The sequence below is a fragment of the Arvicanthis niloticus genome, chromosome 3, assembly GCF_011762505.2.
Source record: "Arvicanthis niloticus isolate mArvNil1 chromosome 3, mArvNil1.pat.X, whole genome shotgun sequence".
In the NCBI taxonomy this organism is placed as follows: domain Eukaryota; kingdom Metazoa; phylum Chordata; class Mammalia; order Rodentia; family Muridae; genus Arvicanthis; species Arvicanthis niloticus.
Genome location: NC_047660.1, coordinates 121,748,177 through 121,820,265, shown reverse-complemented (window position 1 = coordinate 121,820,265; position 72,089 = coordinate 121,748,177). Strand labels below are relative to the sequence as shown.

General features: G+C 41.1%; 1 protein-coding gene across 1 annotated transcript; it reads left to right on the top strand.

Annotated features, from left to right (window-relative positions):
• Positions 1 to 40,843: 40,843 nt before the first annotated feature.
• Positions 40,844 to 63,028, top strand: Icos (inducible T cell costimulator). The gene is made up of 5 exons (XM_034498809.2): positions 40,844 to 40,981; positions 56,045 to 56,374; positions 57,064 to 57,170; positions 58,257 to 58,341; positions 60,454 to 63,028. Exons 1-5 carry the CDS (start codon positions 40,924 to 40,926, stop codon positions 60,465 to 60,467), a joined length of 594 nt encoding a protein of 197 aa, XP_034354700.1. The 5' UTR covers positions 40,844 to 40,923; the 3' UTR covers positions 60,468 to 63,028.
• The last annotated feature ends 9,061 nt before the right edge of the window (positions 63,029 to 72,089 follow it).

Sequence of the window (72,089 nt, the reverse complement as noted above, 5' to 3'; positions counted from 1 at the left end):
GTGTGTGTGTGTGTGTGTGTGTGAAAAACCCTCAGGAAGTTGCTATGGATGAAGACACAATGTATTTTTAGAAATTCTTTGGATCTGACTTGAAAGCCTTTTCCCTGAGAACTAGTGTTCAAAGTACTGTAAGGTACTATGCAAGTTTCCAAGAAAGGTAAGTAATCACTGGTCATACACAGCTGTGATGTCTATCATCCATAACAACAATCAGCATGGCAAAATATCTCTATGGGTAGTATACCTTGGCATTCATAACTCAATGGTAACCAACAGCTGTCTAATTGAACATAAGGCCCATTTAACAGGAGTGGACTTATTCCCGGTACTGGAAATCTACCCAATTTTCCAGGGCTAGTGAGATCATAGATCTTAGAAGAGAAGTTTATATTGTTACTTTACTAAGCCAGCATACCTTTTAACCACATTCTAAATGCCTGTCCTTGTATTCCATAGATAACTGCAGTTTTCAATCATCCAAGAAGCTTGTCTTTGTAATAGGCAGAAAACCACAGCTAACCAAAATACAGAGAAGAACTGGTTGTGGGGTGTCCATCGTCAATCTATACCACAACTCCAACACTGGAGGCTCAGAGACCATCAAGTGGTGGTGGGCAGGTGGGGGGAGGCAGAATGATTGTAAAGGCTACAGAGTCAGGAAATCTGCTCTGATATCTTATCCCTGAGAAATGTTAGGCAAGCTTTACCCATGCTACCCCAATAATATGGCTGCCTAAATAAGACCTGAACAAGTCCAACAGCAACAGACATGCCAATGTGGAGGGGAAAAAATCTGATCTCATGGGGCCCATCCATAGACAAAGACATTACAGAGAACAAGGGAACGTTGAGAGCAGGAGATGAGCCTTCCATAGGGATGAGCCTCCTAACTGGCTATCCAAAAACAAGTGGTCATCCATGACAGTATATACATACAAGTAACGCTAAGTGTTCTTAACAGGTTGTATTTATGTATTTGTACACACACACACACACACACACACACACACACACGTGCATACACATGCATGTACACACACTTACCAATTAAAGAAAAAGAGGTCCTGAATTTGAGAGGGGGTAAGTGGGGAGGGGCACAAGAGGAGTTAGAATGAGGAAAGGCGGGGGGAGGAAAAATGATGTAACCATATTTTAATTTCAAGAAATAAAAATAGGTAAACCTCCAGAGTCTTCAGGAATGTTGTGACAATAATTACAAACATTTTATTTTCAGTATGTAGAAAAAACTATTTTAAAGATTTAAAGTTGAACGATTTCATTGTCATAAGGCCATTATGAGGCAGAACTCTTATAGCATTCACTCGTCAGGTAAGAAACTTGAGGTACAGTGTGGGAAATTTATCCACTGTCAACTCACCTAAGAAGAAGGAGGGGGGTGGCTTCACACTGCAGGTAATTCTGGAGGTGTTGGAGTAAGCAGATTGGGCAAGACAAAGTGTGAAAAGGTTTTCTTCTTCGAGGTGGGGTTGAAAAATAGGGTGGTCAGGCATTCCACCGACAGCTAAGGCCTCTGTTATTCTGTGGCTGTTCCGAGGACTAGGAACACTTCAGACATTTCAATGCTGTGAGCTAACTAAGCCTGTGGAACAGTGTCTCCAGGTATTTTTATCAGTGCCTTGTAATGTATCAATATGCTTCTCACTTAGAAAACCTTGGGTCCATAGCTTTTCTTTTTCTCATTGCTTCCTTTGAAAAGCAGAGATAATAGTTTCTTGTTAGTCAGTTAGAGTCACCCAAGTCCTTTGCCTTTGTCTATGAGTAGGTACTTTAAAAAAGAGGAATTTGTGCTTTCATTGTTTACTCTTTGCGTTTAACAATTACTGTTGTGTAACCAACAAAATCAAATGCAGCTAGGATTTGAAACAGCAAGGAAGCATTCCCATCGGGCATCTGCAATGATATTCAGATAAACTCCAGCATCACAACTCCGCCTACAAAATCATATACCTTTCCTGTATTCTTGCTTTACATCCCCGATTCCAAACTGCATAGATTTGTAAGTGGGTGGTGAGTTAGTATTTTGAAGCAGTGACTGCCAGTGATCGGGAATGTGGAATCATGTTGTTTTCTGGTCAGCAAAGACGTGGACGCCATTGTTTGAAGCATGTTCTAGCTGGGGGGGGGGGGGCGGGGGAGGGTGCTGGGGAGGGGCAGAGACCTTGCTCTGAGCAGGTGGAGTGCATTCTCTGTATTCATCCCAAGCGACCATCACCAAGGAGGTGATTAATATTTAGCTGTTTCTCTCTATAATACCTCATCTTCCAAATTATCAGCAGGGAAAGGTTGAAGAATATTTTTAACAACATGAAGTGCAATGCGAAAAATCATGAGGGTCCAGCGCTGTTGAAAGTCTGTTTCCAATTGGCTAACACTTGAGCATGCATAGTTGTAGCACAGCTGCCCAGGGCTGATGTCTCCCTGTGAAACACAGTGTCTCAGATTTCACAGTGGTCCTGGGCTTCCAAACTGTTAACACTTTCACAAGCACTGTGAAAGCACACACAGCAAGCAGCCTTCTGCCTTTCAGGGTTAGTTTTCTGGTGAAAGAATTAAACTCCTTAAAGCTTGATCTTTGGAGTCATATAAGGTAAAAGATCTGGTCCACTTTCAGTTCACACTCTACTGATTCTAATAGTTTTCTGTCTTTCTGAATTCAAACTAGCCCTGTGTTTCAGTAATTACGCTAGCCATTTGGCCAGCAGACCAAACATTATTGAAAGAGGCTGCTGAGTGTAACACATTGTTTCAGGTTCTCCGGTGACATGTAGCTTGCACAGAATACTATTTAATGAATGATTACTGGGATGGAGTTCTGTAAAGCAGATTCCAGGTGGAATTGCTCAGTCAGCTACAAAGGACAATGTTGTGATCCTGTAGCTCATTTTGATATGAGTCTAATACCTGATGGAAATGTCCCCTCGATGCTTCAAATTCTAGCAATATTTTGCACATGGTTTTGTTGGTTACTATATATATGATGCCAATACTGTGGAGTAGGTCTAGTTCTGAGACAGATTATATATTTAGCAATAGTCTTCATTTTAGTAACCAACTTCAGATTTTAATTTCTGACTGTAGGCTTTATTCTGCTGGGCTAGTGGAAAGAAACCTTAATCTCAGTTCTTTTGGGGTTTCCCCAGGTCTCCAGGATTGTGTCATTCTTCTGGGTCTTGTGCAATATTCAGACACTGGGGTCAGGGGCTGTCAAGTCTTCCCACACCTGTCCACTTGCATATTTCTGTCTTTTTTGTTCTTCAAAGATGGCGACTCTTATCCTCTGCCACCATATTTGACTCGGGGTAGGGGGACTTGGGGAGAAGTGTCTCTGCTCTTATTTGCCCACGCGTGTCCTTTCCCCAGCTCCCATTCCTCTCTGAGGTCCTGCAGGCCTTCTAGGCAGTGTTGCTAGGGACTGAAGCATAGGTCCTTTCTGTTCCTTGACTGATCTCTCTTTATTCCTGACCCCCCAGGAAGCTGTTTAAAGGAAGAGGAAGTCTCTCTCATTTCAGGCCCTTCAAAGGGCTTCCCTAATCTTGAGGGCTTTGGTAGACACAAGGTAAAGAAACTAATGGGGTAGTTCTACCCTTTCTCTGACACTTTCTTCCTCTGAGGCATGGAAGGGCAGGGAAGGTGTGAGGTCACCGGGAAGTGGTGGAGAGAAACGGGAAGGGAGAATGGTAGGAAGATAAAGCTAAATGATTATCAAAATATCAGCCCCTAAATCCACATGGATGCAAATATGTGTGTTCATCAAATGCCAGCCAGCGAGGGGTGGGAGCAAAGAGGGTCAGTCAGAAAGGAGAGCCCAGCTCCTATGGAACTGAGAAGGTCCTTTTTGGGTCTGGGCAGAGCTATGGGTTCAAAATTAGGTAGCATTCTGGCAGTTAGCACTTAGAAATGATTGGTTAGGATGGAACTGCCCAGCAATCAGGGGGAAATGATCAAATGGCCTGTGGAAGACTTGAAATAAAGTGTAACTGTGCGTGTGTGTGTGTGTGTGTGTGTGTGTGTGTGTGTGTAAGCAAAGGAAAGCCAAAACTTTCTCTGAAGTAATTCCTTTATTTCAAAATTTTAGACAAATCATGTAGTCCAGTGTAAGAATAAAAATTATCTTTATTTTGGGTACATTCTAGAACCCTCCTATACTATAGACATATTTATCAATTCTGTTATTTTTTAAAGAACAGACTGAAAAAAACCTCACATTCTCATTAATGTCAATACAGAGTAATACTGAAGTGGCTTCAAAGACTAAACTTGTTAACGTAACTCTCCTCTGTTTTTGGAAACTGAAGATGTCATCTAAGGACTTAGATTACATCAAATGAATCATCATTATGTTCCCAGATTCAGAAGCTCAGGCCAGCTGCAGGGCCAGATGTCCCAGTGGTCCCATGAGTCCAACCATGCCACTGTGAGGGAACCAGAAACACAGTGGGAGAGGGAGAGCAGGGGGAACTACAGCTACTGAAACCCCAGCTGTTGGTGATTCCAGATACAAGCACAATTATGGCCTGCTTGCCAAAACAATAACACATATTTTAGCCAAGGTAAGAGCTAAGGATCTGACGGCTTGCTTGAACACATATGTATTGTCTCAGGAGTGTCTAGAAGACAACAGAAGTTCAATGTAACTGTTTTCTTCACTATGATTTGAAAAGAAGCATTTTGTGAGTTTATTATGACTTGATTCCCAGTGTTATGGATCAGAGAAGCATTGCTATCGCCAATGGCAGGTTAGAAATTTAGAATCCCAGGTCTTGGCCCAAACCTAGTGCATTTTCACATGACAGAAAGCAAATCATGGCAGCTCACAGAACTTGCTGTGGGCAGCACTGGGTGATGCCAAGTAGAACAGACTCAGATAGGAATGGCAGACCTGGCTCTTCCATTTCTGTCTGTGTCCCTTCTCTTTAGGCCTTCTCTTTGTCTTTAAAACGAGAAGGCTAATATCTGACTTTGGCTTGGGGTTGCGGTGAGGGTCAAATGAAATGCTGCACCAGAAAATGATCTATGAAGGCAGCACACTTTCCAAACATGGAGTGATAAAAATTATAGTTACTCACATCTACTTAAAATGGAATCGAGCTTTTTTTTGACTTGCAAAATGAGTCACCGAGCCATTCTAAGACAATCATGAAGAGATACATGACCGGCAAGAGATGCTCGGGTTTGTTCAGCATAGAATGTTGATTGTAAAATTTGTCTCTTGAAGGCACTATGGAGGGAGCTAGCAGTGATTTTTAAGGTGAGTTATTCATCAGTGTAGGGACAACACAACAGATCAGCTACATCAGAACCTCACATACTGCCTGAGGGGAGTTTTCTGTACTCTAAGTGCATCCATGGTTTGGAACCATGGGCAAAGCACTAGACAAGAGCAGGTTGTGTGTGCATGGAGTGTTTCTTGCCTCTGTGGTCTTTGAAATAAAGCCAGGACGAGAAATTTGCTTTCTTCTACCATGTTTTAAGAATTTCTCATAGAGTATTTCCATTTAGAATTTGAACTTGGCAAACTTTAGAGGAGCCAGTGATCTCATCTTAACAGCACTATGAGCTAAAAACATGAAGAAGCAGCTTTGGAGTCTGTCAAAGTGGCGTGGTACAGAAGCTTGCTGAGCTTTATAGACAGGATATAGTTGAAGAGAGATGTGGGGCTCCAAGGTATAAACACTGGGATGCGAGAGAAACTTTAGAAAATCCCACAGATACTGAATATGATAGAGCTGAAGATAGGATTCAGGAAATCCTGGGAATTTGAAAGTCCTTCAGGAACGACCTGAATGGGCAAGTGCGTTCTTTGGAATCAGGTAAACCTAAAGTTCTGTGTTATCAAGGACATGGATGGGTCATAGGCATGACCAAGGCACCTAACTTAGCTTCGGATACAACTGTCTTCTGTCATATCATTCCTGAGTAATGTGGTCAAAGGTCTCCATCTTGGGAGAGGAAGTGAGTTTCTTAAGATGAGAATGGTCTGGTAACAAAGGGCACCAGAGTATAACTAATACAGGCAACATATTATCTAAAATGCTCCACTGGGCTGGAGAAATGGTTCAGTGGTTGAGAGTATGTACTGTTCTTGTAGAAGACCCAGGTACAGTTTCCAGAAACCCAGATCTGATGACTTACAACCATCCATAACTCTAGCTACAAGGGGTCTAACACCCTCTTCCGACCTCCAATGGCGTCTACACTTACATATACACAGACAGACACACATACACATAATTTTTATTATTAAAACAATAATAAAAATCTAAAACACTTGACAGCATGATGCATGAGATCCAGAGTCACGAACTGTGTGAAGGGCCATCTCTGCCTCATGTACATGGGGTCTCAGCTCATTCCTTTCCTTTTTCCTCATCTTGACTTAACCCTTTATTTGCCCCGGTGACCTTTTCTTTGTCACCTAGAGCAGCTCATCCTGTTGGCAGAGGTCCCTATCCCTTCCCATCACTTAGCTTTGCTTGACAAACACCAGTTACCCCATCTTGTTCTTTTTAGAACTGGTGTTGGCTTAAGGCACAGAGTGTATTGTATGTCTCCTGTCCAGAGAGATGTGACCTGTGCTAATCTGCTCAGGAGGAGTTAGTAACTAGGGCTCTCCAATGTGTCTTTTCTAATGGGAATTCCTCCCACTGTTCTTCCTTCAGTGGAAGGAATAATAAACACATTTACTGGAAAAGTGAAAAGAAAGCTTGTGTTTGAGCTTCTCTGTAGTTTGTGTTTGGAAAGGGGAAATGAGAGAGAAGCAAGCACGGGACCTTTTCCCTCTGGTATCGTTCATTTGCTTTATTACTCTTCCAACTCGTCTGCTTCCAATTTCTCTACCACTTGTCATAGTTCTAAAAGCGGTCAGGAAACAAGGTACCATTTCTACAAACTAGAGAACAGGACACTGGTTATTCTCTCCTTGTTGTGGCACAAAGAAAAGAGCTGTATTCTCAGGTAGGATGGGTCTGGGGGAGGGCACACATCCCCTTTGGAAGATTTCCAGGATCTTAATTAGAAAAAGATTTTTAGCCTAGAAGGTAGTAACCAGGTTTGATCTTCAAATGATGGCAATTAACTGACTTCTCTTTAGTTTTTTCAAAACAGGATATTGCTGGTCAGGTGTGCAGCTCTTGTGGTATCACTGGGTGTTCTCCCTAACTCGGTGCTGGCATGAGCTATAGCTCACACTCAAGCAATAGCTGAGTCTTCTTCTTGCCTCTGATTGGGTTTCCTATGCTATGTGGTCTATATGATGGCCTGAAAACATGTAGCCTGGGCAATGGACTGCAGATACAGACTTTGTTGATATTAAACAAATCCTAAGAAAAATAGTACTCAGATCCACAAATGGCACCTTCTTTCTTATATAGCTTCTCTTGATTTTTGAAATATTCAGTTCCTAATCTCTCTTTCACTTCCCATTACAAAGTGCTGACTTAGCTTCAAAATTTCTTTTTTACCCTACTTGGAACTTCTATAGAGATTTTTGGTTTTTTTTTTTTCTTTCCTTCCTGTTATTTTCGTTTTTGAGCATTTATGGGGTATCTGATGTCAGTGCCAATGAGCCCAAACCATAGGTTTAATCTTCATTGCGGGGCTCTTTAAGACTGCCAGCAGAGAATTCTGTGGTTTGTAAAATTCCAGTTGGTTATAGAATCCCTTCCCCTACTTTGTTTCTACTGTGACCTTCTCCTCCTCTAGATCTTCTGCATTTGTGAATGTTAAGACTCAGGGGAATAGAAGTAGCTCATTATTGCCAAATACCATGGCCCCTGCTTTCTAGAAAAACCACAGAGCTGTAGTGCCATTCTCACGAGCCTCTCTCCCTTTGCAGAATCCCCCCTTGACATAAAAATCTCTGAGCCTGTGTGTTCTCTTTTCTCTATTTCATTTGTAAATGTCAAGATCTATGGTTTGAGTTTCACGGTAAAGGAAGCTACCATCGATGGCTCTCATGTATCTGTCTTCTTCCTCAGCTCAAAGAACAGGTTTAGCAAGGAGGCCTGTCCTTCTCCTGCTCTACCCTCATCTCCACCAGCACCTGAACCATGAGCAGTTGTCGAGGCTAGATGCATTGGTGGCTGTGTGGGGTGTGTGACTCTGCCTTTTATTGGCTTAGATCCAGAAGTCTATTGATGAAAGATCAGGGTGGTTAATTTTATCTGTTCACTGGTCTACAAGATGCCCAGATGCTCGATAATGATACCATTTATTTCCTCATCCTCAGGCTAAACTAATCTAAATCTAAACTAGAGGTATACAGTGACTCCCCTGGGTCTCCTTTGGCTGTCAGCAGACCTTTAGACTTTGACAGCTTCTGTAGTTGGATGAGCCATTTTTCTCTCTTCAGATGCCCCATCTCTTTATCTCTGCTGCTTTTCTGGAGACCTCTAATGTGCTAGGCTCTTTTAGGGTAGAGAGATGGCTCAGTTAGTTAAGTCCTTTCCATGCAAGACTGGGGACCACCAGCATTAAGATCCTCAGAACCTTTGCAAAAGCCAAGTGGGTGTGGCAGCTTGCCTTTAATGTCAGCATAAGGGAGGCAAATGCAGGGGTTCTCTGGACCAAGCTGTCTACTCAGGCTATCTGAGATGGCAAGCTCCAAGTTTAGTAAGTGACCATGCTTCAATATATAAGGTGAAGAATGATCAAAAAGATTCCTGGCATTGACCTTGGGCTACCTCCACAAGCATACACCCATGCATGCACATCCATACATGTTTGTGTCCACATACATGTGAACATGCATATGTACTACCCACACATGCACACACTCCCAAACTCTATTTTAGAAAATAACTAGTCTCCAACATATTATAGCTGAAGTTCTCACACTGTACATTAGACTCCCATTATACACGAGATTATTCTACTTTAGAAATTTTAATCTTATACATCTGCAACTTTGAACCCTATAGTTTTATAAAAACTAAAATAGTTAACACTCATTCAGTTTACTTTTTGTGCGTGCCTCTATGTGTGTGTGTGTGTGTGTGTGTGTGTGTGTGTGTGTGTGTGTGTGTGTGTGAAATAGTCTGTATAGCTCAGGCTGACTTTAAACTCCTGATCCTGTTTTAGCCTCCTGAGTGTGAATTGAAGGCATGTGTCATTAGGCCCAGCCACAAGTCATTTTTATAAATGAAATCTTAGGGGGTGGGGTGAAGTGGAAAAGGGGAGAAGGAAGGGTCTCTGGAGACCTGAGGTAACATCATTATCTAATGACAAACTTTGTCCTTTACTTTTATTAGGCTTGAATTCCTTACTTTCTGGATCAATTACAATGCTTCGAGCAGCAGGGCCTGAAGGGCTCCAGTTTGCTGACTGGAGGTTTGGAGACTTGTCAGCCTAATTCCAATCTACTTGAGGATAAAAGTTATCTGGATGTCATGTGTGTACCTATATCCCAGCTATTTGAATAGCTGAGGCAGCAGGAATGCTTGAGTCCAGGGGATTAAAGCCAGCCTGGACAACAGAATGAGACCTCAACTCAAAATATATTTTGTGTGTGTGTGTGTGTGTGTGTGTCCAAAACTGTGTGTATACATGTATGTGCATGCACATGTGTTTATGCATGTATGTGATTGCTGGCAGGCTTAAGGCTGTTAAGCTTCTGGCTTTGTTTTGACACGAACCATCTCTTTGCTGTCTTCCTATGTTGGCTCATATCTTAGGCAACTGTCCCAGTGTCTAGGTGATGGGAGAAGGAAGAACGTTTTTCCTGAAGGCTCTCAGCATATCTCCCCTCATCTAATCAGTTAGACCTAGATCCCATGCCCTTTCCAGAGAGTTACTGACAAAGAAACTCTAGCTGTCTTGGTTTGCTAGACAAAGTCTTGGGAAACCATCACCAAATTCAGCACCATGAGTCTAGTTTTGTGTGACCAAGAAGTCAAAATGTTTTTATATTCTTAAAACACCATAGAAAGTAAACAATAAGAAACTACAGAGTATACAAGGACTGGTGTATCTGTAAACCTTGGAATGTTTACTACACTAGAGACTAGCAGGCCAAGCACAAAGAGGGACATTCTGTCAAATACAAGATCTTTAGACACAATTCCTAAAACTCTAGGTTTCCAGAGGGGGAAGTTTATTCTTTGGAATATTGCACTTTATCTGCCAACAAAATTTCCAAGTTATGGTCAGGTCTTCTTTTCCCTTGGAAGTCTGAAATAGAGCATTTTCAGAACAGACACACACAGTCAGGCATAGACAAAGACACACACACACATACAGTGACACGTAAAAAGACAGAGACATCCATTCTATTGAGTATTGACATCTAAGAGATTAAACCTGTGCTCTCAGGATGGCTTGCAGAGGGAGAACCTGAGTCCCATGCTCAGTTTGGGTTAAATACAGGTTCCATAAGGTCTGAGGCTGCCTTTAATTGTCAATACTTCCAATTTAACATGCATTCTCCTTCGAGAGTGCCTGAGCAGCCCAGTGAGTGCAGTGGTCAGCTGAGAACACCAAGCAATGCAAGCTCCCAACCGTCTTTGACTGTGCTGGTCTTTGAGCGTTGTTTGTGAGTCTGAAAGGGTTGTGTTGGGGGCTAGAATTCACAAGCAAGAAGAGTTGAGTACAAGAAACATCCAGTTTTACAAAAATAAAGTCTGTTATTGATTGACTTTGGCATATCATTTCATATTTCTCAGAGCTATAAATTCTCAAAGCCAAGTCAGAACAATGCCACCCCTTAGCCCCCAAAGCCTGCTTTGCTGGCAGAAGAGTGAACCTGGTTGGCTCTGTCCTCGAAATTCAGAGCTGAAATTTCCCCCATATCGGCCTCACACGCTAAGTGAGGATATGGCGTTTCCTTGCCCTCTCACTGGACTTTCAAGCTAGAAGCAAATATTAGACACTTTCAAAGTATGTTAAGCAAAGCGGCGTCTAGTTGTGTACGCATTCATCCAGCAGGTAGTGTATTTGCTGCGCCACTATGTACCAAACTGTTTTCAAGCTGAAATGCCTCAAGAACAAAGCAGCTGACGATCCATCCTCAAAGGGTTCACATTCTAGCTGGCTGGAAATAAAATTTTGGAATTGCAGTGTCTGTGTGACAAGGAAAGCTACGAGGCTGGTGAAGAGTGCTAAGGATATAAAATGAGAAGAGATGTCTGAGATCTGTGGAGAGCTCCATTCGGCAAGGGAGATGAAGTAAAAACTGCAAGAGGAGCCGGCAAGGGCGGGGCAAATGCAGGAGAGGGAGGGGCTCTGCAAACAACGAAGACCTTCAAAGAAGAGAAAACACACAAGTACACAGAGGGTGCCAGCCTCTAGACTTCCTTAAGGGGAAGTCATTGTTGATCCTGAAAAAGGTAATTTTGATGGAAGGATGAGAAGGGAATCCATCTAAAGTGTATTCAAGGAAGCGTGAGAAGAGCCTTAGCTAGAAAAATAAAGTCTTACTTAAGCCATGTTCTGAATAGCGTACTGCCTGAGATTGTTGCTTTGCTTTAAGTCTTCTTCACCTATTTTGTAATACTGAAAGTCGAGTCTACAAGAGGAAGTTACAGTTTATTACGGAAAAAGGTAGTCTTTGACCGTGTCTCCAAGTATCCCTCCCTTAACATAAGATATTAGAGGAAAATTGTGTTAGCAAGTTTCAAATTTTACACTGTGACAAAGGCAAAATATCAACAGGCCAATAAGAATAAAACTTATTTCTTATTAACTATTCAAGTGAAATCACTCAGAGGGGACGCGGATTCTGGGCCCTGAGCTCTTTCTTGCTCTGTCTTGCTCAGCTCTTGGCTTCCATCTTGTGGTCTAAGATGGAGGCTTTGGCTCCCACTGTGCTCTCATCACAGGGGCAAGCAGGAAGGGAAAGAGGGAGAAGGCTAGTGTCTAGACTTACCTTTTTTCTGAATTCACATCATACACACCAATCCCACTCATCTCCCAGTCCATTGACATCCTCCCTCCTCCCTTGCAACCTCTCCCTGTAAAAGAAAACAAAGTAAACAAAAGCATCTTGCTGAGGAAGCTGCAGTGCGTCATGTGTGTCCCACACACAGTACACCCCCTTTCCCAACAGCTTCATTTGTAAATGTTCACTGCAGGGAGTCATCAGAGGCCTCTGGCTCCTGCTACACTGTAGCCTTATCTTTTAAAGGGTGTGAGCAGTAAGCTGCACATTCTTGTCCCTTCCCTCCTCTCTCTTCCTTCTTGTTGGCCAGAATCTGACCTTATAGCCTGGACTATCTGTAAAGGTGACTAAGGAATGTAGTTTTTGGTTGCACAGTTTAGTGTCTAGCTACTTATTTTTCTAAAAGGGAACCAAAAGAATAGATGCTGTAGTGACAATTATCAATGTCTGCCACCAGGATCCTTTGAAAGTAACTGAACTATGACTATGGAGAAAAAAAAAAGTATTTCCTTATAGTTACCTTGAACATAATTAAACTTAAGCAGAAAATATAACTATGTTTTTTTCTTATTAGGAATTCCACATCAGGGCAGTCTGGCTATTTTCTGTGAGGTGAGCAGGTGAAGACAGTTACCATAGCATGGTGTCAGACACTTAGGGTGATAGATACACCTTAAGGTGTTGGAAACACATCAGACCAAACATATCTGTGGAAAGAGATTTTTAATGTCAGGGCAAAAATCAGTGAAATAGAAATGGGGAAAAGACAATAAAAATCAATGAAACAAATAATTTATTCTTGGTTTTTTGTTTGTTTGTTTGTTTCTCTGCCTCCCAAGTACTGGGATTAAAGGCGTGTGCCACCACTGCCTGGCCAAATAATTTATTCTTAAAAAAATAAAGTAAGAAAGATAATCCAATTTAACCAAAAGAAACAGAGAGAAGACCCTAATTAATAATATTCAAGATAAAGAGACATTACAGTAGATACCAATAAAATTTAGAAAACTCTAAGGATAAACCTTAAAAACTGGTATTAAAAGAAATGGATAAACTTTTTTGTTGTATGTGATCTACCTAAAGTAAACCAAGATGAGATAAATAATTTAAATAGAGTTATAATGAGAAATAAGATTGAAGTTATAATGAGAAGTCTGTCAATGAACAAAAGTCCTGGTGGATCCAGATGGAGATTTACAACTGAGTTCTATCAGGCCTCCGAGAAACCGAAGCTAACTCTGTAGACCAGGTTGGCCTTGAACTCAGAGATTCACCTGCCTCTGCCTCCTGGCTGCTGAGATTACAGGAGTGTGCCACCACCGCTCAGCTAGCTACCAGCTTCTTCAATTACTTTACAACTCTGAGAAGGAAAGAAATGCTTCCAAAATCTCTGAGCTTTAAGCATCAAGAAAACAAATGACCTGACAATAAAAGGGTTGTAGATCTGAACAGAGTTCTCAAGAGAAGATATATACATGTCTAATTAACCTTTTAAAAAGTTATCCCTAAGGAAAATGCAAATTAAAACTACTTTGAGATTCCAGCTTGCCCATGTCAGAATGAGTATCCTCAGGAAACCAGATGACAGCAAATGCTGGAGAGAATGTGGGGAAAGAAGTCCCTTTCTTTATTCACTGTTGGTGAGAGTGTGAACCAGTACAGGCACCATGGAAATCAGTGTGGAGGCCTCTCAGAACTACAGCAGAACTATGATATGACCCAGCTATTCCAGTCCTGGGCAAAAGAAGTCTATATTCCCCTCCAGAGATACCTCTCCATCCATGTTCATTGTTCATTTCTTCTCTATTCACCATAGCTAGGAAATGAATGAGCTGAGATGTCCATGTATTGATGAACAGATAACAAATGTGGTACATACGAACAATGGGGTTTTGAAATTTGCAGGTAAATGGCTAGAATTGGAAAATGTTACACCTAGTGGTAACCTAGATTCTAGCTTCAAAAGTTTACATTTGTATGTTTAACTTGGAATATCAGTAGAGGCAAGGAAGCTAGAGGGGGGCCTTAGGAGAATGCCTTAAGACACTGGCAAGAGCAGAGACGCTATAAAGTACATGGGAAGACACTGGTGATAAAAAGGTTTAAGTAGGGGTGGAAGATGGGGTGGTGGAGAGGAGAGCGTTAACCAAAATAAAAGGGTGTATTTTGAAAAATCCACACGTAAATTTATTATTTTGTAAGTTACTTAAAATACATTTTTTAAAAAAAAATATTTTGAAGGGAGCTATCCTGTGTGGTTGGATAACATTGTTTGTAGAAGCCATGGGTTACTCAATTAAAAAAAAAAAATCACAGTGCTAGGTATAGGTTTCCTCCTTACAAGATGCTTGTTCAGGGGACCCCAGACAGAGAGACCGCTGCATAGTCCTCTCGGTTGCCCATCAGCACTAAATGATAAGACCCTATTACTGAAGATACCACACATTTTGGTTGCAAGATACAGAGAAATAAATCTGGACTGAGCTGGACGCTTCCTCCATGCTAGATGGAAGGGGCTAGGCAGGCAGCTGCATGAGAAAGTCGTCGACACGCTTAAGCAACTGTGGACATTACTCTCTACAATATCAGCCTGCCACGGAGATGTTCCCAGAGACGCAATAGTGGGATGACGTCTATGGGGTAACCAACTACTTTCCGGTCGGATTTGAGGCCTGCTCTACACAGGGGATCTCCATGCCTGGTGCTGTAAACCTGTTCACAAACCCATGGCTGAGGGTTTTAATAAATAAAATCTGAAAGTTTATATACTGCAATATCGACTACTTAGCCAAGATTTAATTCTTTATGTAAAATTAAGCACGCAAAACCCATCACATTTGCTAACAAAACTTTTCTTCCATCTTTAATAATAAATGATAAAATTATATGAATATCGAAGAACTGTCTTAAAATAAGAATCTTTATGATCTATTAGTAAAAGCTTGGCTTGCAAACCTGTTTTAATTTACTTATATACCCATAGTTGCATAAAATTTTCTCAGGGGTCGCAAACAGAAAAAGATTAAGGAGTCTACGAAATATCTGGTGCCATTCACCTTAATAAGCTGGACCTGAGCTGGAAGTGGTGGCCAGCTTTCCTGCTGCTGGAAGGTGTTGTGGTTTCTGGGAGAACTGACATCAACAGTCTTAGCAGCCGTTCATGGATCCTGCAATGGCGGACATAACTGTTATAGGAGTAACCAATGACCATCTGTTTGGATTTGAGACCTGCTCTGCAGGAAGACGTCACGGCTGATCCTACCAACCTGGATCAAAAGCCCTTTGCCAGTGAGGTCCCAGGCCCCAGTGGAGAGAAGCTGCTGCTGCTCTTTTCTGAATGAGCGTGTTGTACCTGTTAAACTGCGTCCTGCAGAGGCTTGTTTACACCCATAGATTAGCATTGCTTTCAGCTTTCGTCAGAGATGCTTCTCTTTGCAGTGGGCGGTGGTTTCTGCAGAGATGCATAACTGGCTGAGAAATGAGAGTAAATGACTGTTGAGCACCCATTCCTAAATGGAACATCTGTATCACAATCTCCAAGGCTCAAGGAACATCCTGGGAAAGGCAGAAAGAATGTCGGAGCCTGAGGAAGAGGCAGTGTTGTCGCATGCGGACTCCGGGGCTTGTCAGCTGCTGCACCGGAACTTTCAGGTCTTATTACGGACACAATCCCAGAACAAGACAGGGCCGTCAACATTCCACTGTGGAGTGGGGAGGGGCTCAGGAGGCCCTGCCTTCTCTGAGGATTTCCTGGTAGTTAATGATTCCTGGGGGAAGGAGAGGCGTTTTCTTAGTGTGATGTGCAGCCATGTTCTTACAACTGTTCCTCGCTGAAGCCCCTGTAAGGAGCCCTAAGTAAACTCACTGATTTACACTTCAAAAAAAAAAAAAAAAAAAAAAGACATAAAAAGTTGAGAAGCATGCTTAGTTGGGAAGAGGAAAGGGATTGATCAGGGAATGGCTGGAGGACCACGAGGATGACAGGAAGTAAATATGACAAAAATATATTATATGTATATGTGAAAATGTCATAATGAAGCCCATTAATATGTACACTTAACACATGCTAGAAATTTTTTTAATCAATGTAACTTACTGCCCTTCAAATGCCCTGATATACAAACCTAGTCTATTACACTGGTTGTTTCTTTAACATATGTTAATTATACATAATAAGGGATTCATTATGGATATAGATGTATATGAAATGTAATTTATAATTTATATCATTGAACAGTTGATTCAATTCAAAGAATGGTAAAAAAGCAGTTTCCAGTTTTTGGCCAAAGGGTAACTGTCTTGGTGGGGCTCATATGAGGGAACCTTTGCCTGTGGTACAGAGCTGGTATGCATTCTGAAACCATTTTCTCTTGGCAATTTCTTTCTTTCTTTTTCTTTTTTTTTCTGGTTAATTTCATAGCACCATAGAGTTGTCTACTGGCCTTCAAATACAGGTCCTGGAGGATAAACAATTTCCTTTGACAAGATTTCATTTGCTTGTAGAAACATTGAAGATGAACCAGACACATAGTCTGACGTAGTACCCTCTAAACTTAATGTAAGGAACTAGCATATATAATTTCTATGAATGTGTCATGGTCATGAATACTAGGATCCTTTTTGTCTTTAAATTTGTATTTCTTTAATGGTATCACGTGGTAAGGTAAAAAGCAAACAATGAAGGCTAATTCATTTGGTTGAGAAGTCTGCTTTGTTATATTCAAGCTGGATTCGATAAGAAATAAGTTAGGAAGAAAATGAACGAAGAGGTTGACCTCACAACAGCCATAGAAAAGCTCTTTTGGCATCTTCAGATCCAAGGCGCAGGACGTGAGAACAGGAGAAGCCACCATGTGGGGTCTGGGAACAGTTTTGCACTGGAAAGTAAAGAGGGGGAAAGAAAACGTGGCTTCACCAGACGTAGACATTGCTTTTCTGGATTAAGCTGCTTTTTGAAACTCCAGGGCAAGTAATAGGTCAGATTGCCTTCTCCCCCTCCTCCTCCCCCTCCTCCTCCCCCTCCTCCTCCCCCTCCTCCTCCCCCTCCTCCTCCCCGTCCCCCTCCCCCCTCCCCGTCCTCCCCCTCCTCCTCCTCCTCCTTCTCCTCCTCTTCTTCCTCCTTCCAACCTTGGGATTGGGATTCTAGGGTATGTAATGGATGTCGGCCATTTTCTGCAACTTCACAGGCCTCAGGTTTCTCCAAGCCTCGGTCGGGCCTGTTTTATGGCCCTGGTTGGGGACATGGAGCTTCCATTAGGCTTCAGCTGTGGAAGATTGTACAATTGTGTTAAGGCTCGGGACTCCCCTCCGTTAAGGCTCCTCCCCTCCACCATACCATAGAACTCATCCTTTCTGGTCTCATTTCCCCTTCTCGCCCCAGTTTTTTTCTGACATCTGTCTCTTCAATTCTCTGATTTGTTAGCAGCTAGAACAATGTTGTTGTAGAAAAGAAGCAGAAGGCAGTTAGAAGGGTTTGGAGTTGTAGTCAGTCTTGAGGTCGTGCCTCAAAAACCGAGAGGTTATGGTGTGAGAAGCTTGGGCCCTTGATGTTTTTAGTGATCAAAATAGGCAGAGTTAGGTTAAGCTGGATGATTTATTTGGTTGAGCAAGAAGGAACCGATACATCGAAGCAGCTGCTGTCCTTGACGGTGCTTCACTCCCTGTGTATGTCAGCTCAGATGCGTCCACATTTCAGTCTCTGAAAGGACCTGGTGGTCTCTCAAGAGTTATTCCAGCCATCTGATTACATAGCGTTTTGAAGACCCATTAAACATTTTCACTGGGTTTTTACATTATGATGTGTGTTCTTGCAGTCTCCAAGTTCTTTAAGTAAAGTCTGCAAATCAGCAATGACTTATGGCTTTAAAATGCCCTTCTGCCAATAAAAAGGTGACAGAAAAGAACATCATGATTTGATCTTGTTTTATTTTAAAATACTACATTTTAAAACTCATTCTGTGTGCCAAATGCTTTCAAAATAATTGTTAATTAATTAATTACTAAGAGTTTATTAATAATCTCTTTTAAGGGTAGTTTTCGGTTCATAGCAAAGTGAAGTTGAATGTATAAAGTGTCCCTAAACTCCTTAAGTCCCCACGTCCACACAGTGTGTCCACAGCCTGCTCTAGAGTCCTGCATTTGCTACAGCTAAGTAGCTCACAAGCGACTGTTTTCTGAAGTCCGCAGCTTACAGCAGAGGCGGTTACTCTTGGTCTCTTGGTGGTGTACATCTCTGGGTTTGGATGCGTGGCTCCACCACTGGAGCTACTTGATCTGAAATGTCTGATTGACTTCAGCAATTTCACTAACTTGTTCACAACAAAAAAGTTGGCGGACAGGCTTCAGGAAAGCCAGCGAGGGCTCTGGAGAGCTGGAGTGCTGTGTTTTCACATCAGAACCTCAGCAGGGTTTCTGCTGCCCAAAATAGCATTCTGTTTTGCTGGGTTTTAGAGAGAGGGAGAGGAGACACACACACACACACACACACACACACACACACACACGCGGGGGGGGGGAGGGAGAGGGGGAGAGGGAGAGGGAGAGGGAGAGGGAGAGGGAGAGGGAGAGGGAGAGGGAGAGGGAGAGGGAGAGGGAGAGGGAGAGGAAGAGGGAGGAGAGGGAGGGGGAAGGGGGGAGGGGGAGGGGAGGGGGAAGGGGGAGGGGGAGGAGGAAGGGGGGAGGGGGAGAGAGAGTCATGATTTTTTTCTTAGCTAAAGTTTGCCTGGCTCCTGCCTATTGTTCTTTCTACTGGACTGCCTTCCTCAGGATTTCTCCACTGAACAGTTGACTATTCAAGTAGAGTGGTACGAATCATACCCAGTCTCTGGGAAAGTCTTCTTGGTTCTGATGAAGGAAATTGTGATTTGCTTGCACAGAGCATCTGCCTTGTGGATGTCATCCAATACTGTTGCTTGATTAAGTTCACTCTCAGATCGCTGGAGTGTGGAGGCCTTTAGAAAGGACTGTCTAGACCAGTGGTTCTTCACAGGGGTTGCCTAATTATCATCAGAGAACACAGATATTTACATTACAATTCATAACAGTAACAAAATTATGAAGTAGGAATGACAAAATTTTATGGTTGGGGGTCACCACAACACGAGGGTCGTAGGTTGAGAACCATTGTCCTAGACTAAAGTTTCTAAATGATGAAAATCTTAGAATTTTCTTCACAGGAAGTGTTCCACAATCCCCACCAGTAAGAAGCACACCAAATGGGAGCTTTTCTCGTGGACGGTGAGGCTGGAGACGGGATGTCATACTCTCTGTCTCTCCTGGGATCTAACTTCCTCAGTTTCAGCTCCTCTCTCAGAGCCTGGCCTTTGACTCTCATTTAACTCCTGAGGACATTTGAGATTTGCCTTTATTGTCCCTAGTAAATTATTAAAAAAAAAATATGTTGATGGTGAAAATTTGGTTCCTTGCCATGCTGAAACTCTTTTTTACTTTACTTAAATGTACGTAAACGAAAATAAATTGCCTCTGGGATTTTGAAGGCATATCTTGCCAGTGTGATTTTATTTTTTTATTTTTATTTTTTTTGTGTGTGGGAAACGTGTTTTTTTATTCTCTTCCTTTAAAAAAAATGTGTTTCTTTTGTGTGTATGCATCTTGTGTTTGCACACCATATGCTTGCAGGAGCGTAAGAAATCCCAGACTTCCTGGTGATATAGTTACAGGTAGCTCTCAGCTGCCTGTAGGGGTAGGTGCAAAGAACCAAACTGAGGTTCTCTGGAAGAGCAGTGCGTGCTCTTAATCACTGAGTCATCTACCCAGCCCCCCCTTTCTTGTAGAAATTGTGTTTTTAAAAAATTCTATTTGCTTCGATCTTTGCTTTTAATGCTTGTCATTATTTGCATTTTAAATAGACACGTGCATGTGTATCTATGCACATAATTCCATCCCCCTCAACACTGGCGTGTTAGTGAGCTACGGAGTCCTTTTTAGATCCCGTTTCATTTACATATATTTTCACAGCCATCACCATCAATTCCTACGGTGTCCCTAGAGGCGAGCGCCCCCTGCTGTTAGCCCTCATTAATATAGAGACTGTATTTTCCGTTTTAAATTGTTTTGTTTCATTATCTGTTTGTTGTTGTTGTTGTTGTTATTATTATATACTTTATCTACATTTCAGATGTTATCCCCTTTCCCCACCCCCATCCCCAGAAACCCCTTATCCCGTTCTCCCTCCTCCTATTTCTAAGAGGGTGTTCCCCCTCCCATCCACCCACTCCCACCTCCCCGCCTTCGAATTCCCCCTCACTGGGGCATCCAGGCTTCACAGGACCAACGACCTTCTCTCTCATTGATGCCAGACAAGGCCGTCTTCCACTACATATACAGCTGGCGCCAAGGCCGTCTTCCACTACATATACAGCTGGCGCCATGGGTCCCTCCCTGTGTGTTCCTAGGCTAGCTGTTTAGACTCTGGGAGCTCTGGTTGGTTGGTAGTGTTGCTCTCCCCATGGGGCCGCAAACCCCTTCAACTCCTTTAGTCTTGTCTCTAACTCCTCCATTGGGGATCCTTGTGATCAGTTCAATAGTTGGCTGCTAGCATCTGCCTCTGTATATGTCAGGCTCTGGTAGAGCCTCTCAGGAGACAGCTATATTAGGCTCCTGTCAGCCTGCACTTCCTGGCAGCCACATCAGCATCTGCCTTTGGTGACTGCACATAGGATGGATACCCAGGTGGAGCAGTCTCTGGATGGGCCCCCCTCCAGTCTCTATCCCATACTTTGTCTCCATATTTGCTCCTGTGAGTATTTTGTTACTCCTTCTAAGAAGGACCGAAGGGCCCACACTTTGATCTTTCTTCTTCATGGGCTTCATGTGGTCTGTGAATTGTGAGTATTGTGGGTATTGTGAGCTTGGGTATTGTGAGCTTTGGGGCTAATATCCACTTATCAGTGAGTGCATACCACGTGTGTTCTTTTGTGATTAGGTTACTTCACTCAGGATGATATTTTCTAGTTCCATCCATTTGCCTAAGAATTTCATGAATTCATTGTTTTAAATAGCTGAGTAAAAAAAGGGGGGAGAGGCAGAGAGCTTTTGGGGCTGCTTGGAAAGAATCTGACTTGGGCCAAGTACAAGGAAATGGGCTGCTTGGCAGGAATCTGACATTAGTCTACAACAACGAAGTAATTTCAGGCAGGAATCTAAATTTTAGGCTAGAACAAGGAAGTAGGCTTCAGACATGACAATGACTTTGGGCTAGGACAGGGAAGTTGGCGCAGATATGTCGGTCATTCTCATAAGCCCTTAGAAACAGTGATCACGGGAGTGTTCATAGAACTTTGTTTATTGCCTTGCTTGTTCTTTGACTATTTGTGTTTATTGTCTTGCTTGTTCCTTGACTATTTGCATCTATTGTATTGCTAGTTCTTCAACCTAGAACTGACCTTAATACTTGCATGTAATTAAAATGGTATAAAAGCAAAAAGGAGGAGGGGGGATAGGATAGGGGGTTTCTAGGGAAGGGAAATGGGGAAAGGGGATGGCATCTGAAATGTAAATGAGTAAAATATCCAATAAAAAATAAATTGTTTTGTTTCTTTAACTGAAATGTTACCCGTTATTTCCTCATTTAGTTTAATAATTATTTTTCTTTGAAACATATAGAAATAAAATTCTGTTTTGGGGAGCAGCATTTTAAGAGCTTAGAAGCTGTCACTCGATTCTTATCACAGTGTACAAAAATTTAAATAAGTCTTTTTAGATTCACCAGAGATGTGAGATAATAGGATATGTCACAGCATCAAACTTGGAAAGACAGATACAGACAGGCAAGTAGAGAGAGTCACTTTCTGTGCAGAAAGTCCTGAGCAGGAACCCAAGGGAAGCAATTTTAAAGCTTACTAGGCATAAGTACAATCCCAGACAACCAACCCAGCATTTCCAAAAGCAAAGTTGGAAGACTGACAGCTCCTGTCCTTCAGACATATTTACTGTACCGTCACAGTAATCAAGACAGCATGCTTTGGCAAAATAACAGACAAATAGATGAACAAAGCAGAAGAGAGATGAAGACACACAGCTATAAAGCCAGGCAAAGGTCACGTACGAGAAAAACTGAGCTGACCTTGATTGTGGGGATGGCTTTCGAGTATAACAGCAAAGGTCTGAGAGCAAATGAGAGTCTGGATTTGATGGAAAAAAAAAAAAAAGTGGTGCTAGAGATCCCGGAAGGAGAGCAAGGAGAGAAGCCACTGAATTATGTGCAGAAAATGCGCCTGATAGAGGGCTGTTGCCCAAAGTATGACAACAGCTACTCTCAAAATTCAACAACGAGAAAATATACCACCCAAATAAAAGTTTGGTAAAACCCCTGAGCTGATATTTCACTAAAGGAGAAACACAAGTGACAGGAGACATGTGGGAAGCTGCTCAGTATCATGCCATTGAGGAGCTGCCCCTAAAAATGGATGACCAGCCTGTGTAGCAGCTATTGGAATGTTAAAAATACAAACTACCCTCAACACCTAGTACTGGAGAGGATTTTAAACAACAGGGAATGACAGTCATTGCCGGCAGTGTTAAAAAAAAAAAAAGTTATTGTCAGTATGAGTGAGCTATTTACCCAGAGAGCTGGTAAACTGTTTCAGGGTATGTCTGTGAGGGTGTTTCCAGGGGAAAGTAATGTTCTGATGGGTGGGCAGAGTAAAGATCTGCCTCCTCATGTGGCAAGCATCATCTAGTCTTTGGGGGTCCAGTAGAGCATCAACTAAGGCCGTGGAAGGGAGGTTCCTCCTGCCCTCAGACACCGTGTGTTCTCGGCTGCTGAACCTTGGGTGTGGATAGAGACTTACATCATTAGTTATTTTAATGGTTCTCAAGCCTTTGGCTTTGTGTTGGAGCCATCAGCTTTCCGCATCCTCTGTGTATGCAGATGTCACACTGTGACACTTTTCAGCTCCTATTGTTTGCACAAGCCAAGCCCTTATAATAAGTATCTATCTATCTATCTATCTATCTATCTATCTATCTATCTATCTATCATCTATCTATCTACCAAATCTATTCATACATCCACTTTTCCTATTGGTTATATTTTTTTAAAGAGCCCTGACTAATATACTAGACTTAGTTCTATGCTGTGTGAGGGCAGTATTATGTTAATTTGTGTCTTCTTTCTTTCTCTTTTTTCTTTAGAGATTTTTCTTTCTTTAACGTGTGTGTGTGTGTGTGTGTGTGTGTGTGTGTGTGTGTGTGTGTGTGTTTTGCATGCATGTACTGAGATTCACGGCATACATGCCTGGTGTCTGTGGAAGCCAGAGGAGAGTTCCAGACTCCCTGGAACTGGAGTTATGGGTATTGTATGCTGTTATGTAGGTACTGGGAATGCAACCTAGATTCTCTTCAAGGGCAGCAAATACTCTTTTTAAAACAAGTTAATATTTTTTGTGAATAGATGTTTTGCATGCATGTCTGTGCACCAAGTAGATACAATGCCCATGGAGGCCAGAAGGGTGCATCAGAACTTCTGGAGCTGGAGTTAAAAGCAGTTGTTAGTTGCCATGTGGGTCCTGGGAATTAAATCTTGGCCATCTGGACTATCAGTCAGTGTTCTTTACTGCATGCCATCTCTCCCCCACCCCCCTCCTTGAGGCAGGGTCTCATGCATTCCAGGCTAGTTTTGAATTTGCTAAGTAGCCTAGGAGACCTTGAACTTCTGGTCCTCTGCTTCCATGTGCTGGGATTGCAGACATGTATCACTACTGATTTACGTGGTGGGAGAGAACTAAGCAGGTGTCCTGAGTGCTGGGCAAACACTTGATAAAGAGCTACATCTCACTCCTATTTTTTCTTTATAATAAAATAATTAACAAGTAGTTTTGCATCTTTCCAAATACTCTACTTCTTATTTATTTTAATTATGTTATTATTATTAATCTCTCATGAAGGTGATCTCAAAAAAGCTATGTAGCTGAGGCTAGCCTCAAGCTCCCGCTTATCCTCTTTGTCTTCCACGTTCTGGGGTACTGTGCTCCACACAGCACCCAGATCCCTTCTTGTCTTCCTTCATAGGAATGTCATTATTTACATAGATCTTATGTACATTTGTACATTTTACCTTCTCATCTTAGAAGCATTTCATAGAAACCCCCATGTTAAACAGATGTTATCTTTTAGACTCGGCTCTGACATTTATTAATTGTGTGTCTTTGGGCTGATGACGTAACCTTCCTGGCACAAGTCCCCACCTAATCATGAAGTCAAGCATTTCTCCTAGGACAATTGTGAGAACAAATTGATATCACATGTGTAAATCTCTAAAACAATGAACCCAGCAAAAAATAGGTCCTGATCAAGAGTTACCTGACCCTACAACCATTGCAGGGAAAGCAAACCCTTTCTTTCTCTTTTGGCAGATACAGCCTTTGGTCCAAGGCTTAGTAACAACTGAAGTCTGGGCATCCACGGAGGGGCTGTAGGAAGCCACAGATGGAGCTCTGGCTGGAACCTGACCATATCGACTTCTGACTCTGTTACCTTAGACGAGTTTCTTTACCTGTGCTTCAGCTTCAATACAGGAATAGTAACAGTATGTGGTAAGACACCTACTGCAGTGCAAGTAAAATTATGGGTGTGCTACCCGCAAACTGAAGATACTCTATAGGAGCAAGAACACAGTGAAGGGCAAAGCTCTGACGTTCACTGGCTTGCCCTGTCATGTTCTGGATGGTAAGCTTTGAGAACACTATTTTTAAGCATTCGTTTAAAATTCGATTTTTTTAAAAAAGTCGGATCTTATGTAGCCCAGGCTGAGCTGGAAATCCTGATCTCCTTGCCTTTGCCTCATAAGTGCTGGAATTACATACATGCACCATCATGCTTGACTATTGTCTTAGGGTTTCACTGTGAAAGAGACACCATGACCTAGACAACTCGTATAAGGACAACATTTAATTGGGACTGGCTTACAGTTTCAGAGAGTCAGTCTGTTATCATCAAGGCAAGAACATGGCAGCATCTAGGCAGGCATGGTGCAGGCAGAGCTGAGAGTTCTACATCTTCATCTGAAGGTTGCTAGCAGAAAACTAGCTTCCAGGCAGCTAGGACTAGGGTCTTAAAGCACATGCCCACAGTGACATCCCTACTCCAACAAGGCCACACCTCCAAATAGTGCCACTCCCTGGGCCAAGCAGATATAAACCATCACAGCTTTAGAGTCCATTCTCTGTCTGGGGAATGGTAAAATACTCACTTTAAAGCATTGCTTTGAGAGATTCCATGGTGACAGGTGAGTGGAGGTGGAGGCTAGGAAGTGGTCAGTGTAGGAAGGCTGCTTCTATCCTCCAGTTTGTAGTCCAGCCTAAAGGACACTTGTGCCTTATTGACTGTTCCAGGACTCTTAACTTCCCTTTGAATCTCTCTCAATTCCAAACCTGGTCCTGCCAATGAACTCTCAGAAACCAAATCTGCAGTAAGTGGGCATGCCAACACCTTAGCTGTCTGATCCCTGAATATCGTCATGGCAGAGCCTCCAGGGAGCTGGGGTCATGTTTCAATATCCTCCACTGATATCTTGTTCTGTTTCTTCCCTGTGTGTGTGCAGGACATATTTTATTTAAAGATACAAGAAACTCCTGCTTGCCACATCACAGATCTGTCACAGATCCGACAGGGTGCCGGCCCAGCATGTTAGCAGTCAGAGGACATGGGGACAGGATGGGAGGAGACCGTGTTTATCACTCTCAGCCAGCTTCCTTATCCTCCCCAGGATTTTGTAATCCTCCAAAGATATCTCAGCTTCCTTCTCAAGTCTCTGAGTGGACGCTCCTGCACTTCCTCCCAGAGCAAAGAGAGAGAGAGAGAGAGAGAGAGAGAGAGAGAGAGAGAGAGAGAGAGAGAGAGAAACCATGTAGTTTTGCAGGCTCCTTCAAGGCTGACATAGAAATTTTAAGAAAATAGGTAAAGTTAACTTCTTTCACCAGACAATCTGTCTGTCTTCTAGTGGAGGCCTGGCTTCCTATGAGAATACGGGAATTCACTGTGCTTGCGTCTGGGGGCTGTGACTAATTAAACAAATCCACTCCTCATACTGTGCTTCACATGCATTGCACAAATGCCTAAGGAGTCACTTCATCTCTCCCCCAGAAAGGGAGCACAAGCACTTGTACAACTGTGAGTTTGAGGACCATAAGAATGATTCATCAGTGCCTCCCTGTGGTCTTATTTGGTAATTATCAAAGGCTCAGAGATGAGAAGGAATTGAAATTTCATAGCAGGAAACCTGTAGAAAATATGCTTTTCTATTTTAAATACATAATAAGATAACATTCCCTCCACTTTCAACAAGTATGTTTTGTTGCAAAGACCTAATTTCAAAATTTTAAGCATGTCTACTTTTTAAAAGCAACCCAGTTGAACAAATATACTCATATTTTTCTGTATTTTTGGCTGTAGAAATCATTAGAATGTTCCAGTTAAGCTACACTTCTGTCTGTTTCCATTTAGAAAGTGGAGTCCAGTTATACACTTTTATTACAGAAGATTCTGTCATGCAATTGATTAACTTATTGAATAACTATTTGACTAATGCAAAGTGATCCTGTATTCCTCCACAGGTATTCCATTTTGATATCACCTTCTATACTATGGGCACTTGTAAAAAAAATTAGTCACACTAACTACAAATAGGCAGATACCCCATCTTCTCCATCAGACATCCTGGAAAACTCAGAGTTACCCTGTAGGAATGAACAGGGCTCCTAAATCCGCAATTTAAACATTTGTTAAAGTAATACTATGTTTTTACTTTTGTTACCTAAAAAGGACATACCAGGGTTGTTAATATCAATTTTTATTAAAATAATGGGTTGAAACGATGCTGACAAACAGGGTTTCCTCATTTAAATACTATTTTTTAAAAGGAATTAGCCAACAATAAAGCACATTGCTCAGACTCAGTAGCCAAGCAACAGTCTGTGCAAGAGGAATCTGGTTTGGCATTTTCAGGTCAAGTTGTATTTTATTGGGAAACCTCCTAGGTGGAGTAAGATGGGGATGGAGAGACAGCTTGACCGTTAAGAGCACTTGCTGCTCTGGCAGAAGGCCTCGGTTCCATTCCTAGCATCCACATGGTGGCTCACAACCCAGCTCCAGAGGTTCCCCCTTCTGGCCTCTGTGGGTACTGCACACATGGTGCAAATCCATACAAGTAGGCAAACACACATAAGATAAAAAAAAATATTTTAAAAGATCACAATCATGACTACAGCAAAACTTCTGGTTTTACACAATTAGGGCAAAACTCAGTTGAATGAACTGTGGTTAAGAACATGGCATTTCTCAGGTGCTGATATTTTTCAAGGCCTGTATAACGGAACGAGTGTGGACAGGCTTTCTTGAACTCAAGCCTTTGCTATTTGTCATTTTCTGAGCCTCAGTTTTCTTCTCTGCAGACAGAACTGCTGTGAGGATCAGACAATGGGTGTTTCCCATTTAGCACAGCACAGGGAAGCGTACTGAGAAGCAGCGGTGTGGATAACTATGCCTTGTCCTTCAGGTGGGGTGAGAAGAATCAGCACTTGCCACCACTACGACAGGAGCTGTTGATTTTGAGTTGATGGAAACTCTAACATTTAAGTCCAGGATTTAGAATTTTCTCCTTGTTTCATTCGGGTCTTGTCTTGTAAGCTGAGTCAGGACCTTGTACGATTTTTAACCTCTTAACAGCGCACTTTCCAGGTATAATAGGGGCGTCTATCTCATCAGGTTCTGTGGAGGCTTAGGGGTCTTCTGCATGCAAAGTGTTTAGAGTGGCAGGGAGTGAGTCTTTGCAAATACCTGCTGCTGTTAGTTAAAGTTGGAATCCATCCAACGTCTAGGAAAAATAATTCAACTCACTTATTTCTGTTAGGAGCATGCTCTTCAAAGTCAATGGGATTATTTTGCCTGTATGCGGTATCACCCAGCACTGCTCAATGGAACCAAAAGCTAAGGCATTTGCATAGTTACAATTTTTTCAGGGGTCCAATTAAGTAGAAGTAAAACTCACCAGCAACAGGACGTCAGCATCATGAGAGAATGCAGCAAGGTCTCTTCTGTGTGTGAGTGCTTGCCCAGCAGTCGTAGCCCGATTGTCATCAGGAGAAAGGCGGGCAAACCAAAGCTGGGAGACCATTGTACAAAACAATCAACCAAGGCTTTCCAAAAGTGTTACTTTCTTTTAAAGTGTTACGTTCATTTGAAAGACTGAGGAGGTTAAGGGGGGGATGTGACAACCAAATACCTCATCTCCATATGAGCCTGCACTTGGGTGTTGGAGGCAGGAAAGTCAGGAATTAAAGTAGTAGGAAAAGCTCTCAAGTGTACACCATGGTTAAGAAGATGGCACCCCAGTAAAACAAGCAGAAACTTAAAGCCTTGGAACTTTAGAAAGCAAACAACCCCACCAGTGGGGCTTCAGCTACCTGCAGCGTTCTGCTTTAGACAATTGAGGTCATTAAGCCTTTAGCAAGTTAGTTTAGATTTTCTTTGAGTTTTTTAAATTAGTTAATACATTTTGCATTTTTTTTTTCCCGGAATCAGGTGTATTGAAGCACACACAGGTCCAGGAGAGCAATCAGCTACAGTCCAAGGAATGTGATCGAAACAGGGGCAGCCAGGCAGTGTTTAATTCCCCTGGGGAAAATAAAAGAAACGCGACTGCCTAGGGCCTTTGCTCTGCTGTGTTCTCCACTGCTGTTTAGAGTTTTCCTGTTTACAGGGCACTGACCAATAGCTAACTAAATAGGTACCTTTTAACAAGCAAACTACAAATGAAGGGCTAGCATGTTAGGGTTCGGTACTGGTCCCAAGAGACCCAGATGTCTCTGTAAAAAGTCTTTGTTGGGGTGACTGTGTCTAGGAATGCTGTAATAAAGGTCTTAGCCTCTGTTACGCTGTTTTATGTCTCACTCTTTCCCTATGGGTTGAATTTATTGGGATTTCCATTATCTTTTCACACAGTAGTAGTCCTTGTATCGCAGCATTTAGAGCTGAAGGTCAAGGTGAAAGCGTGAGAACACAGAGCTGCCTAGGGAGGGAAACAGCCTTGTGCTTAACCTCCCTGGGGGCTGAGGCTTCAAAGGGGAGCAGCCTGGGGAGCTAACGCTGCTATTACCTCCGCTGAGCTCCTTCTAGTGGAAGCAATGAGAAGCGCAGCCCGAGGGTCAGTTTTTCAGAGCAGAGGAAGCTGGACAGAGCCCTTCCCAGGAAGTCTTTCACTTCTTGTAGAAACGGAGATAGGATAGAGTTTACACGGACCTTCTGACAGTCGAACAATGTGAGTTAATTGCAGGTTCCCATTTTCTCATCCTCCAATTTGAACGATGAAAAAAGGCTTAGGAGAGCTTCTGTTACCACCACTGACTTAGTTGAAAAGGTTCATTCTACAGTGTACCACAGTGAGGTGGTTGTTGTAAGGCTTTGAGGCAGGATCTTGCTATATCCCCCAGGCAGGTCTGGAGCTCATTATGCAGCCCAGTCTGTCCTCAAACATGTGATCCTCCTGCCTCGATTGCGGGTCTGCTGGGATTATAGATAAGTACTATGCCAGCTCCAGACTGAGTTTTCACACAGTACCTGGGTTTGAACTTTGACCTCTGTGCCAGTGTTCACCTAAAGAACTCATCTCAGGTGTAAGCTAAAATAAATCCTTTTCTCCCCGATTGCTTTTCCTCAAGGTGTTTATCACAGCAACTAGCTTCTAAGGGCCCCACGCACTCCCATGCTACACAGACGGATATGCAGGCAAAGCATCCATACTCACTAGAAAAGAATAAGAAAGATAGAAAGAAAGAAAGAAAGAAAGAAAGAAAGAAAGAAAGAGGAAGAGGAAGAGGAAGAGAAAGAGAACTGCTTACATTTGGACAATTTGAATTGATTTTATATGGTGAATTTTCTTTATCACAAGTTAGTTAGATATATGGAGTACTTAAACACATATGTAAGCTCATGGTCTGTGGCTCATCTCTGGTTTATCTTGGCTACACCTTCCTGTTAACACTATGTCAGCCTCACAGCGCTGGATTTTGCCTCCAAACCAGCTTAAAGAGCCGGGAAATTCTCTGGTTTTTGAGGGCCACCAAGGTTCATTTGTAGGACGGTCTGTTTTCAATCCATCTGTGCTGGTCACTTTCTTAGTTCTGTTTCTGATTTCTTCACAGGTTGATAGTCTGTTCCATTTATCCACTTCACTGCAAATTTCACGTGTTCTAGAAAATTGGCAGCGTCTAACATATTTTTAAGTTATGTGGTATTTATTTGATGTTACATTTTTTAAAATTAAAATAAGACTCATTAGCATCTGTGCTCCTTTCCTTTCTAATATTGGTACTATGGATTCTTTTTATTGTCATACTAAAAGAATCTCGCCCAGATTAATTGTTGAAATAAAGATAGCACTTTAAATTCATTATTTAACATTTTATGATTCTTAATTTAGTATTTTTGTTTTAAGATATATATTAATTCTATATTTCTGATTTATAAGGCATTATTTAGTTATTCTTTTTGAATTACTATCAAATCAAGAGATTAATTCATTGGCACTAATTTTATTTGTGCATATATGTGTGTGGTTCATGTATGTGTGTATGTGTATATGATGCTTGCATGCTTGTGTGCATGTGTATATGTGCATGTGTATATGTACATATGTGTATACATGGGTGTGTGCTCTCTCTGTGTATGGTACATGCATGTGTGTATGTGCCTGTGTGTATGTACATATGTGTGTATATGGGTGTGTGCTCTCAATGTGTGTATGGTGCATACATGTGTGTATGTGCATGCATGTATGTGCATGTGTATATGTGTGCGTGTGTATATGTGTGTGTGCTCTGTGTGTGTATGGTGAATGCACACATGTAGGACCAGAACAGATGTTTAGTGACTATCTTTACTAATCTCCATTTTACTTCCTTGAGACAGGATCTCTTGTTGAACAGGACGCTTGCTCTTTTGGTTAGTCTGCTGGCCACTGAGCTCTGAGGATCTGCCTGTCTTTGCTGCACTATGTTGGGGCTACAGGCATATGCAGCCATACCTGGAGTTTTATGCATGGATGCAGCCTCATGGCCATGAGAAACCCATAGAAATATTAAGATCAGGGGGGAGGGGTTGGACGCTGAGCCTGGGATCTTCTTCAGACAAACACCACCCACCCCAGTCCTCCCATCAAGCTTAAGGCTGATAACAAGTCCACTGTTTGCTAAGCTGGTTTTGTAGAACCTGGTTTCTGGTATCAGTGAGTGAGTGTATCTAATACACTTGCATTATCAAACCTTGAAGTCTCTTGCCCACAGTTGCCTGATTCTGTTACATGGAAATATCTACACATTTTCCAGTGTGGTCCAATGATTGTACCCCTATATTGTGGCAGGCCTAGTACTCATCTTCACTTCTCTCTCTCTTTTTTTGTAAAAAGACACTCTTCAGAATGAAACTTAGTATCACTTTGGAAGCCTCCTTGTACTTCCTCTCCCTTCATGCATGTGCCTTGGGAGATTTTTGATTCAACAAAGAAAACCACTTAAGCCTTGAGCTGTGAAGTCCAACTTGGCTTTGATCCCAAACCTAGCAATCCTGTCCTGAACTCATCTGAAGATTTAAACGTGGGAGTTGGATAATAAAGTGTGACATTAATATTCATGGTTTTATAACTGTACTTGTCAAAAAGGCTTGGCTTATATTTATATACCCAAATGGCTTATCAAACTCCAAAACCAAAGAGGCATGGATGCTTCTGCGTATCCATAATTAGAGGAACGAGGTCTCTGTCCAAGGTTATTTATAATTGCAATTCTTTAGACAACATAGCTTCTGAGAGGCTGCAAGCAAACTTTCAGGGCCAATTCTTGCAACCCAGAGCCTTTGTTTCTCTTTCCTTCCCAGCACCTGAAGGAGTACTAACATAGAAGCAGGTCTATCTGAGTTCTAGCTATGATTCCAGCTTATTGTAAAACAACTTCTGTGAGACAGGCTTCTGTGTTAATGAGGTGGAGATTATAATGATATCTGCCTGCACAAGTGCTATTTGTCCTAGCATATCATGTGCGGAGGTGTTGTGAACCCTGCACCATGCCATGCAAATGACTTTTCTTCCTTCCACCAGCCCTTCCATTTACTGTAACTAAGCAAGGCATTTTGGGCTTAGTTACACAATACCATCCTCACTAAATTTTTAGCCGGCTCTGATTTTTTCTGCCATAATTTGATCCTCAAGCAGGTATCTGTCGGGGACCGCTCTGCCAAATGTTGGAACCTGCACTGCCCCAAGCTTTGGGGGCTAAATTGTCCCGGCTCGTACTGCTGCTCTGGTCTGCGGGTCAGGGTTCAGCAAGAGAGAGAGTGAGGGCAGACCCGAAGAATGGAGACCAGACAGAGTGTGATTCAGTCGCATTTATTCTCAAGTCTCTCTTCTTCTCTCTTTCCAAGTCCCTCGTTCCCAGTCCAAGTCCCAAGTCTCCAGTTCCTAGTCCCTAGTTCCTAGTCCTGGTGCCTCCAAGTTCCAAGTTTCCCCAGTACTCTCTTTTGTCTGCCTCTTGCCTTTTATAAGTCTCACTTCTCAAGTCATGCCTTTAAGTCTCCTCTCTAAGTCACATCTTTATGTCACACATACCCAAGGGAAAATCCTGGGTATATAAAACAAGATGTTATCAGAGTGTGCTCAGCTGTTGTAGGCTGTTGAAAACAAGTCTCTTGTCAGGGTATATGGCTCAAGATGGCTGCAAGGATGATAGCTGCCTTCTGTTGGCTCCCCACAGGTATATATTTACCTCCTCCAATGTCCTTTCTCATGGCTTCCTGGCATGGCTCACCAGTTTTTGAGAAAGCCTTGCTTTGATTTTCAAGTGGTTTAGAACTCAAGAACCAGGGAAGCTCTATTTGCATGTGACTTTCTTAAATCACAAGGCAGTCTACCCAAGACATAAAACAACAGTTCAGAAATGAAAGGGGACATTGATAATTTTGAAGCACTCAATAGTTTTACATGTGGAAATTTTTAATTGTTTTCTTTTCATGTATATATATGGTGTGTGTGTGTGTGTGTGTGTGTGTGTGTGTGTGTGTGTAGGCTGGAAATTCATCTTGAAAATCTTTCTTGATTGATCATCTACTTTAGTCTTGTAGGCAGGGTTTCTCAGTCAAACCCAGAGCTTGATATTAAGGCTAGGCTTGCTAGCCAGATTTTCCCAGGGTTCCTTTATCTCTGCTCTCTGAAGCTGGACTTACAACTGGGTCTCCTCTACTATCTACTTTGCCATTGTATGGACTCTGGGGATCCAAATTCTGGTTCTCTTGTTTGTGTGGCAAGCATGTGAACTGATAAGCCACCCACCTTCCCATTTCTGTATCCAAATACAAAACTATATATATTAAAACTACATCTTTTACAAATAAAATTGCTTATGAATTAATACACTATTGATGTTCTGAGAGTCACAAGTAGGAATGGAGGTCTGACATTCATTTATAAAAGGAGTTAAATTCCTGGGAAGTTTAAGGGGTAAGGAGGCTGAACATGGAGGAATTTGGGGAGAAAGAGGCAACAGCCTTCAGGTTCACATAGGAAATAGTTAGGTGCAGTGGGAACTAACAGCCAAGCAAATGAGAACATTTTCTGGGCATATTCTAAAGCTCATTGTTGGGCTGGAGAGATGGCTCAGTGGTTAAGAGCACTGGCTGCTCTTTCAAAGTTCCTGAGTTTAATTTCCAGTGACCATATGGTGGCTCACAATCATCTGTAATGGGATCCGATGTCCTCTTCTGGTGTGTCTGAAGACAGCAACAATGTACTCATATACATAAAATAAATAAATAATTCTTTAAAAAGCTCATTGTTAGCCATCAGATCACCTTTGCTCTCTGTGTTTGAGGCACTCTGCCCCTGCACGCACAGTGAAGATGCACAAAACCAACAACAACAATACCCCTCACTAACACTCAACACATTTTATTCCCACTGAATAATACATGATGCAGAAATATTTTTAAAATTTAGAAAAACACAAAGAAAATACAATTTTTTGAAATGCTAGCATTTTAACTATCAAATCAAGATTCTGGTATCTAGCCTTTCTGCTATAATTACTATAAATTTTTCTTTCTATATAATATTTTACTGTTGTTCATATGTATATATGTGTGAACATTTGTGTGTTTATGTATGTGTACTTGTGTGCTGTGCACACTTGGAGGGCAGAGGACAATGTCCATCTTTCTCTATTAAGTCTACCTTGTTCCTTGAGGTGGGATTTCTCAACTAGGAGCTAGGCCAGCAAGCCTTAGAGATTCCCCTGTCTCCAATCTTCATGGTGATGGGGTCACAGTTACACAAGCAACCTTGCTTAATTTTTAAAAGTTCCCTTTATCTCCCTCCCTCTCCCTTCTTCTCTCTCTCTCTCTCCTCTCTCTCTCTCTCTCTCTCTCTCTCTCTCTCTCTCTCTCTCTCTCTCTCTCGGTGTGTAAGATAGGACAGTTGATGGGAGTAGATTCTCTCCTACCATGTGGTGCCTGGGATCAATCTCAGGTCACCAGGATTGGCAGCAAGCCACTTTATCACTGGGCTGTCTTGATGGCTTTGCCTAGCCTTTTCTATGTGGATATAGGGAACTCAGAAGCTCATGTTTGTGCAGCAAATACACTTACTCACTGAGCCATATTTCTGGTTACAACTTTATATATTTCATATGAAACTTTAAATTTTAACATTAAATGTATGGCATGCATATCACTTGTCTTTTCCACTGAGTGTGTCCTAAGAGGCTTCTTAACTACTCCAGGTAATCATTGGCTTGAACCTCTGTATTGGATTCTACTGGATATGATTTTTCTTTTCCTTTTAAAGTGGCCTTGAAAGATGAATAGCTATTTTTTTATTTAAAAATAGAAAGCACACTTTCATTTTATACCAGTAGGTGTCATCCATTCATACAAAGCATAGCCTGAAAAGTTGAATGCAATTCAACCTAATGTTTAATTCTAGCCTACACAAGTGCCTTGGGTGGAGAGTGTTTAAGTTTTAGAAAATTTTAGAGATTGTCCTTCTATGTGCAAGTGCATGTGTGTGCACGCACGTGTGTGTGTGTGTGTGTGTGTGTGTGTGTGTGTGTGCATGTTGAGGTTGGAGGATGATTTTGGATTTCTGTCTACACATTCTACCTTGTTTAAGACAGGGTCTCTTTGTTGTTCATTACTATCTAACCCAGGTTAGCTGGCATACAAGCTTCAGGAATGTCTCCCATTTTGCTGTAGAAGAACTGAGGGTACAGATGTGCACAAACATACCTGGCTTTACATGGATTTTGAATATCTGAACTCACTTTTCAGGTTTGCATCTCTCCAGATAGAGAGCATGTTTTTCTTTGTTTTATTTATTTATTTACTTTCTGGAATGAAGCTCACCTGTTTGAAGATATTACTTTTGTATTCTTGAAATTTGTCAGTCACTAAAGGGAGCCTTACTTTGAGCAGCTACCTTAAGAAGGTTGTCATGGTTTCCTGAAAGGGGTCACTAGTCTCAATGAAAAGCTGAAACATAGTAAGATTCTTTTAAAATATAAAATAATCATTAAAATAATGAAAAATTTAGACAGTCACCACTAGTATTGTTTAATGATTTTTGAGGATGTTTGTATGCATCATCCTTTTCTCCTCATAAAGGTCCTCTGAGGTCACAGATAAAATAATTTCTGAGCAGAGAAGTTAGGCTTCTTTCCCAAGATCGTGGAGCTGGTAAATGGCGGAGTTGAGTCTAGAATGTAAGTCTCTCAACATTAATCAAATCCATATGTATGTATATGATGTCAAAATGTGTTATGCTTCAAAGCATGTGTTTAAAATGGACGGTCCAAGCAGGGCATGGTGATGCATTCCTGTAATCTCATCAGTCAGAAAGCTGAAGCAGGAAGACCAAGAGTTTGAGGCCAACTTGGGCTATGAAAGCAAGCAGCCCGCTAAAAGAAAAGCTGCCAGCACCGCCAGCACCGCCAGCACCAGAAAACGTGTGAAAGAAAAAGTATCTCTACGAGATGAATCAGATCTTTAGGTGTATTTTATTTGCCATTCATTATGTAGGTTCACACTGTGCATACATACATACATACATACATACATACATACATACATACGTGCGTGTGTATGCATGAGTGCAGTGGTGACTTACAACCCCCTGTAATGATAGCTCCAGGGGATCCAATTCCATCTTCTGGCCTCTGTGACCATTGCACTCATGTAGACACACACACACACACACACACACACACACACCTGTGATTGGGATGATTCTAGCATGTTTATAAACAGAAGGGATGTAGGCTAGTGGTCTGGCATCAAAGGGAGGAGCTAGGTAGCTAAACCCCCAGAGATGGCAGAGGGAATGGGAAGTGTATTCTAAAGGAAGGATTCTCAAGTATGATTGGCTGATAGAAGCTACTGCAGAAGAACCTTCCAGAACCACAAAGTTGTACAGACCACAGCCGTACACAAAAAAACTACTTCTACAAGTATCTGCCCAGCAACTATCTGTTTTAACCTCAGACTGATGACGCTGTCACTATGAATCTTCAGGGCTGGGATTACTCTTTGTCAGTATCTGATGTGATCCTCAGTTTGCCTTTTAAAAATTTCCCACTGCCTCGCTATCTTGGACTATGCCCTTAGTTTACTATGGTGTGTGTGTTTGCCCCTTGCAATGTTCTACTATTCCCATAAAAATGCCATTATTCTATGAAACTTTCTCTCTGGATGTTTGTTTGATTGGTTTTAGGTTGACAAAATCAAACAGGCTGTCACAATTATATGGTGAGTCTTCAGATGGGACTGGGTATTAGATCAAATAGATGCAGAAACCCCATTACGTTTGTATCTGTCCTCTTTCCTTGCAACCCCCCCTACCAATAAAATAAGATAGAATTAAAAAAAAAAAAAACCAGCCAAACAAACATTAAGTAGCTAGTGAATGAAATCACCCGGGCAAGTCTTCCTCCCTTAACTAAGGAATGTGAAAGCTAAGGGTGGAAGAAAAGCAGGATTTCTGTGGAAGAAAGAACAGCGAGAGGGATGGTAGGGACAAGAAAAGAAGTGGAACGAAGTGCCTGCTGGGGGATGTGGAGAAGCCCCCATCTTTCGGTGTGGCATAAGCGTTCGGTGCAGGAAGAGGAAAGAGACGAGGAGCAACAGAGGGAGTTACCTTCGTACAGGGTCATGGGTGTGTGGCAGAGGAAGTCTGCGTGGACTCTGCGTACATTTACAATGTCAGCTGAAGACTTTGACATGGGAAAAGGAGCACCTAGAAGGTAAAGAGAGACAGGCTGGATGTGCACACTGCAGTGACCTGATAAGAGAGGAAGACAAATTAGTGGAACATAGCTGGGAAGGACAGTAGTTGAGGCTCCCTTTAATCAATGGGAGAAAGGAGAGGGCTGGTTGATTGGCTGGTCAGCTACTTGCACAGAGAACATGTGAGGGGAGACACCATTTTGATTAGTAAGGACAGAGCTCTTTCCATGTCTGCCCACTTCAAAAATGCAAACACAGCTTAAGGGTGCTTTGGGGATGGTTATTCTAACTCCTAGTTTGTTGTTCTCAGGGCCCTGGTGTGTGAGGTCCTCTGCTCACCCAAATGTTACTTTCCGATAGCTTTGAGCAAGGCAAAATGATGGTGTCTGCAAGCACTTGAGAAAAGCAAGCAGGCTTGGCACTCAGCAGCTCAGAAGGCAGGAGCTGTAAACTTTAAATGTAACAAACTTTCCGTTCCCCACCCTCAGCTTCGCTATCTGCACAGGCAAATCAAAACCTTCTTAAGTCATGGAATTTTTAAAAAAAAAATAAAGAAAAACCAAGTAAATAAAAAGTACTTCCTGGAGGCAGGGGGTAAATGGAATTTTTCTTTTCTTTTTTTGCTCAACTTGTTTTTCAGGCACAAGAGAAGTGATTCTGAATATTTAAAACCACAAACACTTGTATTCTTCACACAGATTTTGTGAATCGGGGATGTTAGCCATAAACAGCATTTACATAGACACTAGCTTTGCTTCTCCACTGGGTACCAAATGTCCTACATATCCAGGACCATGGTAGTTTAGAAGCAATCAGATTCATAGTAAAACAAAACAAAACAAACACATATTCACTTGAATTAAAGTGGAATTCAACCATAACTGGTCCAATCTTTCTCCCCTTGAGGTAGAAACACTATACTTAAATTTCATTAGAAAAGTCGTTTTTGCAATTACAGGAATTTGAAACTTCCTCTTGGGGCTAAGTATACCCTTCCTCCATGAACACAGAAGGCTGATGGTGTGATGTAACCGTGAACCCGAGTTCATTGCTTGTGAATGAAAAAGAGCCAGTGACTGAAGGATAAGTTATCAGGATAAGAAGAGAGATTTACTTGGAAAGTTATCAAATCAAATAAGACAGAGGTGAAGGCTGTAGTCCACAGGGCAACAAAGACAAGATGGCGTGTAAGTTATGTAGGGATTTCTGGGGAGGCTGCAGGGGAGATGTAAACTTTGGATGCCACACTTCTGACATGCGTGGGCTGCTGTTACCTGTAGTCACTGGAAATTCTGGATCCTGTAAATCTGAAGTTACTGATTAGAAAGACTCATGACTCATTCCTTTTTAGTTCCATTTCCCAGAAATAGTTAATTTTTCAGCGAACTACTAACTATACAAAAGTTATCTTTCCTCTATGAATACAGAGAGAACAGCTTTGACCATGTTGGGTGGCCTCAGTCGGAGAGGCCATCTTTAGGAAAGTTAGTGGCAGGTGAATAATGTGTCACCTAGCCATGTCACTTCTGCATGTAAAGATTTCTAAAAGCTCAACTGAGAACAAACTAAGAACAGGGATAATTTAGGGCTTTTCTCAGTTAAAAACATGACCAGAAATTTCTGGCCAGATGAACAGGGGCCAGCATCAGTGTGTTTGATGGCAGCATAGAGTGTAGAACCTGGAGTTCCACTGTGATGGGCTTGACCAGTACCCATTGTACCCACATGTGACCCTGGGTTAATTACACAACCTCTCCAACTCTCAGTTTCTCATCCATGACCCAGGACGGATGAGGAGATCTCCTTGGTAGAGTAGTTAGGAGACTTGAATGAGTGAATACATTAGAAACAGTTCAGGTGCTCGGAAGATGCTCATCTGGGTCTGGCCTCCAGCCTTCCTCATGAACTGTGTCTGGGCTATCGAATTGAGGCACCTTGGTGTTCACAAGAGCACCATACTTGTGATGGAGGAGCTAGCTCTCTGTACATAGTAAGGGGGAAGGGCCCACAGTCGCTTACACATGCCACAGTGAGGATAGGCTAAAAATGAAGCAATCGCAGAAGACCTCAGCTACATCTTAGTGACAGGCCTTGGCATGAATGGCTCTTTCTACTTGGTTACTAGTGGAAACTTGGAAGCTAGACTGTTCATATGCCAGCACAGACACTTACTGTAGGGCTTGGACCAGGCCAGGCGCTTTACTTTTCTGTGCTTCATTTTCTCCTATTTATGAGATGAGAAACATAAGGGACCCCAATACATAAAGTGATTAATAGTAATAAATAACTTAATATGCATAAAATAATATGAATACATATACACACAAAAAGTCCACGTAAAACAATTTAAGTATAGTGTGGTATATTTTATACATAGTAAACATGCATTGTTCTACATTGAAGTATGTGTGCGTGGGGTGGGTATGGTGTGTAGTATGCATGTGTTGTATGTGCTATATGAGCAGACATTCAGAGGTCAGAAGAGGACACTGGGCATCTTCCTCTATCATTCCTGCTGCTGCTTGACACATGGTCTCTCATGGAACCTGATGCCCACCATTTTGCCTAGGCTGACTGGCAAGTGAGCTCTGGGGATCCTCCTGTCTGCCCTCCTGAAGTTACAGGCATGTACAGTCACACCCAGGTTTTGCTTGGTTGTTAAGGATTTGAACTCAGGTCCTTACATTTGACAGCAAGTGCTCTTAATCACTGGTCCATCTTCCATCCCCTTTACCTTTAAATTTTATGTATATTTTTATATTTCACATATTTTATATAAAATTTAGGTGGCTGTAAACAAATTATTTGCATTATCGCTGTTGCCACTGTTTTCTTTCTTATTTTACAGGGACAGAGGTTGTTATCAGGCATCTTAGCTTTCTTGCTTCATATACACCCATACATGCAGATAGACTCTGAGTTTCTACAGATGGCTGTAACTTGGGGGTTAAGTCAGTTTAAACCTGATTCCCTCATTTATAAAATCATAATCTACAACAAACACCGTATAAATATTATTTCTCATATTCCTGGAATGTTCCTCTTTCAGATGTTTTAAAAAATGTCAATTTCTTCAAAAACTTCATTTATTTTCTGTCCTATTTCAAAGGACTTACCTCTCTGGAGCAAATAGCCCTGACAAATGTGCCAAAATATGTCTTATTCATCATTGGTGTGGGATCCTGCAGTCCCCAGTAGCTAGTGATCTAGAGATCTGAATGAATGGCTTCTGAAAATGATGGGCTTTCGTATTTCTAACCAGAATGAGGGCCACATTTTCTTCCTGTCTTCATGGTCAACAAAAATCTGTGAATTAAGCAGCCACCCTACAAATAGTAATGCTTTCCACACAGCATGATATCAATTGTCCATGAAGTCCCTAGCAGCACAAATGACACAAATGATAGCTTTGAAAATGAAACCCATCCATCCATCCATCCATCCATTCATTCACTCATCCATCCATCATCCATTCATACATTCATTCACACATCCATCCATCTGTTCATTCATTCATTCATTCACACATCCATTTATCTATTTATTCATTCACGCATCCATCCATTCATGTAGCACTGGACACTTGTCAGGCAGGAGGCGCTGTGTTAGCTCTCCATGTAGAAGTGGATGGTAAATGTGACACCGCACCAACCTCCACAAACCCACTTCCTCTCCAGAAAACAGAAAACAACTGAGAACATGACTTCACTGACACTTTTGAGCACTGGAGGGGAAGATTGCAGCTCCTGGCAGACATGAAGCCATACATCTGCTTTGTCTTTGTCTTCTGCTTCCTAATCAGACTTTTAACAGGTGAGTGGCCTATCCATAGTTTTTACTGAGTTGTACTTCAAGGGAACATTAAGAAAAATCTAAAGTAGAAAAATTAAGTACAAATGGAAAATGTTTTATTTTATTTTATTTTATTTTTAAAAGCTCAGACAGTTCCAGAAGCGCCACAGCTCACAGCTCAGGGCATCATGCCCGGTCAGCGTGGATGGCATTGCTTCTTTAGATGCCGTGTTTTAACATTAGAAAGTGCATTTCAACAGACCATTACAATTTTAAATTACTTGCTTGAAGTTACCTGCCAGTGTATAAAGTAGGACAGCAGCTCACTGTTTTTAGAGAACGATGAAAGGCAAGATGATTTGGGTCAACAGAATAGAAATTGAATAGCCCTGGAAATCCTTCTACAGTAGAGAATAAAGTGGATAGACTTCCAAAGGGGAAATTTTGATTTTAATCTTACCTGGATGGTCTTATGTCTTAAATGCACAGTCTGTCATAGGGTTTTTTTGTTGTTGTTGTTGTTGTTTTGTTTCTTTTTGATTGTTTTGTTTTTCAAGACAGAGCCAGACTAACCCTGGCTGATCTTATAAGGTTTTTAGATACTAGCTATGAAGGTCATCCTGAAATTTAAAAAAGGGGGAATGGATGACTGACAGCATTCACTAGCCCCTCTAGACCTTAAACATTCTGGAATCTTTGATTCTTTTTTGTGGGTGACATTTATCAAACTCTACATGAGCAGTTTAAAGAGGGCCATGTGCAGTGTAAGTAATCACACGTGGTCTTTTTCTGCTTCTGATTAGTTGCACTTACATATTGTTCTTGAAGTTTGGATAAGTGAAGTGAAACATTAAGTGGTGGGAAATGCCTTTAATAGGAGAAGTGAAAGCAGAACATTCAGTGGTAGAAGCCCATCTGGAAATGCAGTTTTTCAGTGGTACAGAGATGGAGACGTTACTTTTTTATCCAAAAAAAAGTCAAACCTAAAATTGGATTTATTCATCATTTGATATCGTGCTGTTTCAAAGGTGTTCAAATGTCCTTAAGAAGGATGAAGAAAGAGCAAAGAGGGCCACCCTCTCATTGGATTTACCTGGAATGAATACTAAGAACAGCCCTGGGTCAGATGTGTTTGCAGCTATGTATGCCTGGTTTACAACACCCCCTCCCCTCCTGTAAAGCTTAGCAGCATGTATGAAACAAGAATAGCCATGGCAGAGAAATCCACTCATTTACTCATCCACCCATCCATTCATTCATGGATCACCGGACACTTGCCGTGGAGGAGATGTTGGGGTGGCTATTGTATGAACAATGGTGAGCAAGACCAGGCAGGCCCACTCTGCTGAGACTAGTTAAGTCCTAGTGAAAGAGACATAAATCAAATAATCCTAGGAATTGATGGCAAGAGAGCGTACCAAGGATCCAGGTCAGACAGGGAGGGTGTGTGTGTGTAGCTGGAGCCACACAGAGTGTTCTGTGGAAATAACAGGAGTTGAAATTGAGAGGACACACAGGAATCAGTGGAAAGAGCAGTGTGGAGGTAAGAAAAGAAACTTCTGTGGAAAGTCAATACAAAGGATCTGTAGTTGTCATAGAAGGTCAGAGGTTGTCATAGAAGGACCAGGCCTGACGTGGCTGAGCACAGGGAGGAAGGGAAGCTGGGGATGATGCCAGCTGGGGATGAGGCTGAGAAAGAGGTCAGCGGTCAGACTTCTCAGCCCACAGGGCCATGCTAAAGAGTTTGGATTTTCTTCCAAGAACGTTTGTACAGTTACCACATGGTTGGATTGTAATGTCTTAAATGTTTTCTGTATCCCAAACCCATTTGGGTAGTCATGGTGATGGTGTTGTGCTCAGAAAGACTTGTATGAACAGTGGTGCCATTTCTGCAGAGGAATGGATCCAGCCTTAGGACTGTCACAAGTTGCCAAGCTAAGGTGATCAATAAAATCTTTTGGAATAGTCACCTGAGATGAGAAATGAGTAAAGCCAATGTTAGTTATTCTAATGACATGGAAAATTGTATCATGCAGAATGCCATTTTCCAATGACAGGTATCAAAATGGAAGCATGAGCAGCGTTAACAGTGGTAATAAACACACTGATGATCACCATATTCAAAGTAGCCCCAGGTTGCATACACTCCTAATTTCACAGCTATAAAAACAGAGCCAAACTCAAGGAAACTAAGCACTCACAGGTGCCTGTAATACTTTTAAGGCTTCCAACTCTTGGCTTTCTCATGCCACAATGATACATGGCTTCTCACCCTCAGGCAGTGCTGACAAAGACCCATAAACCAGGAAAGGCTAAGTGATCTGTCACACAATACCTAGTAGCAGAACCATCGGTAGGAGCCCAATGTGCCCATCTCTGCTGAAGATATGTGAACAATACAAATCTCAAGAGGGCAAGATTCTGACCAACGTTGTTATTTAGTTGCCAAATTAAGAAGGTTGAGTCTGGAACATCCCAGTCTTCAATGGATCTCAATGTAAAATTTACAAAATCTTATTCTTTTAATGATTCTGGAATGGTAGAAGGCTCTTTCTTACAGAAGATTCTGCAGAAAGAAGCTATAAGAGAAGCTATTACCTTCCTGGGCAATGTGGGGTGATGTGGTTGATCTGCTGAATTCTGGCTTTAGGAAGACTATTTTGAAAGCAGTGTAGAGAATGCAGCCAGTGGCAATGATTGACAGCTCATGATATCTAGTAAATGCGTGTCTCAGGAGGTATTCTCTTAGGAAACCAGGAGGGTAAACCTTAGACCTACTCCGTCTCTGACAGTGACTGAACAGTCATTCTAGAATCCTACCATCTCTGGAAAAACAGCCCTTTGGTGTTCTTAACACCAGATCTTCCCCATGGAGCTCAGAGAGGTCTGGGGAGATGAGCTGACCTCTGAGTTCCCCCCTTTGAGTGCCTGTTTCCAAAATTCAAGCTGCATTGAAAAACTCTGCATTGCTAACCCTTTCTCTGAATAGATGAATTTAAGCCATTCTCAGCATGGTAAGCCTTGATTTCATGCCTACAAGAGTGTATGTATTTACTTCTTATTTTTCTGTGTTATTTAATCTCCTTGTTTTTCTCTATGTTTATTGGAATAGTAACATTTCCTTTTAATCTTTTTTGTTGTCTTTGGTGAATATGAAAGGTTGATGATACTTTTTAAAAAAAAAGATTATTTTTGTTTTATGCAATTGGATATTTTGTCTATACTTATGTCTGTGTACCACATTCATGCCTGGTGTCCATGGAGGCCAGAAGAGGGTATCAGACTCTTGAAAATGGGGTTAGAGATGGCTATGAACCACCATGAGGGTGCTGGGATTTGAACTTAGACCCTCCAGAAGAGCAACAAGTGCCCTTAGTAACCAAGTTCATCTCTCCAAGCCCTGATACAACTTCTTAATCTATCAAGTTGTTATGTTCAGAGGATCATAATTGAATAATTAGTTCAGTTTATTCATCACTGAGAATTGATCCCAGCACCTTATGCCTGCTAAGTAAGTACTGTACCCTCAGTCCTGTTTATTCATTTTTTATAGAAATGAACATTGTTGTGCCCTGTGTGTCATGCCTAAACCCGACTTGCCACACTGGCATAAGAACCTTGAAGTGACCTTCTCTCCTTCACTTTTTCACTGGCCCCATCATTTGTCTATCCATAGGTTTAGTTGAAATAGTGTCACGTAAGATCATTGCTGTGTTCCCTCCTGAGAGCATTCCTTCCCTGTCCCTCTAATCCTTTCTTTGTCCTTCTATCACAGAAGTGGACTTCAGAGACAGCATCAGTGTGGATGCTGCTCCTGTCTTGTGACCTCTGTTCTTATCAGTGCTCAGAGCCCTTCTATTAATTTCAGCACAGGGGACTATGTTTCCCCCCATTAAACATTACGAGGAAAACTTTTATAGCCTATAGTCACCAGTACCACAGATACCTTTCCTGTGACTAGGAGTTCTAGTCTGTAGTCTGCTCTCCCTAGAGGTTTTCATCTATGCTCTGTGGCTTTCTGGATTGCAGATGGAGCACTTAATGTTAGTCTAAGTCTTGTTCCTTTAACTTAACAAAAGAAAAGTTCTTCTAGTATTTAGTGAAAAACAATTTTTAGATAAGGTCTCATGTAGCCTTAATTGGCTTTGAACTTCGGATTCTCCTTCTGTACCTCCTAAGTACTGGGATTATAGGTATGAGCCACCACTGGTCTATGTGGCTGGAGACTGAACCTAGGGCTTCCTGTATGCCAGACAAGCACTCTACCGGCTGACAAACTGCCCTACTTGTAGAATTTGTGAACTTGGAAGCCATTCATTTTAACATTGAGATTCAAGAATTTCCTGCTCAGGTAGCTCTTTCTCATGTATTTTCATGAAGTTTGTCTGTGACCAGACACTTCTTCTCAATTTGTGAACTCAAACTTTATTCCTTATTTCCCATATATTTTTCTTTTTCTAGTGTTTGTCTGATCACACTTTCCTCTCTGTCTTCCCCTCTTTCTAGAATTTTCTGTTACTCTCATGTGAAACTTTTCTCACCGGAGTGAACAAAATTCCTTTCATTTTTGTGCTTATTAACTAGAGCTTCTTCAGATCTATTAGAACTTAGGCTTTTTAAGTTACTAGTACTTCTTACCAGTAACCTGTAGGCACACAGAGAAAAAAAAACAACTCTTGTCTTAGCTTTGTTCATGACACCATCTATAGCACTTGTTACTTGACATAAAATGTTCACATCAGCATGTGTAATAAATTGAATGGTTATTGTCAATTTTGCTACCTTTCTCTTCTCAGATAATTTGATCATTCTGTTTAAGATGTAAAGTGAATTACAGGGCTTTCCAATTAAAAAAAATATTTAAAATCACTCATATTGTCTACATAAGTAGTGACCGTGTTTCTTAATCTTCTAATAAATGAGTTACTCTTCTAGTAAACAAAATCTGTTAAGTGGTAGTCTTCAGTCATTCTGGGAAGAAGAAAATATTGAAATTTTATAAAAATTCAAAATTATGTTTGGCCAGGCAGTGGTGGCGCACGCCTTTAATCCCAGCACTTGGGAGGCAGAGGCAGGTGGATTTCTGAGTTCGAGGCCAGCCTGGTCTACAGAGTGAGTTCCAGGACAGCCAGGACTACACAGAGAAACCCTGTCTTGAACCCCCCCCCCCAAAAAAAACCAAAACAAAAAAAACCAAAATTATGTTTGGAAAAGTAGAACATAAGTATGTGCAGATCATGAAACATAAGTTGAAGCTCTTGGTCAAGCCACAGTTTGCTTTCACTGGTTTGGTCTGTAAAGTTGTCTAAACAGACATCAGTGTGCAATATTTGAGAGTGGGAATTTGGGGCTGGGAACCTCTGGAGGCCGTGCACAATATTATGATACTATGATTGCTTTGCTCAAGATAAAGTGGAAAAGAGACAGGTTATGACTAAGCAGAGCGATAGACTCAAGTGTTTGTGTGCACTTGATCATGGCTGCTGATGAAGCAACTCTTTCTGAGTCATGTTGTTGCAGGTAAAGTACTGCCCAGAAGCAATCCAAGAATTTTTTAGAGGGGTCTGCTTTTGCATTTGAGAAATCAGACTGAACAGCTAATGTTTGTGCTGTCCTTAAAGAATCCATCTATGCAACAGAAGCAACATAATCACTTCACCACACTCAAAATCATTTTGTTCCATCTAAGATTCAAGCAAAAATCCCATAGGAATGTCTGTTTGCCCTTATTTAATTACAACTAAAGCTTCACACACACACACACACACACACACACACACACACACACACACACACACACGTATGTATATCCATTTTTATAGGAAGAGAAATTACTGGACAAATTTCATGAGAAATTTGGACCCTGGTATCAAGAAACTAGTTTATTTTTTTCAAGTTTAAATACACAGGGCAGCTTAATACACAATGGTTGATAAATAAATATCTAGATAACTAAGGATGTTAAGCACATGTAATTGCATATTTGAGAAACAGTCTTACGTTTTTTTGGTAGGTAATTGCCTTTTGGTCACAGAACACATGCATGGTACCAATGTGAGCACTGAGTATCTGTAGTACTAACAGATACACCTTAAAGGAATGTCCACTTCTAACTTAACATTTCTTTTCCCATAGCAAATCTCTTCAGATCCTATACTTCAGTGTCTGTAAAGTGAGGGATTTGGACTACGATATTGGACTGGGAGGCCCATTTAGTAACTGGGCTCTGAGATCACATTGTCTGATTCAATTTACGACTAATATTTACTGCTGACTTTATTAGCTTGGATAAAGGTTATTGAACATAGCTATCCAAACCTTAGTTTTCTCTGCTGTAAAACAGGGATTAAGAAATGATCATCTGACTTGAAAGCTAGCTTTGGAAAGCAAGTGTTATATTTTATAATACATTTAACCCTGTACACAGTTAATACAATGGAAGCTCCTGAAAATGATTGGAATTCAAAACATTGGATGGGCATCAATCAGTTTGAGTCTTTGACTTTGCCTTGTAAGTGCTCCCCAATTTCTAGCAAATAGGACCTCTTTCTTCATTTGTCTTATTTTCTTGGTCCATGCTAAGGGCATCTTCATGGCCTTATCTTCATTTATTTTAAAAGTATCTTTGAGTTCCTACTGTGTTCCAGGTCCTAGGAACAATGCAATTCTTATCCTTGTAGACTTCATGATTAAATGAGGAAGCAAGACAAGAATAATTAGGATCTAATATATATGTTAGAAATATGTTGTCTAAATAAAGTGTTGAAAGCATAGAGTTTGGAGTCTTTGAGCATCTCAGCAACACCTAAAGAGAGGACTTGCCACTTAAAACAGTTCTTAAAGAATGGTGGAGTATTTCTAGTGGAATAAAGGACTGATTGAACTTTGCAGTTTGTGGAAACAGAAGAAGTACTGTGAAAGGAACAGCCCACAACTTCAGTGTGGTTAGACCAGATGGTCTGCGGGATCATGGAGGCTTTGGTGTCATGCCAAGGAGACAGGCTGACAGGCTTTTTACCTTATAAGCAACAGAAAACTAATGAAGACTTTCAAGCTAGGGAATAAAATGTTCTTTAGAAACCCAGTTCTAGAGGCAGATGGAGGGATGAGACAGACTCCGTGTTTGTGTGTGTGTATGTGTGTGTGTGTGTGTGTGTGTGTTGAAATGGGGACAGGCAGCTAAGAAGATGCTTCTACAGATGAAAGAAGACACTAAGATCTAGACTGGCAATGGGAACAGAGAAGAAAGACTAAGTTCAGAAGTTTCTATGAGCTAGAGTCAACAGAACTTAGTGACTGATTGGATGAGGAGAGGAAGAGGAGAGGAAGAGGAGAGGAGAGGAGAGGAGAGGAGAGGAGAGGAGAGGAGAGGAGAGGAGAGGAGAGGAGAGGAGAGGAGAGGAGAGGATGAGGACTCTTTGCATCCTGGGCCTGGCCAGTGAGTCTCTAAAGACACAGTGTAGGGTTTAGTGAGTGAATAGGCTCAGCTTGGGCATGTTATACTTGATGGGTTGACTGTATCCAGAGAAAGATGCTAAAAGGGATGGAAAACTTGCCCGGAGGGCTGAGCTGGAGATAAGCAGCAATGTGAATGAGCTCACACACAAATGTCTGTGTGTGTGAGCCTAAAGCACTGTGCACAGCAACTGGGAAGTGGAAAGCAATATTTGTATTCATGAATCTCAACACCAATCTCCCCTCCCTTCTGTGGAATAGAGCTGATTTCACTTAATCTCATGTGATTTCCTTCCTATGATAATTTCAGACCAGTGGCAGTGAGATCACTAACAGAGTAGTTTATTTGCAAATTAATTATGCTGTGAATATTGATTCAAAGTTTTATAGCACCTTTGGGGTTTTTCCATTTTCACAAAGAAAATAACTTTTAACTAGAAGAAAATGGAACTTTCATTTTTCTTATTATACATGCTTAGAAAACCAAGGGTTCCCCCCCACCTTTCAGAGTTCCTTGGAGAGTAAAAGCAGCTGTCATAGCATGTGTGTGTGTGTGTGTGTGTGTGTGTGTGAGAGAGAGAGAGAGAGAGAGAGAGAGAGAGAGAGAGAGAGAGAGAGAGAGAGAGAATAGAGAGAGAATGTTAAAAAAACACCATAGGGGGAAACACCCTGGGGGGGGGGACACCACCATGAGGGGGAGGAACCATATAGAGAGAGAATGTTTTGGTTGGGGGGGGGTTTGTCTCCACTTTTCCTTATGTTTTTGGTTTGCTTTCTCTAAATGGCATAGAACCCCATGCCATTTTTGCTCCCCCATTCTACTATGGAACCCATTTGCTCTTACTAGGTTTGGGGATGCTTTTGAACTATAATGTGAGTGTAGGCACAATACACAGATAAGAGTCTGCTAGCCAGGGTTCTAAAGGTTTTAGCTAGAAGACTCATAAGAAATGACAGTTTTTTATGAAAGATGAAAGAATGGTAGAAAGTACATTTTAAAAACAATGCTAAAATTCGTGAGTTAAAGATCAAATGTAACAAGTCTCTAATACAACCATTTTAACGTTGGTAAGTCTTTCGTGTCACACTCTTTTGCTATATTGAGACAACTGAAGATTATCATTGTTTGATTGCAGAAAATATGTTTAATAAGCACTATCAATAATTGCAAACTCAGGAGATTTTATCTCTCACTCTGGGGCCTTTGAGGAGGTTTGTGGTTAGAAGTTTGAGTTAAAAAGAATAAAATCAAATTGCTAGTCAGTTTTATATCCTCTGCATGATGTGAGGTCTCCACATGTTTCTTTAAAGCTGTTTTTCAACCAGAGCTAATACAACTGTTTATAGAGCCCTAGCTGGGTAAGTCCTAGGTGGACTATCGGATACTTAGAAATAAAATAAAATGCTTTGGATATCAAAGAAATCAATTTGCAAGTAGAGTCTTTTGAATTCTCATGAATTCTTTCTTTGGGGAGGGACCTTTCTCAAGAGGTTTTCATCTTTTTCCTCCTCTCCCTTTCTCTCCTCCTCTTTTTTCTTCTCCATTCAGCTTCTTCTTTTTTTGTCTGTTAAGATATCACCTCACTTTGTAGTCAAGGCTGGGCTGAACTCACTATGTAGCTAGGATGAGCTTGATCTTGTGGAAATCCTTTTGCTTCAGCCACTTAAGTGTTGGGATTATAGGATGCATCACCATACTGGCTCCAGGGATTTTTAACAGTCCCTAAAATAAGAGACACAAATGCTCTTATCTTCGAAAAAAAAATCTAAAAACTCCTATAATATAAAAGCTCAGATTTTACTTTTGAAAGCAGTCTATTGGTAGATAGTATTATATCATAAAATATACTATATTTTAAAAACCATTATAAAATCACAACAGCAGGTGACACTTTTGAGCCTGGTGAGAAGAATATACCCTATAAGACATAGTGGCTGGTCGGTGGTGGCGCACACCTTTAATCCCAGCACTTGGGAGGCAGAGGCAGGCAGATTTCTGAGTTCGAGGCCAGCCTGGTCTACAGAGTGAGTTCCAGGACAGCCAGGACTACACAGAGAAACCCTGTCTCGAAAAAAAAAAAAAAACCAAAAAACCAAAAAACAAAACAAAACAAAACAAAAAAAAACGACATAGTGCTTTGAGTGATTCAGAAACTATACCTGTTCTCTAGAGTGAATATCATCCAGCTGTGTCAGTAGAGGGAAATGTACATTGCTATCAAAGCAAGTGTTCTACTTAATACACAGATTTTAAGACTTCACAAGGATATAAATGAGCACTTACTATTTGTGCTTTTAGCTTAAGCGTTGAAATGTGTATCATTGATGCTTGGATTAAAAATCACTAATACATGGTGTTTGTAAATATCTGGGTAGATTGGCAGAATGCTTTTTCTCGGGTCCCATGGCCTGTTCACACACTGGACAAGTTAAACTATTATATACTTCAAGAGAGTTAAAGAATCAGAATTAAACCTGTCTGGCCCTTAGTAATCATGAAAAAGGAAAACCAACCAACCAACCAACCAACCAACCAACCAACCAACCAACCAAACAAACAAACAAAAATCCTATCAGTTAGGTTAGCAAACCTTTTGAATCTGATAGGTATCTATCTACAGGTAAGGAGTTTCACGTCCACTCATTTTTCTGTCTCTCTCCCCCTTCGTGTGTGTGTGTGTGTGTGTATTAAATCTTGTGCATATGTGCATACATGTATGCATGTTCTGTACCTTTTTTTGAGACAGTATCTCTCACTGACCCTGAAGCTCACTGATGTAGCTAGATCAGCTGTATTTGGCTATATTGGTTGTCAATGAATTCCAAGACTTTCTCCCCACCCCCTTGGCGTGCCGGGGTTATACATGCAGGCTGGCATATTCACCTTTGTTTATGGGTGCTGGAGATCTGAACTCATGCCTCATACTTACATGACACATCCCCAGTCATAGCGCAATGCTCTCTCTTTTTGTATTAGAATGTGCCAAATTCAGCTAGAGGCTAAAAAGAATTTGTGATTTGATATTTAGTACATCTGTCCTATAGGTACAAAGTAATTTTGAGGTAAATATTGAACTACCGTGGTTACAAACATTCAAATTGCAGGTTTACAGTTGCCAAACCTTTTTTTTTTTTTTCAGATTGAAAGCTTAAAATGTAAACGTAGGGAATGTGGAAACATGAGTCAGTCTTCTCATTACCATGCTCAATAATGGATAGATGAACCAGGATGTGTTTAAGCTAAGAGTGATCATTGAGTGCCTGATAGATGACACTCTGGAGGCCGCGGTTGATTTTAATACCCTCTGCTCTGCATATAAGAAAAACTGAACCCTTCCTAGCAGTCCCAGGTCCTGCTGTAGGCAAGAAAGATAGCTTCACTCATGTTAGCATTTTCCAGACTCCTTGGAACATTCTTTTCAAAAAGAAGATCGTAGAAAACATGATATCTTTGAAGGGAACTCACCTGACAGTGAAGTTGTGTGTTTCTCTTGATTGTCTAATTTTTTTTCTAAATGTGTCAACCCACAGAAAGTAAGTGTGGAAAAGAATCTCTGTGTGTATGTGCATGTATGTGTGTGTATGTGTGTGCACAGAAGTGCATATGTACATGTGTGTATGCATCTGTGGATGCTGGAAGTCAACATCAGGCATCTTCCTTAGTCACTTTTGACTCTGGTTTTGACACAGGGTCTCTCCCTGAACCCAAGATCACCATTTTGCCTACTATTTGCCCAGCAAGTCCCTAGGCTCTGCCTGTTTCAATCCCGCAGCACTGAGGTTAGCAATGCACACCACATGCCAGGCTTTTTTGTACAATAAGCACTTTACCCACTGAGCCATCTCTGAGAAAGAACGCTCTAAAGACACTGTTCTCACTTATTTTACAGATGGAAAGAGACGAGTCCACAGGGGTACTTTAGGTAAAGACCTGCATGTCAGGCACAGGACAGAACCAGAATTTGTTCTTCAATTCCTTGAGCAGTACTGCACAGCAGTCCCAAAGCTAATTTTCACCTCGTGCCAGCTTGAGGGTCATAGTGTAGGCAAAGAAGCGGAAGCTGCTGACACACTTTATATGTGTATACAGAGGCTAAAACAGTTTTGACCCAGGATCTCTTTGTGGTTTGCTTGCTGCCATTCTAAAGTCTCTGGGAAATTTTCTCTGAACAATGCTAAAGGAACTGAGAAGCTGTCCGCTGATCTTATCTTCTGCAGCAGGTAGTAGAGACAGAGGCATCAACATAGCAGGAGTGCAATGTGGCACTCACTGGCGAAAGTCCTCAGGGGGTCCTCGCTTGAAGCCAGTGCACCTGCACCTGTCGCATGTGGTCTGATCTCACCCCTTTGCTTTGAACTTGCACCTTTCCCTCTATGAAAAGAAGTGAAAGCAGCTTTATTTTTCCTCTGCATGCTTTTAGGCTGTAAGACAAAACACTCATACAGAGGTGTGAACAAATAATAAATGAACACTTAGAGTGAATAACCATCACACGGGCTGCCTCACCCCCACAATTACCGCAAGCCAAGGATAAAGCATTGTTAGCACACAGGCACCTTTCTGCTTTCTATGTTCTTTCTTGATGCAAACTCTCTTCTTCCCTTCAGGCAAGAGCATTACGGGTGGATTTTGTAGCATCCATTCAGGTATTTGTTGCCCCTCTGCTCTCAGTGGTGATGCAATAAAGCACAATGTGTGCGCATTCACTATCTTTCTAATGTGTTCTGGGCAGACAGGTGGCTTCTTTGGGCACGCGTGTGATTTCTAATTCTGTTGCCTTGTGTGTAGCCTGTACAGCTGATAGGGAGACATCACTATTGTGTCCTATACTTTATTTGGAAGTTAGCCAGTGCTGCTGATTTTTGACACTCTAGAGGGTTGTATGTCTAGTGGTGTATATTTTTTAAAATATATATTTATGATTAGTTGAGATTCTTGACTCATTGCACTGTGCCTGAATTCTGGATACATTTTTTTTTTTTTTAACCTGGCTCTTGGCTAATCAAGTCTTCTAGTTGGTCAGTTCTCTTTCCAGCCTTGCCTCATATACTTTTTAAATCCACTCACTGGATTTTAGTAAGTACACTTTTTGGCCAGTTTTATTTCTTTATCAAATTAGTTGACTTATTTTTTTTCCTTTACCCTTATGATAGGATTGTAAGTGCGTCTTTCATGTCTCTAACCATAATGAGCACAGTGGTTTCATTTTGGGGCATCTGATAATTCAAAGGCACGTGATGCTGGTGTTCGATTGTCTAATCTGACATTTCTGTTGTTGCCTTTTGGCCCATGTTCCATTTTTTTCTTTTTCTTTTTAATGTACTTGTTATGATATTTAAAAATACTATTTGTAAAGTCGACTTTACATCTTTTCTACCTGGCTTGCATTTTTACTTTTAAAGTCTAGGGTAATGGCAGTCCAAGATAACTCTGACTAAAATCCCCTGATTGAGATTTTTCTGGACTACACCCAACATGAGGGTCAGTTTACCCAGGTTTCTCTTTATTCCAAGGGCTCTTTCAGCATTCTTTGAAAAGCAGCTTACTGAAGGAAACAAACCCCATTCCCAGCCTCTTTGCTTTGTCGACTCTGAGAGATAAAGCAGAAAAAGAAGAAGAAGAAGAAGAAGAAGAAGAAGAAGGAGAAGGAGAAGGAGAAGGAGAAGGAGAAGGAGAAGGAGAAGGAGAAGGAGAAGGAGAAGGAGAAGGAGAAGGAGAAGGAGAAGAAAGAGAAGAAGAAGAAGAAGAAGAAGAAGAAGAAGAAGAAGAAGAAGAAGAAGAAGAAGAAGAAGAAGAAGAAGAAGAAGAAGAAGAAATGTTTTCAGAGCAAAATTGCTGCTTAAGTCTTGCTCCCTCCCCTGGTTCCAGGGCCTAGTTTACTTTAAGCTGCATTTTCTAGGTCAATTATTTAGTCCCTGCAACACAACTTTTAGGCATTTTGTTTACTATTTCCTGTGTTTTTATGGTTGAAGAAGGTGTATTGACTGATATAATTAGAAGCTGGAACACTTGTACTTATTTTTTATAGCCAAATCTCTAATTTGAGAGTATTTTCTAAAAATATGAGAGGAATACACTAAGGGTTAGAGACACTAAAATAAAGATATAAATTGATAAATAAATTCATAGGTGATTGCGATGAAGCTTAAAAGATGTTAAGGGGCCAAGCATAATGATGCTGACCTTAATGTGAGCTGTAACCTTCTTTAAGGAAGTACTATGGTAAGATGCGTTTGGGCAAATACCATAGTGTTTACATAAGAGCAAAGTGCTGCGAAAATTACCACCCACATGCTAATTTTAATAAATCATGGAAGATGAACACTGTAGGCTCAGTATACCATCATTAAAAATGGCCTTGATGATAGCAGAGAATGAAATAATGTGTTTGCTATGCAAAATAATGCCACTAAAAAGTCTAAATAAAAAAATATTTTCTATTTTGCTAGAGATGACCATTTTTTTGTTTAAATTATTTTATATTGTTCGAATTTTTAAAGAAAAAAAGAGATATTTAGCAACTTAAGTAAAAGCTACCATTCTGATAAATTTTTTTTTTTTTTGTTTTGTTTTTTGAGACAGGGTTTCTCTGTATAGCCTGGGCTGTCCTGGAACTCACTCTGTAGACCAGGCTGGCCTTGAACTCAGAAATCTGCCTGCCTCTGCCTCTCAAGTCCGGGGATTAAAGGCATGCACCACCACAGCCCGGCCATTCTGATAATTTTTAAAAACAATCTTAGCAAGAAAAAATTTTCATTAAAAAATGGCATGTCATTTTTAAAAATGAAATAAACCAAACAGTTTGAACCTATAAGCCAGTAGTTCACAATCTACAACCAGATTAAAGCCATTTCAATGTCTTCCTCCTGTATTTATAGCTCATAAGACCAACCCTGGTTCCAGTAACCTTAAAAGTGAAAAAGTAAGCAGAAACCTGGTACCTCACCTTGGGCCGATTTGGTTCTTAGTGAATGGGGTCCATGAGAGACACGCTACTGTCTGAAGATAATTGATCTGTTTCTTTCCTTTTCAGTTGGAGGATGTAATGCTATTTATATATAATCATTTAATTTTTAGCTCCAGTAAATTTGTGTACTTTTAAAAACTTTATTTTCCATAATATTTTCCTGCAAGTCTTTCCTTGTTTAGCTAACAGAGACTCATGTTTTGGTTTCAGGGTTAAAACTCACTTCTTCAAAGGCATTTTCTGATCTTCCTGTGACTACTATAGTGCACCACCCAGCTGTACTGCACTCCCCGAGAGCACTTTGTTCCTAGTACAAATTATGGCAAATCAACAGTCTTTGATCTGTTTACCATATGGCCCTCAGTGTGGAACCTGTAAAAGCGTGGAGACTATCTGAGTCATACTATCTAAACATGTTATTTTATACATAACATTTTGTATTCTGTCTATCACATGAAAAACCCATTTCTGGTTAGGTGGATTCTAGTGCATAGTTTTGTCTTGTCACATTCTGGTTTTGTTTGCTTGGCTATAAAATCTTTCATTTTGATATAAATAGGGGTGGCTTTATAAAAAAAATCACTTTCCCACTTAAATATAATTATTATGGCAATGTGTTCACAGCATACCACTCTTGCTTTGTTCTCTTTTTTTGATCCAGGAGAAATCAATGGCTTGGCCAATCACAGGATGTTTTCATTTCAAAATGGAGGTGTGCAGATTTTTTGTGAATTCCCTGAAATTGTCAAACAGTTAAAAATGCGGCTGTTCAAAGATAAAAAACTCCTCTGTGACGTCAGCAAGACCAAGGGAAGTGGAAATGTGGCGTCCTTCAATAGTCAGATGTTCTGTTCATATCAGATGTCCAACAACAGTGTCTCTTTTTTCCTAAACAACCCAGACAGCAGCTATTACTTCTGCAGCCTGTCAATTTTTGATCCACCTCCTTTTCAAGAAAAGAACCTTAGTGGAGGATATTTGCGTGTTTATGGTAAGACATTGGTTGCTTTTATCATCATGCCTTAAAAGTGTGTGCTCCTCTTTAAGACTTTTCTCACCAAGGGAAATAAATCTCTCTCTCTCTCTCTCTCTCTCTCTCTCTCTCTCTCTCTCTCTCTCTCTCTCTCTGTTGTGTTGAAATTCCTTTAGAAGTAGTTGACAGCAGATCATCTTGGATGAAATATGCAAGGGATGATGTGTTGTTAACATTAACTGATGTTTATTTGGAATAAGTGATTTATTTACATATACTGTTGAGTTAGACTTATGGCACAGCCTTTCAAGCACAGTCTTTCAGAACCACTCATGACTCAGCGGCTGTTATGTCTACTTGTCTAAGGTAGGAAGCAGCTTGGAGAAAGAGATGAGACAACTGAACATCAGTATTACACCAAGTATTTTCCTACTTAGTCTTGTGAAAGCTGCATGTGGGAAGGCACAGCCTATTAGTCATGTTTGTAAACATTCTGGCATACTCTTTCCAGTCTGAACTGCAGAGTGCTTGCTGTAAGGCAGGGGTGATGTTTGTTGTCATCTACTGGGCTTCATCGTTATGAGAGAGAAAAGCCTTCCTTGATTAAAAACCTTCTTCACATTTTATGAACGCTTTCTCTGTTCAGCATTGAACGAGGGCATGTTTTCTGGGTCTTTCATCAGCATCTTTTCCCCTCTTCAACCCAGAATCTCAGCTCTGCTGCCAGCTGAAGCTCTGGCTACCCGTAGGGTGTGCAGCTTTTGCTGTGGTCCTCCTTCTTGGATGCATACTTATCATCTGGTTTGCAAAAAAGGTAAGCGGCGTTTACTTTCCCTTATATTCTCCTCCCTGGGTAGCTTTTAACTCATCAAAGAATGTGGGACGCTTCTCTAGAGTAACTTGAGCAAAAGGGTAAACCTCTCAAAATGATTTGGAGGCCTATAGAAATACGTTATTATTACTATTTTGTCCACAAATAGATGAAAAATTGGGGCCAAAGATAAAAGTTAGGAAGGAGGTTAAAATATAAAAAAATAGATGCCGTTGATTTTTTAAAAAATTGTCAAATGTTGGGTTAAGATTTGAATCTAAGCTTCCTATGAGTCAGAACAAAGCTGAAACAATTAGTTGTTTTTTTTAATTGTCACACTGAAATAGTGAGATTATCTTACAAGGTACCAACAGTAGTTTAGAATGAAACTGCTTTTTTTTTTTTATATATAGGTTACATCATCAAACTTGCTTTTAAGAAAAATGTCTGAAAAGCTATTCAGGACAATATTAATAGGGATGACAAAATATCTTTTTGTGATGGAACTTTTTTTAGCTGTTCATATAGCAGATATTTTGATCAAAGAACTTTCTCCACTCTGCATGTTATGAGTATATCAGTTGGCCAGATTGTGTGTATGTGTGCATGTGTGCACGTGTGTGTGCACATGTGTGTGCATGTGTGTGTATGAGTGTGTATGTGTGTGAGTGAGTCTGGGTGTGCACACATGTGTATGCATGTGTTCACATGTGAGTGTGTGTGTATGTGAATCTGTGTATGCACACATGTGCATGTGTGTTCACATGTGAGTGTGTATGTGTGTGTGCACATGCACAACTGTAAGCATATGAGTCTATTCTTCCCTTGTACCACTTCAGATCCTGGGAATTGGGGACTCAGGTCATCAGGTTTGGCAGCAAGTGCTTTTCCTCATGGAGTCGTTTCACCAGTTCAGAAAGCACCTTTTATTGGGAACCTTTTGCATATTGTTTTACTGAGCTTAAGTCCACAATTGCAATTTTTTTTCACATGCTACTTCTACAAAAACAATCCAGAAAACACATGGAAAACAAGCATGAAGATGGGAAAGAGCAGATAACCAACCATGTTTCTAACTATCTTTTTCAGAAGTACGGATCCAGCGTACATGACCCTAATAGCGAATACATGTTCATGGCGGCAGTCAACACAGCCAAAAAATCTAGACATGCAGGTACAGCTCTCCTTAGGGCTTTGGGGAGGAAAGAGCACTCTTCATGTTAAGACTGGAATTGATTTGTTTATTTCTATTTTAAAAGAAAGAAAATTTTTTCCTAAGGATAATTATAGTATTTTATGTAAAAGTCTGAATTTTCACTTCAACTGGGCTTATGTACTCTGTAGTATATTAAAAATAATGTTTGTGAATTGCTATTGATAATACATTATCAGGGGTCAAAAATGGAGTTCAGCTAGTGTGACATAAATGAGGCCCTGGTTTCCATCTCAGTACAACGTAAGTGGGCATGGTGTCACACACCTGTAATCCTAGCACTTGGGAGGTGGAGGTTGGAGGATCAGAAGGGCAAAGTCATTTTCAGCTACATGGTGAGTTAGAGGCTAGTCTGTGATATATAAGATACTAAGATACTATTTCAAGATAGAGAGAAAGAGAGAGAGAGAGAGAGAGAGAGAGAGAGAGAGAGAGAGAGAGAGAGACAGAGACAGAGAAAGAGAGAAAAGAACAAGAGTAACAAAAAGTCCCAGATTGGAGTAAGAGGATAGAAATTCAAGTCTAGCCTGGGCTACAGAATGAGTTGCACAAGGCCAGGCTGAGCCACCTGATGAATCCTTGTCTCCAAAGAAACAGTTAAAAAGGAGATGGAGATGTGTGCAGCTCCCTGGTAGAGCATGCCTCTCGTGCATGAAGTCTTTGTTCAAATCCTAGTACAAAAAAACTCCTTACGTCACTGTTGTTTTAAGGTGATTTTCAACTAATATTTAAACATCAGAGATGTATCTGGCTCTTCCTTGTAAAGTTCAGGAAACCAGATGGTGGTCATTTGTTGACTATCCTTTAAATGCAAACTTCTGACTGAGGTACCATGTGGGTGATGGAAATTTTAGGTGAGGCTGGGAAGAGAGATTTAGGTGGATGCTGGGGGGAGGGGAGTTCATGAAAACACTCAGTTGTTTGGAAAGATGTACAAGTTTAGAACACATTGGTGGAGCTTTTGCCTAGTCCATTGAGAGTTACAAGGAAGTACTGTCAAGTCTGAGGAATACAGAGAGCTTGAAACATTTATTGTGGAAAATTTTACACATCTTGTGCCTATGGATAGGATGATGTAGGTAGGGTAGGAAAAGAAACAGAAGCCATCACATTCTTGCTACCACTCAGTGGCTCAGTGGCACACATACACTGTCATGGAATCACTGTATGGACGAGGGTCTAGCCCTGCACAGTTAGTCTTTGCTCTCTTTTTGGATAACTGGAGTTGAGGTCCAGACTGCCAGTGGCTCCTTTCCAGAGAGTTAAGATCACAGCTTTGGGTCTTGCAATCACTTTTGTTTGTTTATGTTGCTCCTGGAAAAAAAAAAAAAACCAGCGTCTTTTACCCCAATCACCATCTTAATAATAATTCATTCCATCTTAGTTTAGATTCCCTCAGAGTCCATGATGAGGACTTGGATACAAATAGTTCACTGAAGTGGTGATCCCAGGGAAAAATGGCAAAGGGGGAGGGAAGAGAGATGGGGCGACAAACATAAGGTGGAGGGTATGTTACCAAGGTTTTGGTGCTTAGGCTCTGGAGGTCTGACTTAATGAGACCTCCATCAACTGTACAGAGGCCTCCTGAATTTCTATGAAGGATGGGGCATGGGATGCCTGATCACTGGTTTCATGACCACCAGTTGGGAGCTGGCTTCAGGGAGCATCTTTCTGTCCTTCCTGAACTAGCTTCGAATTAAAGCTGTTCTCATGTCCTCAGATAAAGCCACAAGCAGGCAGGCAGAGGGGGGCACATGGGACTACAGTGCTGAAGTAGTCAGCACATGCCCGTGAGTCTTACTTGACTGCAGCTGGACCCAGTGATGGACGGGTTCAAGTTCAGATAATGTCTAATCCACACATCAAGAGTAGAATGAGTAGAACTTCTTGGGAAATGAGGAACTGGTGTGTGTGTGTGTGTGAGTGTGTGTGTGTGTGTGTGTGTGTGTGTGTGTGTGTGTCTGTCTGTCTGTCTGTCTGTCTGTCTGTCTGTCTGTCTGTGGGAATACACTACAGGGGAAAACAAAAAGTTGGTAGGAGGGAATTCAACTCATGTTGAATGTTTTGTTACAGGTGTGACCTCATAAGCTGGAACACAGGAACCCATGGAGGAACCACACGGACTAGTTCTCCTGGAACTTGAACCTAGAATTTCTTCTATTTTCTAGACCACAGGGCAACTGACTTGTTTTAACTACAGACATCTCCTGCTGGGGTTTTATTTGTCTGGATCAGTGACTATCAGTCACTCAGAATTTCATCAGACTGACCTGGGTTTGATAAGTCCTTTTAAGGCAAACCTCTTCTTACGGAAGACCCAGCTCATATGTGCTCAACAAACAGACCTCACTGGGATACTCCTCTTCTCTCCACGCCTGCTTCTAGCTATGCACCGGCCAGGAAAACAAACATATTTCCAGCATTTTTACAAAACTGCCAAGGGTATGAATCTGTCAAGCACACAGGCAGCCAATGGCCACCATCTGTCTTCATTTTTCAGATTCCATTTTCTTTCCATAGAGATCAGCATTCCTTCTAGAATCAGACAGTAGAGGGAGATGCTCCACAACGGAAGCTCTTGTGTTTCTGAGATGTTGATGTATATACTTCATTGAACTCATGCATTGGTACCAACATGTTCTCTTCCAACTTCTAGACTCCAGCTGATCAGTGCTTCAGGGCTTAGATGCCTGCTCTTGCCTTTAAACTTAAAGATACTTCTGCGTGTCTACTTGGCAGCCTGCAGTCATCCAGAATAGAAATTTTAGCCTACATTTTTTCCCCTCTACTGCTCAAAAAAAAAAGTAGCTATGATTCTCCCATATTCTCCCTGCCAAAGTAATTTTTTTTTTCAGCAAAGACATCTAAATTCAGTTAATATGGTTTACTGTGTTGATATTAGTGGTAGTAAACATTTCTCAGAATCAAAAGCAAATTAATTTTGCTGTGGTGTTTCTACCATTATCTGTGTTTCCATGGTGCTATTAATCACAAGCTTAGCTATTTTTGTAGATCATATTAAAGTTGCAAGCAAGCAAAGCAACCCTCGGTTAATGGGCAAACATTCTCCTGGGGTAGAATGAATTATCTATTTAGCCTGAAAGCTGCGGTTTCTGGGGGTAGCTGCCAGACTATAGCCATGCTTTGCTCTGGGTTTGACAGGTTGAAATACTCCCCATGAGCCTGGAGCAGCTTTCCAGACTATGCTGGAGTCCCAAAGTTGGGAGGTGCCCTTGAGCCTGGGACAAGGTGCTGCTTCAGATCTCTAAGATCTGGGAAGTGCAGAGGGGCCAAGTCAGAGTTCCCTCTCCTAGAAACCGTGCAGCCTGGAAGTCAGCCCTGGCACTTTAAGGTAGCATTCTTTAGAACTTAAACAGCATATGATTGCTCCGAGCTGGACCATTTTCTCTACTTTCCTGACTCTGCATGCCTAAGACTTCTGGAACAGCCCATGTGTGTGCAACATAAAAAAAAAAAAAAAAATAGCCCAAACTTTAAGTAAAATAGGGTTGCATCATAGTTTTAAGTTATAGTTGCTTATTTACAGTTTACTTTAAAAGTGAGCTGTGTATCAATATATAGTTATTACATTAAGCATGAGTAATGCTGGCTATGTACAGTACAGTACTGAATTTGTAATTTGAATCAGGTATGGTGTTCTCTCTTCAGATGACTCAGGCAGCCAGGCTGGCTTTGTGAGGGCATCCCCCAAGTTGGATGGACCTTTCTGTGTGAGGGTGAGGGTGCTTTACCATGTTCTGGGAAGGATTCCCATCCCAACACTGAACACCTAACAGTGAATTCTTTAAGAACAAAATTTCTGTGAAATAAAATCTGGCTTAAAGAGGAGCCACTTGCTAAAAGATGTTAGCAATAATAGGAAGTAAAAGCTAAGCATGCGTGTGCAGCAGTGGGCTGTAACCTTGCTGTGTTTTCTGGGGGTGAAGAAATTATGACCTTATCTACTCCATGAAAATTAGCCCTTGTGTGCTGCATAAGATAGTCGCCCCCTTTGTCCCACTTTTCCCTTTCTAAACTTGAAATATCCAGAAGCTTATAAAAGAGTCAGAAGCACAGGAAAATGCATGCTCTGCGGCCTGAGTTAGTTTCTGCATTGACCTCCTGGCTCCACAGAATGGTGCCTATTTCCTATGGAAATGAAGGCTGTACTCTTTGATGACTTGACAGTCACCAGTATCAGAAAATTAACATTGATATATCACTACTCTCTCGTCTTTGGTCTGCATTCAAGATCGTCCCCTCGCTTCTAGGATGTATGTTGGAGCCGAAGGTTCTGCTGGGGATGTCCCTTTGTGTTCCGTTGTCCTGTCTCTGAGTATTCTTCCATCTGGACAGTTCTCTTCAGTCTGTAGCCTGGGTTCTTTTGCAGATCACAAGCCATTATTTTGTAGAATGTTTCTTTGGGGGGGGGGCACTCTGATGTTTCTTCGTGAATGAAATGAGGTTATTCATCTTTAGCAGAAATAACACAGAAGTGATGTTGCGCCCCGTAGGGCAGCTCACATTTTGGTTTGTCAAATTACTGCCAATGTTCATTTTCATCTCTCGACTAAGCTCCTGTCAAGCTTCTCCATTATAAATTGATTCTGCCCCCCAACAAACAATAAATATGCTTTGTGAGAAAGTATTTTGAAGTCCTCTGTTCCTTGTCACAATTTCAACTTATTCATGTGTTCACTTGTAGCTTCATGCTGTCGTGGTTTCTTATTTCATTAAGTAGGTAAAAAATGTTATTATTATTACTACTCTATTTTGTTGTTTAGAAATGGTCTTATGTGGCTCTGGCTTGCCCTCAAATTTGCTAAGGATGGCCTTCCATTTCTGACCCTCTGGCCTCTACCTCTTGTGTATCCATATTGTGAGCATGAGCCACCAGACCTAGTTTTCATGATAATGGGACTGAAGCCAGAAGTCTAGTATGCTAGTCAACTGATCTGTATCTCCTGCCCATTACTCTGTTTTGATAATAAAATTGTCCCATCCTTAGCAGTCAATGAAAACATGCATTTGAAAGACAATGTCTTGTATCAGCTTTACTCACTGCTGCTGGGATTTCCATGTTGCTAGGACCAGACAGTGGACAGTGTTGGAGATGTGCATCTATCTAGGTAGGTAGATTCATTGTAAGAACAAATACAGGGACAACCATAATGCATGCTACATGTCTGTGTGTCTACAAGACTGTACCGGCACATATGCACACCTATACTTGTGTCTATTCAGAAATCTGTAAGGTCACATCCCATGCCACGAATCTCACACACTTCATGGACCATTCTAGTTTGTAATCTTTTTATTTATCTGATACTAGGAAACCAAACACGACTTTTACATTCTTAATCCACTAATTATATGATCAATTCCTGGCATGAAATCCACCTGGCATCATCTTCCTTCTTTCTCCTGCTTTTCTCCACATGGTATCTATATAGACACTGACTTTCATGCCCAGATACCCAACCTTGCTGCTCTCTTTGCCCAGGCTGAACCCCAACTCTTACCCTGAGCTTCCCACTGCACGAATAGATTTTTCTCTTCGTGTGGGGGACCTCACACACCAGGCTGGGAATTCCTCTAGGAGGACGACCTCCTTGCCTCACTCATGGATACAGTGGCCTTCCTGGTTGAAGAAGCACAGTTCTATGCCCTGGACTTTACAGGGACCTGCACAGTGTGTCTGTAGGTTCAAGTTTCAATTACCCGCCACAGTACCTGGTTTGCTAAGTATCAATAGATACTTCTCTGAGTTTCTTTTTTCCACAGTTATTAGTGTTATTCTCCATGTCACAGACTCTTCTGTCTTGATGTTTCTAGAGGGACTCCATGGAAACACCCCCTTTGATCTGTCAGAGTGAGAGCATCTCATATTTCCTTGCTTACTCCTCGGCATCTTCTGCATCTTAGGGAACAAGCTCTTCATTAGGCCTTCCCATGTAATCTTTTAAAATTCTATACATTTCTAAGGAACCCCTGCCAAGTCACACCAAAATGTGCCCTGTCATCTAGCTCTATCCCTTATCCCTTCCCCAGCACAGCCTCGGGACACAGACTCTTCTGAGAGTCTGACTTATGGTGTCTTAACTTTTGCAATGAATAGAATTCTGTACCATGTAATATCTGTTTTCTTTTTAGTTCAGATCACAGCCCTGGAAAGAAAAGACCCCTTCTGCCTTATGTGATCCAAATCCTTAACTCTCTCCATTAAAAAATAAATAAAGGCTTCTCTGGGGTGGATAAGATTTCCCCGGTGCCACAGAAGACAGGCTGTGCCCAGGCTCTATTAGTTAACCTTTGCTCTGTGGAAAGAGGAACTGGGGAATTTGAAATTTTCCAGAAGAGTGAACACATCAGTATCAAAATCTCCTCCTGCAGGGTCTGTGCTTTAGGTAAGATGAGGAAGATGGTGATACCACTGTGTGTTTCACCAGAAGGCAAGTGAGGATGTCCTTCACTCCAGGCCGTGTTTTATTTTTCTCTACCTTGCTGGTTAGTGCTTATGATTTCAGTACCTGAATCTTAACAGCTCACCATCTTGCCATATGTTCTGTCTGCAGCAGTGAGACAGATTGGGATTGAGTCTAAAAGTAAGCCAGATGCCAACCCATGTGGACTCCTCACTGTCTTGGTCTTTTAGTCTATCCACTGCTGTGTCATTTTGGTGTCATGTTCTAATCAGGACCTTGTATCATCCCTTTTCCCCTTGGGCCCACAACATGGTGTCACCTAGGATCGTTTTTTAAAATTTTCAAGAAGCTAGAAGTGGTGTTCATTCTGGTTCACTGGGAAATATGGCCTCTGGGAGTAGAGATGGCAAAAACTGTGTATTTCTGACTCTCTTCCTCCGGGTGCATCCATATGTTGAAACAGGATTAAAAACAACTTTTCCAGTTTCTTATGGAAAAACAGTTTTGTGGTGCCGACAAATAGCACAGTGACATCTATGTATGTTCTCTGATAAGTATACTCAGTCTTAGAACGTGATTTCCCCTTAGTACGTCTCATCCTTCTGTGTACTGCTATGCTTGGCTTTATGGTAATCTCACGTGACTGTAGACTATGACTGAAAATTTTGGCACTTTTTTTTTGATCATTATTGCAATAATATGGAGCCTGCCTTACATACTTTCTTGGGGCTAAAGTCCTCATCTGCAGTCCAAAGTCTTACATACATTTCAGGAAAATACCTAGTATAAAAGTAGCTGTAGGTCCACTCAACGAAATGATAGTTCATCAGAAATAAGTTTCATCTGAAAAGCTTATTTTTTTTCCAGTCTTTGGATCCATGCCAAAGTAGGGATGGGTTCATTCTGAAAGCACCACAAAACTTTACAGCAACAGGGAGAAGCCCCTTTTCTTCCATACATGGAGACAGCTACTGAGAAGCACCTTTCCGTCTTCTTCCATACAAAGTTCTCCTATCTTACATCTTCTCTCAGACTTTCTTCACACAGCTGGTGTGATTCTCTTTCTCTCTTCCCTATTCTCATTAGCCCTGTGTGGTTTTCCCATGACTGATGCAGCAAATGACCAGAGATTTGTTAGTTCACGTGGCATAAACCAATGTGCATTCATTCTTTTATTGGAGACTAAAGCTTGATAATCATTTTCACTGAGCTCAACTCAAATTGTTAGTAGCTCTGAGGAGATAATCCACTTTCTTACTGTGCACCTTCTGACTTATTCTTATATCACAGCAGTCTCTTCTCCCATTGCTACGGTGTCTCTCTTCTGTGGCAAATCTCCTTCTACCTTCCTTTGATAACACATTTACATTTAGGGTCCACAGTTTTATGTTTGTTTTCTAAGACAGGTATCTGTGTGTAGCTCTAGCTGTCTTGGAACTCGCTCTATAGGCCAGGCTGACCTCAAACTCACAGAGATCTGCCTGCCTTTGCTTCCCAAGTGCTGGGTTTAAAAGTGTGTACCACCACTGCTCATCTTAGGGCCCACAGTTTAACTCAAGATAATTTTCCATAAATTACCAACTTGGTGAGATTTAAAATCACCATGAAAAACAAATGTCTGGGTATGTCTGTGAGTAATTTTCTAGCTTAGTCTAATTTAGGTGAGATGACCCATGTGGGTGATCACTCCTTGGGAGGTCCTGGACTGATTCAAAGGAAAGGTAGCCAAGAACAAGTATTCATGGTTCTTTGCTTCCTCGGTATGGACACCACATGACTGAGACACTAAAGCTTTTAAAAAGGAAAGGTATTCCCAGTGGATCTTCCCCTCTCTTCCCAATCTTGGTTTCTATATTTAAGAATCACTGCAGTTTTCTCCAGGTCTCCTCTAAAACTCTGTGACTTTTCTTAAGGGAGCTCCTGCTATCATCCATCTTCTTTAGGCTGTCTCTATGTCCAGTGGCCATGTCCCAAGTGTGAGTCCCACAATCCTGCACAGAGCTTCTGACCTCAGCCCACAGGGGAGAACGTCTCCTTGTCTGTGAAGGGGCAGGGAACATGGGTTTCTGTATCATGGGTAAGATAAACTTAACTCTGTCAATGCTAGCTGCACTGTCCCTATTACAAAAAGCACCCATAGGCTTAGTGATTTCTTTGCCAGTTAATCTGTTAGAGGAAAACAGTCCTTAGAGGGCAGTCTATACTCAACTCAGCACACTCTCAAGGCAGGAGAATGAAGAATAGGCTTAGTTGCTTGATCTAGCCAGAAGCAACTCTGTCTCTTATGTCTCATCTCTCTGAAATAAGGTGGTTCTTTGTTTTTGTATCTGGCAGAGTTTGCCAAAATTCTAAAAGAGGGTGACATTAGTTTTCTAATGTTCCTTCGCTTCATTGCTTTTGGAAGTGGGCTAGACTTAATTAAGTTTCATTAGGTCAGAGTTTCCCTTCTAATGGAAACCAGGGTGGGTGCCTTCCAGTTTCCTCCAGCCCCTGTGTACATTAAATGCTATGGCGCCTGAATCTAGTTTCTTGTCACACTCAGGAAAAACAGTTATTTCTGGGAATCATTCTTCTGGCAGAAAGAAACCCAAGTGAGCGAACATGCGAAGCATGAGGCTCCGGCTGCCTTCCAGCCATGGGTTGGATCTGGTCTAAGGTTTCCAAAACAGGGCTTTGATAGCAAATCCTTTTGGGATGGAAGGATCAAAGGAGTAATTTAAAATAATCAGACTGCCTCTGTATTGTTCTCTTCCCTGTCTGGTTCCCGTGTCCTCATCCTTAAGGAACAATTATGCTAATCTGGATTTCAAGCAGATTATTACAGAAGTCTAAGTGTCTGAAGTAATCAGTTATATGCGAGTAAAAGCTAAGTCTCGGGCATCAAATCTGTTCAAGAGGAAAAGTATTTACAACACTCAGCAGAACAGAACACTGTCCCCAATTATAGATGCTCCGAAGACTTCCATTCCAACCTCACAGATTGCCTAAGGGAGTCAAATGACTCCTCTTGCCTCTGTTCCTACAGAGAATAGAATTAGACCAGAAACCAACACCCATCTCCTACCCAATCTCACTTCACACACCCTATGGGGTTAGAATGTGAAGAGGGTTAAAAGAAAGGGAGGGGAAGGTTCTGGGTGGCAGCAGGTGCCAGGCCACTAACAGGGTGAGAAAAATCTTCTAGCCCTTCGTGAAGACTGGCTTCCACTCTGAGTCTCCCGGCTCCACAGCCAATGCCCACCAGCTTTCCATTCTGCCATGAGCAGAAAACTGGTGTAAATGGTTTTCCTCTAAATTTTTTTCTCACATCTGAAAAATGCTAGTCAGTAGTTGTTTTAATTATTAGTTTCTATTTTGTGTGTTATGAGTGTTTTGTCTGCATGTATGGCTGTGTACCACGTGCATGCCTATTGCCCACAGAAGCCAGACGAGGGCATGGGCTCCACTGGAACTGAATTTACAGATGGCCATAATTTAATAAGCATAGGTTAATTCTGCCAGAGCAATTAAGTGAGCCCAAGTATAAATGAAAACAACTAAAAATTAGAATTCCTAGATTGAAGTTTTTGCTCTTTGAAAAGTACTGTTAAGAAAATGGAGCCAGAGAAATGGCTCAGCAGTTAAGAGCACTGTCTGTTGTTCATCCACAGGACCCAGGTTCGATTCCTAGCATTCACATGGTGACTCACAACTGCTTATTACCAAGTACCAGGGTATCTGAGAATTTCACAATTGTCATCATAAATCACGTAAGAAACGATTCACCAGCCCTAGTTAACATTAAACTAGGTTTTTTTTTTTTTTTTTTTTTTTTTTTTTTCAGGAAACATTTGTTATAAGGGAAGTGGTTTCTGCCAGTCACTAATGCTTAAGTGTCCCAGAATCTGTAGTCTACTCTAACATACAACAGCTGTAACATCTTACTTAACCATCTATTGTAATGTAGCCTGGCTTACAGCTCTGGGCTGGCCACTGGTTGGCTTAGCTCCTGAGCTAGGTAGAAATGCACATAACATTTCCTTGTGAATAAACTTGTGTTGGAATATGTCCTGATTGCTCTGACTCATGTTTGCTTTATCAAACTTCTCCTGTCAGTGAAGTATTTTGAGTCATTTAGGATAACATAAAGATACCGATGAACATAAAAGAGAGAGGAGTCTAGAACTGGTCAGTGCCATTTGGGGGCAATCTAGCCTTGAGACAATAATGATATAAAAAGAAATTGTAGTAACTCTAAGCCAATCAAGAATCTGCATGGTCAATGGCTGACTGTTGAAAGTATTTAGAAAAGTGAGGAAACGTTTGCTGTTTACTCTAACCCTTAGTCAATGCTGGGACTGTTTCCATAGTAACCTTGAAAGAGACATTGAGCTTTGGGTAGCACACTGAATAAGAGAGGTTTTACTCTGACATAGGGACCCATTTTATTTTATATACATTCCAAATAGTAGCAAACTCTTCCTATGTTTAACTAAAGTCTGCTTCCTTATACATCATTTGGTTCTAGTTCTCATTGTGTGGAATGTGTGCACACTTACACATGTACAAACACACTAACATGTATACACACAAAAATATGTACACACACACATACACACCAAACACACACACACACACACACTGAGCTTTCTCCAATTTTTTGTTTATTCAAGGAAAAAAGTGCATTGTGTCTAAGGCACTCTATTCGATGCCATAGGGAGTACAGAATGTAAATCTTGATTATGCAGTCTAGAACACAGCAAGTGTCCAAGGCGGGTATGAAATGTTAAGCTACATGAAATGAAGTGTTGAATAGTGAACAGGCTAGTCGATCCAAGAGAGGAAGGGGTCCTAATGAAGACGCCATACATGAATACACCCTCAAAGATGCATAGGGCTTTGATAGGAGGAACAGGGACAGTGTCAGAATATTTTCCAAGGGGCTATTTCAAGTAAGGGACACTAGGGAGACACAGTTGCCCCATTTTGCTCATATTTCTTGTGTAGGGAACTTTTTACAGCAGGACACTTCTAGCTTTGACCCACATAATACTCATTTTTTCATCCCTGAATGACAGATGACAGTCATGGAGACATTTCTTGAGTTAAAAAAATAAATGAAGATTGGGACCCTTGGGTAGGATGTTCTAAATTTTGTAGTTTAGTAAGTGAGGGCTGATTCTGTCAGGGCAGTTAAATGAACTAAGTACAAATTCTGAAACAACTAAAAAGTAGAATTTATAGATTGAAACTTTGGATCTTTGAAAGGTACTATTAAGAAAATGGAGCTGGAGAGATAGCTCAGTGGTGAGGTGCCCTGCCTGCTCTTCCAGATGGACCCAGGTTCAGTTCCCAGCACCCACGTGATGACTCACAACTTTTTTTTGTAAGGCCATACATCTTATATCCTTTTCTGGCCTCTGTGGGTACCAGGAACACACAAGTAGTGCACAGACATACATGCAGGTAAAATACTGATATGCACACAAAGTAAAGTAAGTAAAATCTAAAATATTAAGTCACCGACATGTAAAAATATTTTAATGTATACATCTGACATTTAACATGTTGCCAGAATTTATAAATAGTTCTTAGACATTAATAGTTACAAGCAGTCTAGTTAAAGAATAGACTCAAGGTGTAGTAAGTACTTCGAAGACCTACATTTGGTGATGACCACATGAAAAAGTGTCCAATAGTAGGTCAATGCAAATTAAAAGCACAGTAGCATAGTACCAACCACACAGTAGTGTATCTCACGGGGTGGTCTTTTAGAACAACTTTACCTCTCATACATTACTATTGGGAATTCAAAGTAGTAAGATTATTTTGGAAAACAGTATGGAAATTTCCTAGAAACTTTAATATCCTTTTACCCTATGACCTAGCAATTTCACTTGCAAGTTTCTCTTCTCTCCCCAAAGAAATGAAAAAAATATGTGTGCACAAAAACTTGCATGCAAATGTTTATAACAGCACTATTCATAGTTGAGTAAAAACTAAAAATAAGTAAAATGTTCATCAGCTGCTGAATAAGTAAATAAATAAATAAATAGGTTATGCAAAATCTATACACTGGAATACTAATCTAATAATGTGAAAGAAGAAATAATTGATGTATGAAATAGCATGGATATATTACAAAACATCTAGCTCATTCAAAGAAACTTGGTATCAAAGATATTCTGTTACATAATTACATTTATGTGACATTCTAGAACAATCAAAACTTTATCGATAGAAAGAAAATCATTGCTTCCTGGAATCAAGTTGAGAGACATGACAAGGAAAAAGTTTTCTGATGTTCAAGAAGTATTATGTATCTCAATTTCAATTATGGTTGCATTTCTATATACATTATCCAAAAATCATCAAACTAAAAACACTGGACATGAGGAAATGTATTGAAGCTTTTCAAAACAGTACGAAATGATTATTTATTATAAAGAGATTATTCTGTTAGATGACTTTTTAAAGAAATTATTCACTAAAATAATTATGGACTCAAATGCCAAGAAGGATGGTTGGCTATTTTCTTCCATGACACTCAGGCACTAGGAATAACATTCTCCTAAGAAATCCAGAAGAAATGGAGTGGTTTAAAGAGCATGTCTTGCTCTTTCTTTTCAAAATACAACAAAGGATGAATGAAGATTATGGAAGGAAATTGGCTTTTTAAGCTGAAGCAGGTAATATATTTCCTTCAGAGAAATCCTGACATCTTAAAAGATGATGAAATGGAGGAGAAAAAGCCCTAACAGGAGGGAAGGAGATGGAACTTTAAAGATGATAAATTTCTAAAATTTCTTTAGGGGTGATAATGACTTTAGAATCTACAGCAGAGGAGATAATATGCCCTTAGATTTCCCATCAGACTTTATAATTTCTCATGAAAAAAATTTCCCAATTGGATGTATGCTCATGATCATGAACTTTAAGTACAGATATCAACTTACTGGCATTTTGTCAGGGCTGCAGATGAGACCTTTCCCACTCTGGTTTCCCCTTCCCTTCAGGATCCCCGATTCATTGCTGTGATCTTTGGCCATGTTAAGATATATTTAGATTCAGTATTGTGATCTCTTAAATGGTCTCTCTATAAACTGGTGTTTGCATTGACCTAAGTTTAGGACTAGATTGCTTTTGCTGTGATAAACTTGGGGTGTCTTCAGAGTCTTTTTAATGGGAAGAAACAAAAATTTTTATACTCTCCTCAGTGAGAAAGGTTCAGGCAGCAGTGGTTGCACAAACGCAGGCTCTACCAGATATCTGAGCCTGAGCTCCATATGAACCCGTGTGGAACAA

Coding starts and splice junctions, on each gene's coding strand:
- Icos (XM_034498809.2), top strand. CDS start 40,924: ATGAAGCCATACATCTGCTTTGTCTTTGTCTTCTGCTTCCTAATCAGA. Junction 40,982..56,044: donor CCTAATCAGACTTTTAACAG/GTGAGTGGCCTA, acceptor TTTTTGATCCAG/GAGAAATCAATGGCTTGGCC. Junction 57,171..58,256: donor TCATCTGGTTTGCAAAAAAG/GTAAGCGGCGTT, acceptor TATCTTTTTCAG/AAGTACGGATCCAGCGTACA.